The sequence below is a fragment of the Setaria viridis genome, chromosome 9, assembly GCF_005286985.2.
Source record: "Setaria viridis chromosome 9, Setaria_viridis_v4.0, whole genome shotgun sequence".
NCBI lineage: Eukaryota > Viridiplantae > Streptophyta > Magnoliopsida > Poales > Poaceae > Setaria > Setaria viridis.
The window spans coordinates 40,539,881-40,598,182 of NC_048271.2; the positions used below are offsets into that span (position 1 = coordinate 40,539,881).

The window sequence follows — 58,302 nt, forward strand, 5'->3', positions numbered from 1 at the left end:
TACCCTCCTATAATCTCTTATTAAAAAACTCAGCAATGCATATTACTACTCCGATTCACAACATTTGTTTCAAAGTTAGGCACAAGAATGAAAAAGGAAGATAAAATGACCATCTTACTCTCAATTAATCTCTCTAAAGTGTGCATGCATGGAGAAAGAAGCTAGTTAATGATGCAAGGGATAAGACTGGAAAAGGCATCTAAAAGTTTCCTAGAAGTTGTAGGATAAGAAATATTTTGAAAATTGTAAAGAAGGTTAAAACAACAAGCATTTTGAATCAGAGAGAGTAAGTTTGCCTTAGAGCATCTACCTTTTCCACCCACACAGTACAACCTACAAACCCAGTACCCATCCCTAGACTTGTTTTCCAGTTTTACCACATTGTACCAGAGGCATAAACCCATTATGAATATAATTCAGAAAAGAAATATATAAAGAGAAGTATGTAGGCTAACACCATGAAGATAAATGATATCCGAGGAGCGCAAGTGCCAGATCAAGTGGCATTAGCAAGAGTTCAATGTCCAGTGTGATGATGATGGGCTTATGCAGACAACATGGCTATAGCCCAGGCTCGGCTAAGAGCAATTAATAAAAATGTGTCAAATAGACAAATACTGGGACCCTACAAGGGGCAAAGGAAATTTCTTATGCATACCATTTTTTAAATAAAATAATGGTGTCAAATGCTGCGGCCCCAATAAGGATCACCAAGTTAAATTTGTTATGCATAATATTTTTCTTAAAAAATAATGATATAATGAAATAAAATAGTTTCAATTGAAATTAATTAAATACTAGTAGTAAGGCAGAAAAGATCTAATGATCAAATAAACAACAGAGCATCCTACATATAGTTACCTGCTCCAACGACTGTATGAATCTCATCAATAAAAAGAATGGTCTGTCCATCAGAATCTGTAACTTCTTTGAGAACAGCCTTTAGCCTATCCTCAAATTCTCCACGATATTTTGCACCAGCAATCAAAGCACCCATATCAAGTGCAATTAGCTGTTTAAAAGAAAACAAAATAAAAAACATAGAAATGAAGTTAACAGATTGGTCAAATGTGCACAATAGTTTACAGTTCAGATAATACTAATGCTTTCAATATCGTTAGATGATACACTGATACCACAAGTAAAAGTTTGTAAACCAGCATCGAGTTGTTTAGTGATAATTCAGTGCTTCTGAAACTGATAAGAACCATCTAAAGCTACATCGCCAAAAAATTGTCCATGAGATAAAGCAGCCAGCAACTTTATTTCGATCTCTATGTAAAAACTAAAAAGCATCTACAGAGTCAACTTGTGGACATCAAACACTAACATAATACTAATAACTCAAAAGGGCAAAGAAATTGAATAATTGGACAACCTATGTACAAATGAACCATTCAAGCTTTAATATCAGTTGTGACATAAAAATTTTAATGTCTGTTAAAGATTTAATTGATAAACATCTTTATTAGATGGCCAACAAGAGGGCATCAGCGCCACTCTATGCAACATATTCTAGAACCATGATGTAAAACCACTACGTGAAACAAGGTTTTCAATAATTTATACGTGAAACACTACATGGATGAATAGTGAATAACTTACTCGACGGTTGGTCAGAGCTTGTGGGACATCTCCTTGTACAATCCTCTGAGCAAGCCTGAACAAGAAACAAAAGAAGTTAGGGGAACTGTTTCCAACTTGATGAGATGCTGTGTACAATGTACTGTTGACCTACCCTTCAGCTATAGCCGTTTTTCCTACACCAGGTTCACCAATCAAAACTGGGTTGTTCTTTGTTCTCCGTGATAAAATCTGTATACATCTTCGAATTTCATCATCCCTTCCAATAACTGGATCAAGCTTCCCTTGACGTGCCATAGCTGTCAGATCCTTTCCATACTTCTCCAAAGCTTCATACTTTCCCTCAGGATCTATTGAAAATACATAAATTCAGGTGAAAATTTCCATATCCAGTAAGTGTAATATGCAAAGGTTCGCTCCTAATTCAGCACACATGCATTACTTCCCATGTTCAATCATGCAATTCACAGGAATATATATCACACAATTTTATCGGGGGCTTGGGGCACAAACAGGGAATCAAATGAGTTCCAAGCATTCTAATGTCAATGTTGCTATAGCAGAGAGAATAAATCACATTCTGCCACTGTTAAAATCTTTTCAGGAGTTAAAGCAAAACAGAAGGCCCATACCTTGATCAATTACATTTTGTTTCCCTCTGATTGATTCAATGGCCAATTTCAAGGTCTTCACGGTAATCTGAAAATCCTTGAACAGTTGTTTACCAAACCGCTTATCTTCGGCGAAGCCGAGGACTAGATGTTCAACTGAGACATATGAATCACCATACTCTTTCTTAAAGTCCCTTGCTCTTTGTATCAGAGCTTCCAAGTCACGCCCCAACATCGAACCAGGATCTTCACCTAGTACCTGAATCATGAACAGAACTTAGAAAAATTTCACTGGAAGATATATTTTTTTAGCTTCAAGCAGTATATAGTTAGATATAAAAGAATGTTGGTTCAGAGAAGTAGAATAAAATGCATTTTCCAAGTCATGAGTTAGTACTCGTACTAGTTCATACATAGTCAGTAAGATGTACTGCCCTCTGAAAGGCAAACTTCATTTGTATATCAGCAGCATCCAACTGTGTTTAGGATAAAATACCTTAGGCTGCCTCTGGATGAACTTCTCCGTAGCATCAAGAAGCTTTGTGTTATCGACTCCCGCCTTAGAAAAGATCCTCCGGGCAAGCCCATTCCTTTGCTCCAGCAAGGATTTCATCAGATGCTCAGTCTCCACAATCTGGTGTTTACTCTCCTTGGCCACCTCAGGTGATGAGACAATTGACTGCCATGCCATCTCCGTAAACTCTTGTTGCGTAATCTGTTAGCAAATTAGATAACGTTGTGTTAGCTGTAGAACTTCCTGGCTCGTCAAAAGGGGGCATACGCAGTATAAATGCTGTGAAAATTACTTCTATTTAATAAAAAATTGGGATGCAAATAAATGCACCGATTGTGTAGTAAGTACAGTACATACGAAGAAGGTGACAGGGGAATTGAAAACTGAACATGTCAGTATCTTTCAAATGAACAGGAAAAAAATGGTGCCCAAATCGGACCGAAAAGGCAGGCGAGCAAGCGTGTCCGTACCCTTCCGTCCCGGCTGGTGGCGTCGCACCGCACGGAGAGGGGCGGCCGGCGTGGCCTCCTCCCAACCACCGGAGCCAGGCCACTTCCTCTTCTCGCCATCCTGAGCGCCGCCTTCCCCCTCACCGACCCCGCCGCCCTCGCCGCGCCCCACGCCGCGGCGACGACCGGCGTCGGCGCGGCGGCGGCGGGGGCGGCGGCGGACGGGAGGAAGCTGAGGGCGTCGGCGGACAGCGGCGGCGCGGCGGCCATCGCGGGGTGTCCTGCGGCGGCGGCAACACGCTCGCGACGGTTTATCGGAGGAGCAATTCGGAGTCTGGAAGACTGGATGGAACTCTGGATTGGATAGCGGAGTGAGCAGAGGATGGTATGCGGCGGGGCGGAAGGGTATAAATCGGTTGGTGCGGGGCGGGATGCGTGCGACGTCGCGGCGCGGAGACGGAGGTTCTGGGAGGTTCAGGTGGGAACCAGGATTCCGTGGAGACGAGGCGAAGGAAGATGATGATAGGGGAAGCCTGGAAGGGAAGAAGGGCTGTGGGGCGCGTGCTCTGTGGTTGCGGCGCCGTCGGATCTCGCGCTGGGCGGCCGGGATCTGCGCCGATGGGCTCGGCCTCGGCGGGTGAGTTGCTCGCGGCGGGCGCGATGCGCCTTCTTGTTGTGGCGTACCCCAGAGAGAAGAGTACACGCTTGCACAAACAAAAGCGTTTGTTTTCCGGCCACAAAAAAAAAGCACACTATACCATCATAGTATCATTCATAAACTGGTAAACAGTAGGCACTGTCAGAAGACTACGGAATGCCCAAGGAAAGTCATCTGGTCACCTGATACATTTCGATGCAACCTGGGGCTTTACAGCCTCATGGTAATCGATGCAGAATGAGTTCAACAGGCAATGAGTGATGACTGGTTTCAAAAATGGCCAATAATCACAAAACATAGTCACCATAACTGAGCATATATAGCCAGAAAAAGGAATAAGGAAGAACACTTGCCAGACCACAATTTGTTTTAGTAGTACTAAAATAAAAGGTGGAAATTGAATAATTGATCAACTGAATGCCGTTCTGCAGAGTCATCTAGCATTCCAGGCATACATTAAACACAAGCCATCGAGAGGCACACGGAAGAGAACGTGAAATCATGCAGAGTTGCATAAGATGGATTTCGTAAATGAGACACCAGTGATGGGCTTCAAATTGTGTGCACGGCATAACTCATGATTAAGGGTAGTTAACAGCGGACTGCCTTCAAATTTTCAAATTTTGTACTTGAGGCAGCTCATGATTAAAGGACACGTAACTGCTGCTGCTTGCCCGCAATACATCAGAAGGAAATAAAAGGAGAAAGCGCCTCGGACATAATACAACACTCTAGCGAGCGGAAAAAGAGGGGGGAGGAACTGAAATAGCCACATTCTTTTGCTACTATTCACAATGTTGTCACATGATGGCACAGCCACACCTGAAATCTTTCGCTTTCTTTGCTGCTCTTTTCTCTGTTATCAGCAGATGGAATACAAATTAGGTTTAAGGATATATGACAAGAAAGAAGCTACAACACCTTGCAAAGGTTAGAGCAATTACCCGACTGTTTTCCTGAAGTCGGTGCACGGACGACGACATGCATAGTTGTCATCCCAGAGAAGTCGCAAATCGGGCTTTTGCATTCTGACAGGGTTTTGTTGTTCTCCAATATCTTCCCAGCATTAATAAGCTTGAGATCATTCACGGTCCTCGGACCTTTTTCCTTATCTGTTGAGTTGAGAAGGAACGGTAAGAACACTACAAACAAACTTAACAGAATGAGATAAAAAGTACTCAAGAAAATTTAATTGTTGTTTGGTGGTTTACAGAAGTGCAGCACTACATTGAATATATTCAAGTTGAAACAGTTAAAGTGAAGAAATCCAGCAAGACAAAAGGATAAAAAGAATAGGATAGTTTAGCAATGCAGCACTAAATTGGGTTCCCCTATCTATTGTTCCAAAGATGATAAGGACATGATGGGCAGATGGCACTGGGAAATTTTTCCCAGAGGTTCACACTGGCTTGACAGTATTATCAGCTTGGTAGCATGATAAATTGTTCTAAGCCATTTTTCAATGAGAACCATGGAATTTTAAAATCCATTATCCCTTCCCTCTATGGGATAAAGAACCAGATCTGAGATTCATTTAAATGGCCACATGAGGTTATGTCAGGCATTTAAAAAGCAGAATATCAAATGTCTACTACCTAGTTAGCAGGCAAGATGCGGAGGCCTGCAAGAATATGTACATCAACAATGACGAACCAAGAACTGAGTTTATTAGTAAATGGATATGTTTACGCCGAACACAAACTGACAATAGCCCACTTCTACAATTTGGAATTGTTATAGCAAACAGACAAAATAATCAACACTAACCATAAAAAGGAACCAAGATTCAAATTTAATATAAGCTACTTCTTCTCAATTTCCCAAGACAAAACAACTAAATTTAAGATAGCATCCCTCTGAGTCATCAAAGCATTCCAATCAAAGTTCATTACAGGATAAGCTGTTTTAGCACCAATTCCAGCAGCATCAATCAGATATCACCTGTTAAAAGTTGGTCTACAACAGGCTTACAGGGTACTGATCATGTGACAGTATCCCACGTTACATCTGAAACTGCTGGTGTATACTCAGCTGTTGAACATTATGCGATAAATACATACACAAATTGCTTAATTCAAGCACATTTTCATTGAGCACGTATAAATTGTCTTGCTGGTAGAAATAATAATGATAACATACTTGTTAATCTAGAAATGAAATAGCAGAACCTGCTTTTGTAGCTGCATTTGCTGCTTAAGTGCAAGTACTTTTTGTGAGACCACATACAATCAGTAGTCTAGAGTGCATAAGTTTTTTCATTTGCTTGGAAAGATTCACAAACGTAACTATCGTTGCCAACGCATCCTAACCTTCAATTGGAAACCGAAGCCACTATAAGCATTTACAGGGAGTGATTCATATATATACAGTGCTTAAGTTGCTGTAGTACATGTTAACTGGAGCATTACCAGCAATATTCAGCGGTAAGTGCATGAGATCTCTAGCACTTCTACCTACTATCATGATTATTCTTCTTAAACCCTGGTGTAACAGTCAGGTCTTTACTCATTAATTAGCTTGATCCCAAACCATCAAAAAATGTGTGCCTGGCTAGATTGAAGCACCTAATTGCTGATCCAAAAAAAAGTTATAAATGTTCAAGCAGACAACCAATAGCATAGCCTTAGCCCTTAAGCACAACTGAATGTTTATTTCTTCAAAAGAAAACTAGAGCAGTTAGGCAGAAGTTGCCATCAATCAAATTGGCCTAACACTGCCCTTCTAATATGGTGTGGTTTGTGTTCAATGTTGAGGTTACAACCACCCTCATTCAGCGGTGATATTTCATGAAAAAGGTGAATACCTGCTACAAAAGGAATAAAGTCCATAACACTCAGATTTTATATGCCCTTTTCCTTTGCTGCAATTTGCTCCCATTTTAAATACCACCCATTCTCCATGTATTTTTCTAATCAGAAACCATACAAGCAGTTTACCACACATGAAATTCAACCCGTATCAGCTTATCGTGATGTTCCTTTGTTTCAAGCAGAGCCTAGCCTTAGCCCTAAAGCACAAGTATTTGTTTATTTCTTTAAAATAAAACAAGAGTAGTTGGGTGGAAGTTGCCACCAATCAAATCGGCCTGACATGATCCTTCTAACATAGTGTAGTTCAAGGCTGAGGTTACCACCATTATTCTGCTGTCATATTTAATAAAAATTGTGGATACGGGCTACAAAGGGAATAAAGTTCAAAATACTTGATTCTTATACACACCTTTATCTCCTCTGAAATTTTCTCATCGTTTTACTCACTACCTGTTCCCCATGTAATTTTGTAATTGGAAACCATATGAACAGATTACTTAGATATAGAGTTCACCCCATCAGCTTATTATGATGTCCTTTTGCTTCAAGTGTATTATCTGTCACAGAAGTCATGTACAAACTGCTAACACTAGGAGGGGTACAAAAGTGTAGTAAAAGATGTGCAAATCAGAAAAATAATAACTAGTCAAACCAAAATGCAGCAGTTGCTAAAGTCAACTGTACTTCCTCAGCTGATCCAAAGAAAGATACAACTGCTATCCTAGGCACATGGCTTCATACTTCCTCTCGAAGGAACTCCACTCCTCCCTCTACTTAAAACGTAAGGTCTCCCCTACTTTCTGCAGCTATAACTTCTTCATTTGTTAAGTTCCAATCACTGTCACTCAAAAGTTAACTTGGATCAATCACTTCTCTGTACCCTATATACACATTAAGATGAAAACAGAAGAGATTCATTTGGATATGAACACGTCAGTACATTAAGTAAACATTGGGCACTAAAAGTTCCAGCAACAATAGCACCAAGCTAATGTGATTGGCAGCAAGCACAGCAGTTTACTTTGATACAAGCATATCGGTTCACATTTTGGTGAAGACACAATGCGTCAATTATTGGCCCTTGAACTGACCGATTGGCCACTGATGGCGACGCCACAGTGCAGTACACCTCAAGATTCCAAACTAGATGGTGGGCGTTCCAGGGGCAGAATCCGACCCGAGAAAGCGACCGGCGCACCAATACCGATCGCACAGCTCCAGCGCCACTCGCCGGTGCTAAGACGAACCGGCCTTTTTCCTCGCCTCAACCACGGCGCTGAAACCGCAAGTGTGGGAAGGAAAGCGCGTGCGGGGGGACTCACCTTTGGGCCACTGGGCGATGATGGTCTCCTTGAGCGTGGCGACGGTGGACGCCGGCGGGAAGCGCCTGGGCCCGATGTCGGTGCCGTCTGGCAGCCGGAACTTGATCTCGAACTGCTCCTGGACGGCGGACATCTCCGGGGACGGAGCGCCGGAGCCCCCAGAGCCCAGATGCTGCAAGAAAACGCAAACGCCTCCCACCGTCAACGCGGCAACAGATAAAGGAAAGAAAAGGCACGGAGGAACCGATTGGTTTGTTACCTGAATCGAGGCGCCGGCCGGGCGAATCTGTCAGGCTGGCACAGCGCGGGAGGCGGTGGAATCTTGGTCGGGGTCCGCTTCCTTTGGGCCGGGGGACGGATCAAGAGACCGGCGGCGGAGGGCAGCGAGGGCGGATCATAGGAGCCGCATCAACGAGGAAGGGAGCCGAGGAGAGGAGCGGCGACAGTGGAGGAGGGAGGCAGGCAGGCAGGGAGCTGGGGGGCGGTGGCGGGTCAAAAGAGAGGAGAAGGGGGGTCGCGTCTCGTCTGGCCTGTGGCCAACCGCACCTGCGCCGCGCAACAGGATGGAAAGCAAGGGGCAAGCCAAAAAGGCAGAGGGCTCCTCGCCTCGGCTGCCGAGCCAAGACCACGGTTTTGTCCTGGGATGGATGGGTGCGGGAGACCGGAAACCTGCGCGGCCAGGGGTCAGGCCGTCGTCAGGGGAGGGACCCCGCGACCGGAGCGGGATGCAAATCGGATCGCATTTGCATGCAGTGATGAAAACGGACGGACAAAATGCCGCTACCGCCCGTCCGTTTTACCACGTTTGTCTCGTATTCGGAGATAAACAGAAACGAGAGGGTAAGATCCGATAATAGGACACGAAATGGAACAGGAGTACTCGGGAATGGAACGTATACGGTTGAGGGTACGCCGTCTATATTTACGGGATCCCGTTTTAATCCGGGACGGTCATGTATTCATCCTGTTTCATCATATTTCTAATTAATCAGAATAGGCTCACTACCTCAATTCCCTATCCCCAACTCCAATCGGCCAATCCAGCCCAACGGGCCCAACAAACAACCCTAATCCGATCCCCAACTTGCGTTGTGTCCGCGTCTCAGCGTCTAGCAACTGCCGCAACCCGCAACTCCCCATTCCCACCCCACCCATCCCGCCACCGACCTCTGGCTAGCCCTTGCCGCGTGCCCGTGCCGGGCGGCTTGCCCCCAGCACCCGCACGCCCGCACTGCCGCGCGCACGTCCCTAGCCCCTTGCCACCACCGGCCCCTAGCCTCCTGTCGCGTGTCCTTTCCAGCCAAAGGAGGAGTGAGAAGGATGCCGCGCAGTGGCTGTTGTTGGTTTGGCATTGCCTGTAGCTTGCTGTCTTGATGTTGCCTGTAGCTTGCTGTTGCTTGTGGCTGTTGTTGGTTTGCCTGAATGCCTGCGGCCTGCCTGTCATCCTGTGCTGTTGCCTGCAGCCTGCCTGTGGACTGTGGCTGGCATTGGTTTGCTCTTTGTTATTGCCTACGGCCTGCCTGAGTGTCTGTGGCTGGCGACCTAGCGCTAGTTTACTGTTGCATGTGGCTGACATTTGGACTTTGGAAGTTAGAACGTGATCCCGTTTCCGCCCATTTTTATTTTATTTCCGCTTCCATTTGTTCATTTTCGTATACTCGTTTATCCCGCTTCCCGTCCCGCTCCTGGCTGTTCCGCTCCCGCTCCCATTCTCGGTGAAAAAAATATGGGACAGGACACGGTTAAGGGGTTTTCCCGCCTGTTCCCGTCCATTTTCATCGCTATTTGCATGCCATCGGACATCACTTTTTACCACATTTTAAATCAAATATGAATATGGATATAAAATGGATGTCTCGAATTCGGATACATGTACCTATTTTGTTTATTAATGATTTTTGAAGAACAAAATGATTATATAAGAAGAGATTAAAGTATGAATACACAACGAGTGCAGGCAAAGATCGGTCATGAAAATATTACTTTTTTATCGGAATGACAATATTACATTAATTAATAATATTTAAAATAGTGCACTTTATGAAAAAAAATTAATCTATGAAAAATATATATATTTTAATAAATATATAAACATTTATCAATGAATAATAAAAACTTTATAAAAATATTTTTATTCATAAATAAATAAACTAGAGTATTTAAAATTAAATTTAATATTCATAATATATTTATTGTTAAATTTAATGACATTGGTCATTAAAATTAGAGAAAAATTTTACATAGTTTTATGGATACAATATTAGTAGTAATAAAATTAATATCATTAATTATTAGTTATAAATATAATTTTTGAATAATTTCAATAATATACTGTCATTATTAATACTGAAATTAACATCATTTATCATTAATTATAGAGATAACTAATAGTTTACATGATCGGATACGGATAGTGTCAGATATTATTGAATACAAAATGTGGAATGATATAGAGAAAACTAAGAAAAATAATTCAGATGTATCGATATTAGTACTGCATTAAATTTAGATACGAATACGAATATTTATACTGTCGTTTTAACAGATATGGATATAGGATAATTTACATATATATTTCCACATTTCCATCCTTACTGGACGTTTGCACAATTGCATCGACCGTGGGCATCCCAGCTCATGTGCTGATCCTAGAATGACTAAATACACAATCTTAAAGAAAAAAATAAATTACAACCCTTAAATATAGATAAATTTTGGCTTAAAAAATATAGATAAATTTCTACAACCCTTACACTTTTTTTAGTTCAATTTAACCCTTAACTATGGCATTTAATTCAATTTACTCCCAACATAATTTGTTTTTTTATTTTTCCATACACAATTTGAATTGCAATTTAAATTTTTGCAGGGTGGTAGTGGACATCACAATATATGTCAAAAAATATATTAAAAAAATTTTCATCGTTATTTTCCCTATAATTTTGTATCCTAACAATTAACTTACTATTAAATGACATCCTATCAAAATAATGCTAAAATATCTGTCATATATTTTTCTAACATGTGTTATGATATGTGCTAGATAGACTTCTTCAAGGCGGTTGATAGGTTAGTTCATTCTTAATCTCACCATGGTGGGTACATGGACCTGGTAAGGTTGCCCCAGATCTTTGGATCAAACCAACTCAAATCCCATGTTCTAGACCAGTTCTCATTGTATTTCTCTGCATGTGTGTGAAGTAGGCCGAGAGGCGATCCAAATCAGGGTTGCCAACCCTCCTCTTACAATGGTTGGTCCATTGTCAGGTCCCCTTGGGTCTTATGATGAGAAAAGAGCCTTTGAGCAAAATGCATTGGTCATTCGACTTGATTTAGGGTCAACCAAACCATGGAGGCTTAGCTGACCCTTCTCTTTTGTCCGATTTGTGTCACAATCTTCCAGGGAGGCATAACTTTTGCATTCGAACTTTGAGTTGGATGAACCAAAAGTTCATTTCATTCAATCTCGAGGAGCATTGGTATTGTCCAACTTTGCATTTGAGATTGTTTGTGATGATGATATATTTGGAGTTCATTTGCACCACAATTGCATATATGTTCCACTTTATGTCATTCTGATCATATTCATGCAACATATTTTAAACCATCAAAACTCATGGAACATATTAGTTTAAAGTTAATAATGCATAGAACCATATCTATACCAATTTATTCATCGAGAGATAGACGGTCCAAATTTAAAATAACGGCAGCCAACATTAGGTACTTGTTTGCATATGGTCTTTGATAATGCAACCGGTGCAAAAATCGTTGGAAGCTTTAGCCTTCAAAGAAGCAGTACCTTTATCCGTAATTTGCTTTTTCACAAGGTCTTGGTGGCATCCGACTGCTTGACAGTGATAGAGTTCTTGAACAGTGTATCATTGGGCACTTATGACAAGATAATTCGAGACATCAATGTGTAGAAGTCTTCGTTTGAAGAGATGCAATTCAGCCATGGCCCATGGGAAATGCTGACACAACACACATATGCATATTTTGGCGAGGATTAGTATTTATGTCATTGTGTGTAGGCATGTGACAGGCACCTCTACTGCAGGTACCCCTGAGGCGGTGTCTTGTTGACGCTCGTTATTGACACACTTTTAGTGTTATTTAACGAGTGTTTTCATGCTTATTCTTATACTAACCCGCCACTTGGCACCTGAAATAACCCTATTATTGCATATGTGTTGTATTTTGGAGCATATTGTATTTTGTCAGGAAATACGACATAATCAAGAGGGTTTATATAAAGAGCTTAACGGATATTTGGACATGGGTCGTCGAAGGAAGCTAGCATGAGGAAGGAGAGGACTAGAAGAGCCAAGAAGGACCCAGGGCCCGGTCGACCTCCCGTTTCTTCAGCGTGAAATCTACGATGATCTTTAGGGTTTTTTCACCAACATTGACCCGGAGCCGCCACCTATTGGAGACTATAAATACCCCCTCATGGACTTCAAGGAAGGAGAGATGGAGAAGAGAGGAAATCACCACGAAAACACCATCCACTGCCGCCACAAGTAGGAAAAATGGAGAGAAGATTGGATCCAAAGGAAGGCATGCGAAGAGGAGCACCAGGGGAGGAGAAAACCCCTAAGCCGATCGGCTTAGAGGTACCCAGGCCAATTGGCCTAGGTCTTCCCTGGCCCTTTTCATCGTCATCTTCGGTCCAGTTGATCTACAGGGTGCCTTTACCCCAAAATTCATCAACATGTGTAAGGTTATGGGGTAATACCTCTGTTTGTCCTTAGGGTTGTATGGAGATCTTGATTTGTAATCGTCGAACCTTTGGTTAAGATCTATTTTGTTATCAATCATATCTTGATGATGCTCTTCCATGTAAAGGTTGACCAGTGCTACTTTGGGTTGCTTATTTGCTTACCTAAAATAATCATCGTGACGTGTTCTTATGATCCCATATTATAGTGATAGTATTGCGAGTGGGAAAGTGTTGGGCATAGTTCACAACCACTCACAATAACACCTAGATCTAATTCGTTCATGCTTGGAGATTGCATCTATAAGTGATCCTAGATCCCTAGGACAAGTGTTTAATCTATCTTGTTCACAACCTTTACTCTCTATCCATCTTAATATTGATTGCTTAGTTCTTTTGTTAGCATAATCATATCATATATAAAGAGCTTTCAGTTGCATTGATTAGTGCTTAGTTAAGCGTGCAAATCCCTTGTTCCGTGGATTGATAAACCTTGGGGGAATCTCTAAGGAAAAAGCTACAACTGATCCGTACGCTTGTGGTTCACAATTTGACGTGCTAACTGCCGTCAACAAGCTTTTCTGATGCCGTTGCCAAGGAACAAGTCAGTTTTTCTATGTTTAACTTTGTATTAATTTTTGTTAACCTCTAACATCTAACTTTTTCTCTAGAAAAGAAAATCTTTGTTTGTGTTTTTGGTGTCTAGATGGCTCTGATCAATCACTACAAGGAGGAAGTAGGCAAGTCGCTGATGGACTATGCAATCCCATTAACCAATCAATTCGACATGCAGAAATCTGACTCAGTGCTTGCAGCCAAGGAGTACGATCTGAATAAAGGAATAATCGACATGACTAAGAGCAATCCTTTCTAAGGAGTGGAGACTGATAATCCATATAGACACATTGAGCGATTCACAATGCTTTGCAACACGCTACAACAAGAAGGAATTCCACTAGCTTGGTTCAGATGGAATCTGTTCCTATTTTCATTTGCAGGCGAAGCAAAATGATGGTATGTAGAAGCTTCTTTCGATGCAACATGGAATTGGGAGGCACTAATTATAAAGTTATGTGGGATATTTTTCTCTATGAGCAAAGTTCAAAACCTTCGGAAGGAAGTGATCAGCATGTAGGCAGGGATGTGCTGTTGCTTGGTGAAGAATTGGTATCCTTAGCATCGGCGGACTAGTTCCTCAACGTTAGCGAGGGATGTAGGCCAATTGAACCCTACTTTGAAAGCTTTGCCCACGAACGTTCGTGAGGATGCATGGTTGCCGTAGATGCCTTTGTTAATTTCCTCAAGTATGTCCTTGCCATCTTGTCTCGAGACAAACTTCATGAGTACTCGTGATGATGCGCCTCTTCTATAAAGCTTGTCTCCGACTAGAACATAGTTCTTGCCATGCCGTGAGACCTGCTCTGCTTCTGTTTTGTCTGGAGATAACTTGTACTCTTTGATGTAGTCGATGAAAGGAGCTCTCCAGTCTGCGTTGATGATCATAACTTCCCGGTCTGGTGCGTCATGACCTCGATCAGTGGTTGTTGATGGTGTCGGCTCCGTTGTGGATGGCTTGTGTAGCTCATGGACAAAACCCCTGCTGGAACTTTAACATGAGTAGATCCATGCTTGGATAGGACGTCTGCGCCAACGTTGTTGTCATGAGCTATGTGGTGGAACTCCGGACCAGAGAATTTATTCTCTAGCTTGCTTATTTCTAGGAAGTACGCATCCATGTTCTCCTTATGGCAATCCCACTCGTCATTGATTTGATTGATCACCACAATGAGTTGCCATAGACCAACAATCCCAGCGAGACTGCCAGGCAGAGCCCGTGCAGAAGCGCTTCGTATTGAGCTTCGTTGTTGGATACTTCCTAAAAGATTTGCAAGACGGGAGTTGTTCACCTTTGGGGGATATCAGGAGTACTCTTGCGTCGGCGCTCTCGAGCTTGAGTGATACGTCAAAATACATAACCCAATGCTTTGGGCGCTTTGCTGGTGTTGGTAGTTGATTTTCTCGCTATTTTGCCATGAAATCAACTAGTGCCTGGAACTTGATCGCAGTCCTCTATTTGAATTCCAGGGACAATGCTCTGAGTTCTATCGCCCACTTGGATATTCTTCATGTTGGATCCTTATTGTGGAGAATTTCTCCTAGGGGGAAGTCTGTGACGACGGAGATGTTGTGCTCCTAGAAGTAGTGTCGTAGTTTCAACGAGGTGAGTAGTATTGCGTATAGCAATTTCTGAACTAGCAGGTATCTTGCTTTGGAATCTAATAACACCTCGCTGACGAAGTAGACTAGCCTCTGTACTTTGTATACATGGCCTGGCTCTAGTCTTTCAACCACAATCGCCGTACTGACGATATTAGTAGTCGCGGTGATGTAGAGCAGCAAGTCTTCGTTGGGATTTGGCACCGTAAGGACTGGTGACTTTGATAAGAAGTCCTTTAACTGTTGCAGGGTTTGACTGTCTCCTCGGTCCACTGGAATTTATCTTGCCGCTTGAGTAATTTGAAGAAGGGCAGTCCCTGTTCTCCAAGCCTTGAGATGAATCTGTTGAATGTCGCCATGCATCCAATTAGCTTCTGGACATCCTTGATGCATGATGGGTATGTATGTCGGTGATGGTGGAGATCTTCTTAGGGTTAGCTTCAATTCCTTGGTGGTTAATGATGAACCCGAGTAGTTTTCCAAAGGGTACGTTAAAAATGCACTCTATTGGTTTAGTTTCAACCGGAATTCTCGCAAGCTTGCGAGGTTTCTTCTACGCTTTTACGTACGTCCACGTCGTCCACGTATGCTTCTACATTGCGGTGTAGCTGCTTCTTGATGCACTTCTAGATTGCCCATTGATAGGTAGCGTCGGCGTTCTTCAACCCGAAGGACATTGTTGTGTAGTAGAAAGCTCGTATGGGGTGATGAATGCAGTTTTGATTTGATCTTCTTCCTTAAGAGCTATCTGGTGATACCCCAAGTAGCAATCGAGGAAACAGAGTAGAGCACACCCAGCTGTGGAGTCGATGACTTGATCAATCCTAGAGAGCCCGAAGGGACCCTTTGAGCAGTGCTTGTTGAGGTCCGTGTAGTTGACATCCACCACTTGTTGTTTTTCTTTCGCACCATGATGGGATTGGCAAGCCACTTTGGATGATAGACTTCTTTTATGAAGCCCGTTGTGAGTAGTCTGGCTAGATCTTTTTTGATTGCTTCCCTTCTGTCTTGGGCGAATTGTCATAGGTGTTGCCTTTTTGGTGTAGCTTTTGGATCCACGTTTACTGAGTGCTCGATCAACTCCTTGGGCATCCCTGGCATATCCGTTGGCTTCCATGCGAAGATGTCTTGGTTAGCCTGAAGAAAGCTGACGAGCGTGATTTCCTATTTGGGATCCAACCCTGCGCCAATCAAAGCTATCTTGGATCTATCACCAGTCTCAAGGTCAATGGCTTTAATGTCTACTTCACTTGCCAGCTTGACCTTGGTTGCCCCCGACTTCTTTTCTGGGATCTCGACTGTTGACGGGGACAGTTCCTTGGATTCGGGCGAAGACTTGCATCATCGAATTTGGTACTTGTGTAGTTGCTGCTAGCTACACGGCTTCTGTGTTGCAGTCGTATGATCTCTTTAAGTCTCCGCGGAGGGAGAGTAGTCCCTTGGGCTCCAGCATCTTGAGTACTAAGTACACGTAGTGCGGGATGACCATGAATTTGGCCAATGCTGGTCTTTCGAGGATAGCAAGATATGATGTTTCAAAGTCTGTCACCTCTAACCGAATGTATTCTGTCTGGTAGTGTTCTTTGATCCCAAAGGTAACTGGCAAAACCACCTGTCCAAGAGGTACAGTCGTGTTGCCTGGGACAATTCCGAAGAATGGAGAGTTTGTTGGGGTGAGCATGTCAGTGATGTCGAGGTCCATCTTCTTCAGTGTCTTGGCAAAGAGTACATTGAGACCGCTACCGCCATCGATGAGTACTTTGGTGAGTCTGGAGCCAGCGATAACTGGGTCCAGGACGAGGGGATATTGTCCTGGGTCTGAAAAACTAGTCCATTGGTCCTTCCTGGAGAAGGTAATTGGCACCTCAGACCATTTGAGTAACGTTGGTGTTGCAGGTTCGATGGACATAATCTCTAGGACCGCTCAGTAGCAGTACCTGAAGTGCCGCCAAAGATGACGTTTATGGTGTTGGATGGGTTCTAGAATTTACCATTGTCACCATCATCTTCATCGTCATTAGCCTTGCCGTTGTCTTTAGTACCAGATGGCTCCGGCAGTTCTTTCATGACTCTGCGTAGACTGAAACAATCTATCGCAGCGTGCTTGTGGTATGGATGCCATGGGCACTGCTTCTTCAGGAGCTTGTTGAACAAGGGTCTCTCTTGATTCCTACCGCCGCCTTTCATGGATGATTGTGACATTGCCACAACAGTATTGTCTAGCTTTTGCTTGCGGTTATGACCTCCCGAGTAGTTATTTCAGTTGTCATTGTTAGGGCAATCGTTACGGTTCTTGTCATTGCATTGGCCACTGTTCTAATTACTGTTGTTCCGACCCTTGTTGCGATTAGACTTGAACCTCTCGATCTCCCTATCTTCTTCATCTGCCCATGCCTGTACCATGATATTGAGAGACTTGACATCACCGGGGCATCTTCTGCTGAAGTACTGGAACATTCGGCGCTCGTAGAGGCCGTTCTGGAAGCAATCTATAACGTCGCGCTCCATGACGTTCACAACTGTGGCTTTCTTGTCGAAGAAGTGACATAAGTAACTCTGCAGGGTCTCACCTTCTTGCTGTTTAACTTGAGACAAGTCAATCCTATTGCCAAGACACTGCATTGCCTCTTCGTAGTTGGTGAACGCCACCTTGAGGACCTTCCATGTGTTGATGGAGTTCTTATCCAATGATTTTGAGCCATGTGAGTGGCGCCGCCTCCATGCATATGGGGAAGTATATGACCTTGGTGTCGTCGTTTCCTCCAGCTGCTTGCACTAACAACGAGTAGCACCGGAGCTATTGGACTGGGTCCTGCTTGCCATCGTACTTGGTGATGCCTAGGGGTTTGAATTTTTCAGGTAGAATTGTCCTCCTCACATGTCTGGAAAAGGCTGGAAACCCGTCAGAATCATCCCCTGAGTGTTCGACTTCTTGCTCATGCTCGTGACGCTGTTCGTCAATGATGGTACGGGCACCGCGGCCGGCGTTGATCATGTTGCAAAGATGTTCTACTAGGCGTTCAAGCTCTATGTTAGCCCCACGGTGGCCACGGCCTCCTGAGGGTCCCGCCAGACTACCCTCTGCTCTAGCTTGGCTTGGTCTGGCACCTCCAATTTGACTTGGTCTGGATGGAGTACGCCTATGGCTACTGCCATGTTGACTACACTAGGATGGGGTGCGTTGAACTGAATGTATCAGGTTTTGCTCGAGTTGTTCGTGCGCGCTCTACTAGTTTATCCAATTGTCTAGTGTACTTGTCCTGTGGCATTGCGCGGGTAATAAGATCAATGGACGCGATGGTAGCAAGGGGAGTACGATGTTGATGCAATTGAACTACTTCAAACGTGTGATCCCGATTCATGATTGGCAAGTTTGCTGCAAGACGGCGGCAGTGCTCTGCTCTTGCAGCATTTCTTGCTCACCATTGAGTTATTTGGGCTTCAGTCTCCTCTCCGAAAACATTGGTGATGAGCTCATCCTGCGAGACATCATCTGGGTGACGTTCATGCCGTGGATTCCTATCCGGTTGCTCTTCTTCTTCACCCTCTTGAGCAGTGATGAGAGTGAAGAGTTCTCATTCCGGAGAGTAGCTTCCCAAGCTTGAAGTGATGACCTCCATGGAGCCACCTTCTTCGTAGATAGGCAATAGAGGAGCTCCTTCTTGGTATAGGAGGGTATCAAGGTAGGCGATAAGGCGTGAATCGTCGCCCTTGGAAAGAGAAGGTGGCTTCATGTTAGGCCAGTAGACGAATCTGCCTTGTGGAGTCAATGTGATTACCAGGCCCTGTTGCGAACCTGATAAAGGGTCTCCTCGTCTGGGTTCGAGTAGTAGTCGAGTTCCTCGATCGTATCCGTTTCGGATTGTGATCAAGATGGGACTGCCTGGTAAATAGTGGTCGTGTTGCGGAGTTTGTACGGGAATCGACTTGAGTAGTAGTCTGACTCGCATGATGGCTTATGAGCTAGCTCGTGAAAGTCAGTCCGACTAGGGGGAGAAGTCGAGTTGTACTAGGATTCGTCCACCCAACCTCTGACTAAGTCAAAAATTGAAAATTCGTTGAATTTTTCGACGAGATCCTCCAAAGTTAAACACTGGACCTTGATGGCTTGTTGCTCCTTCTCTGAGGCCGACGCAATGTGGCAATGGAAGTTTCCAGCGCCGTCTGCGACACAAACCCAGGAGCCGAAGATGAACGTTGCGCTCGCTTCGAACGTGACAGTTGCCTTGATGATGACTTGGGCCATCAAGTTCGCTAGTGGATTCTCAGTGAGAGCCCCTACCTAGCACGGCAGCTGTCGGTGTTTAGACCCAGCAACCTACCGAGGGGGGTGCCCGAGGTAGTGTTTGGTTTGTGGGGCTCACCGAGAGTAGGAACTCGAAGATGAACATAAACACACGATTTAGATAGGTTCGGGTCACTAGATTGCGTAATACCCTACGTCCTATGTGTTGGTTGGATTGAATTGATTTGGAGGGGGTCCCTGTCTCACCTTATATTGCCGGGGGCAGGGTTACACATCAATTGATTTACAAGAATACTAGTCGGATTTGACTAGATGAGTCCTACTCTAATTGCTACGAGTTGTTTTCCTATTCCTCGACTAGTTCCTGCCCTGCCACATAGACTACGCCGTCATCCACCATAGCCTCCATGTCAGATACGTCTCGGTGTCCAGCCCTGTATTTAGGACTGTCCAAACCTTCTGGTGGGCCCATATATTTATATACGACACAAGGCAACTAGGAAGGATCACTTCCCTTTGCCTTTCATTGATGAAATGCTTGAAAGGTTAGTAAATTATTCTCACTTTTGCTATCTTGATGGATATTCCAGGTTCTTTCGAATTCCTATACATCCGGATGATCAACATAAGACCACGTTCACCTGTCCCTATGGAACTTTCGCTTATAGAAGAATGCATTTTGGTCTATGCAATGTGCCCGCATCATTTCAACGCTGCATGATGGCTATATTCTCGGATTTTATTGAAAACATTATGGAGGTATTTATGGATGACTTCTCAGTACACGACACTAACTTCGATAATTGCTTGGAGAATCTTGATAAAATTCGAAAATGATGTGGGGAAGTTGATCTAGTCCTGAACTGGGAGAAGTGCCACTTTATGGTGAAACAAGGAATAGTGTTGGGGCATGTCATCACAGAGAGGGGGATAGAAGTTGATAAAGCAAAGATTGAAACTGTGGAAAAGCTACCTCCTCCAATAGACATCAAGTCACTAATAAGCTTTCTCGGACACGCCGGATTCTACAAAAGATTTATTAAGGATTTCTCGAAGATAACAAAACCATTAACACTTCTGTAGAAGGATGTGATCTTTGAATTTAATGAAGATTATCTCCATGATTTTAGAACTTTAAAGCAATCACTTATCAGCGGGCCCATTATTCAACCTCCAGATTGGAATTTACCTTTTGAGATAATGTGCGATGCGAGTGATTATGCTGTTGGAGCAGTCCTTGGGCCAAGAAAAGAAGGAAAGGTACACGCAATTTACTATGCTAGCAAGACTTTAAATGAGGCTCAAATAAATAATGCAACTACATAAAAAGAATTGTTTGTTGTAGTATTTGCTTTTAAAAAATTCAGATCATATATTGTGAATTCTAAAGTAATTGTGTACACCGACCATGTTGCAATTAAATATCTTTTATCCAAGAAAGATGCTAAACCACGTCTGATTCGTTGGATATTGTTACTACAAGTGTTTGATGTGAAAATCAGAGATAAAAAGGGGTCAGAAAATGTGGTAGCTGACCACTTGTAAAGGATGTACCAACAAGATGATGGAAAGGAGCCTATTGAAGATCGAATGAGGGATGGACATTCATATAGAATACTTAACAAGGATGATTGGACGCATGACATTATTAGAGCAATAAAAAGAGCATCTTTGCATCATTTGGATAGGAATGAAAGAAGAAAAGTTGTTGCTGAAAGTAAGAAATACTATTGGTATGCACATTTTCTATATAGATATGGAGCAGACGGAGTATTGAGAAGATGCATTCCTAGAGAAGAAAGAGATGCGGCGCTTAGAAAATGCCATTCATCGGAATACGGAGGACATTATGGACACTTCAGAACTCAAGCAAAAGTATGGGCAAGCAGATTTTATTGGCTGGAGATGCATGAATACACAAAGATGTTCGTTGCTACTTACCTAGAATGCCAAAGAACAGGAAATCTAGAAACTTTATACCCTTAAACTATAATTTGCAAGTAGATCTATTTGATGTTTGGGGCATAGACTTCAAGGGACCATTCTTAAATTCACATGGGTATGAGCATATCCTGGTTATGGTTGATTATGTGTCTAAATGGGTGGAAGCTATTCCATTTCGAAAGGCATTGATAGAGGAATCAATTCACATGATCAAGACGATGATATTTCCTAGGTATGGAGTGCCTAGAATATTGATAAGCGACGGAGGATTGCATTTCATAGGAAAAGATTTTGGCAAAGGTTTGAAGAAATTGGGGATTGAACATAGAGTGTCTATAGCTTATGATGCTCAAACAAATGGCCAAGAAGAAACCTCAAATAAGTAGCTCAAAGATATATTGAAAAATACCATAGTCAAGGAGGGAAAGATTGGTTGAAGAAACTAGACGGAGCACTATGGGCGTATAGGACAACACATAAAATACCTATAGGTATGATCCCGTATCAATTTGTCTATGGAAAAAATATGTCATCTTCCTGTTGAACTTGAACATAAAGATTATTGGGTCATAAAAGAGATGAATCTTGATGTTGATGCTGTGAGAGTAAAAAGAAGCATTCAAATAAGTGAATTGGAAGAGATGAGGCTTATAACTTATCACAGTGCAAGCATTTACAAGGAAAGAATCAAGTGATGGTTCGATAAAAGGTTTCACAAGAAGGAATTCAAAGAAGGGGATAAGGTGCTATTGTTCAACTCCAAGTTCAACCTCTTCGTAAAAGGAAAATTAATGAGCAAGTGGGATGGACCATACGTGGTTCATTTTGTGTCACCTACCAGAGCAATAACAATCATGGACGTCAAAGGAGATAAATATATTATGAATGGACAACGGCTAAAGGTATTCTTGGAACCAGATGTCATGCCTATCAATTATGTTAATGTCTATACCATGGAGGAAGAATGGCCACGTTAAGCCTGACGACACTAAAACAGGTATCTTGTACATACTCTATCTTAAATTCTGTTATTTTCTTTCAAATTTTCTGTGGGACTTGAAAAGATAGATATATTTTTAGACGTACGTGCTGCTACGAAAAATTGGGAGGCAGAGGGGCTGAAAACCCCCAGGCCAATCGGCCCAGTAGCCCCCAGGCTGATCGGCCTGGGAGGTTTTCACCTCTGATTCGGTTCCCCCTTTCCCATCTTTGGTACTGATAGAATATGGAAGTGAATTTTTGCGGGAAGAGGTGAGGAAGTTTTTGCAAATGTGTGGATCCCTGGCCAAGATTTCAAGAGTATATAATGAGGCCAATTGGAGCTTGAGTTTCGCATCTACACAAGCAATTCAGATCCACCAAATTAGAAAAAAAAAGTGCAATATCGACGTCCAGGAGCTCGGGAGATGAGAGGGGGCAACAGCCAGCGAAGGAGGAGGCCAGGCCGATCGGCCTGACCTCCCCAAGCTGATCGGCACCACCCCCTCCTTTGGCCGCCACCTTCACCCTTCACATGGAAGCCAAGAGGTGCGAGTGGGGTCCCAAAACTCTGCCAAGGACCGCTTGTAATGCTCGCATCAGTGTTGGAGGCAAGACACCATCTGGAAAGCTCATGGATCGCAAGTTCATCGTCCTCTCGAATGATGATGAAGCAACCAAGAAGAAGAAGAAGGAGGCCGTCATTGCTCCCACAAGGCGTTCAACAAGGCTCCTCGGAATCAAGCGCAAGAGGTATGTGGAGAAGACATCCGAGTACTCGCCGGGTGACTATGGAGGTGATAGTGATTTAGAGGACGACAGGAGCCCCGGATTGTGGGGTGCCGCAGGCCGTGATGAAGAAGAAGATGACACCATGTACTGGGATTTGGCTGAAGACAAGAAGGAAAGAAAGGAGCAAGATGGCCGCCGTCAAGACAAGGGCAAATAAAAAGATCTAGAAGATGACGGACCATAACCGGAGGAGCATGATCGTACGTGTTGCACCGCTTGTATAAAGAACATCCACTACCTCTTCGACGCCGTCGATGACATCATGCAAGCCTTGCAAGCTCTAGATCAAAAGGTAGAATATAATGATCGCCGTTAGGAGGACGACTTCAAGTTCTTGCAGAGGCAAGTGAGCAAGCTCTTCGGGATGTGCAGCAACATAAGGAAGAACATAGCTCATGGCAAAGGAAACAGCAACCGTCCCATATGCAAGCGGTGCGGGCAGTGTCACTAGTGCGTTTACGAGCGTCTTTTCGTTTGTACTTCATGTAGTTACGACGAGGACGTCGTAGATTTTAAGCGTGGGGGGAGATCACCGCTCATAAAAAGTTTTTGGATCTAGTTTGGTTGAGTTGAGTCATGTGAGAGTCTAAATTAGTGTTTTTATTTCAATCAAAAGTAGATTAAATAGTAGTCTTCTTAAGCTTCTGGGAAGACTTAGGCCCAGATCGCTACTTTAGTGTCTTTGTGAGAAGAAGCATGAAAAAAATTCAAGGATCGTGCGAGTGTTTTTAGTGTCTACCTTGGTTTGCTTGTCTTTTACTTTGTCTTTGCAACATTGGATCATGAGCATTGTCTTGAATTCTAAATCTTTATTGTGGAGTTTAGTAATCGGTTTGCTTATGCAATACCCATGCTTTATGATGATCAAGTGCTTCGGTTTTGATTATGCTTTATGAGTAAGGCTTGAATTGGAGGTTATTTAAAATTTTATTGCTTATCTAAAACCTGTGCAAAAACAAGATTGATCAAAATCTTTTAACCAAGTTGAGAGTTATTATTTATCCTACCCAATGCTTAAAAAGATTTATTCGTACCACCATAAGCAGAATTGATGCTTTGAATTGAGTTAGGATCACTCTCACTTGGTTTGCTTTAATTCTCAACATTGATCATATCCTTTTTACCATGTTTGATTGCTAGCCTCGTCAATTTTAGTAATAAGAGTTCTTCACTGGAACAATCATATTTTCTACTGAATTCCTAAACCCGAACCATAAATTTCCTAATTTTATTACCTATCCCTTGAACACAACCCAATATACGTAGATCTGTTCCATTTCTGATCGAGTTTGATGAAAAATAAGGAAAGAAACAAGATAAGGAAGCTTCACCAGAAAGGAGAGCTAGAGGGGAAGAAAGGAGAGGCCAGGCTGATCGGCCTGGGGCTTCTTTGCCTTGTTTCGCGTGCAGAAAAATCGTTGAAAGCCTCTGGAAGGATCTAAAACTAATTTTATGGTGTGGTGTTCAGAGCAGGTTCAGAGAAAGAGATATAAAATAAAAGAAAGAAAGAAGGGAAAGAAAGAGAAGAAGTATTGAGAAAAGGAAAAAGAAATAATAAGTGAAAAGGAAGAAAGAAATTAAGGAGGAGTTTTATTGTCATGAAGATCAAGAAAAGTGCAAAGGAAGATGATCTTGTTTACGGAACGGATTTTCATTCCAACCATGTGTAATCTAATGACGAGAACATCGCTTGCGCCTCAGAGTCACTATTTTATTTGCCTTTGCACATGTCCACCATTCTATATCTTCTCATTTTTAAAACCTCATATTATGTGGATATTCTTATGATCATTGGCTCGGAAGGTAGGCAACCGTTAGAGAGTTTTCTTAATTCGATAATACAAGTGTTGATTCTAGCTAGCCATATCCAAGCTCCACCATATAATTGAGTGACCTTTGAGAGATGAGAGCTTGAAAGAAAATAGGATATCTACCTTTTATTTAGTGACATTTGAGCACCTAGAAAAGAATTCATGTTTCAATTTTGTTGCAGTGAGATTGTTTTATGACGAAAGAAAAACCCTCCGAAAAAAGTCGAAAAGTAAGTGTAGTTGATTCTTGAAATTACTTGGTTCTGAATGATAGCTGTGGGGGAATCTTTGCTTAGGTAAATATTTGAACACCCATACTTTGGTTATCTTTGCTACTCCTTTGATCTTTTGTTTGAAGGCTAGGTACTTGACTCGCTTACTCAGGTTTAATTCAAGACCTTTGTTCAACCCTGCTAGAGAATTTTATAGTCGCCTGACTTGCTCGAGGACGAGTAAGAGCTAAGCATGGGAGGATTGTTGACGCTCATTATTGACACTCTTTTAGTGCTATTTAATTAGTGTTTTCATGCTTATTCTTATACTAACCTGTCACTTGGCACCTAAAATAACCTCATTATTGCATATGTGCTGTATTTTGGAGCATATTATATTTTGGTAAGAAATACGACATAATCAAGGAGCTTAATGGATATTTGGACATGGGTCGTCGAGGGAAGCCAGCACGAGGAAGGAGAGGACCAGAAGGGCCAGGAAGAGCCCAGGCCGTTCGTCGTCATTTTTGATCCAGTTGATCTACAGGGCGTCCTTTACCCCAAAATTCATCAACATGTGTAAGATTATAGGGTAATACCTCTGTTTGTCCTCGGGGTTGTATGGAGATCTTGATTTGTAATCGTCGAACCTTTGGTTAAGATCTGTTTTGTTATCAATCATATCTTGATGATGTTCTTTCATATAAAGGCTGACCAACACTACTTTGGGTTGCTTATTTGTTTACCTAGAATAATCATCTTGACGTGTTTCTTATGTTCCAATAGTATAGTGACAGTATTGCGGGTGAGAAAGTGTTGGGCATGGTTTACAACCACTCACGATAACACTTAGATCTAATTCGTTCATGCTTGGTGATTGCATCTACAAGTGATCCTAGATCCCTAGGACAAGTGTTTAATCTATCTTGTTTACAACCTTTACTCTCTATCCATCTTAATCTAGATTGCTTAGTTCTTTTGTTAGCATAATTATATCCTATATAAAGAGTTTTCGGTTACATCGATTAGTGCTTAGTTAAGTATGCAAATCTCTTGTTCTATGGATTGATAAACCTTGGGGGATCTCTAAGAGAAAAACTACAACTGATCTGTGCGCTTGCGGTTCACAATTTGGCGTGCTAATTGCCATCAACAAACTTTTCTGGCCCTGTTGCCGAGGAACAAGTCAGTTTTTCTATGTTTAACTTTGTATTAATTTTTTGTTAACCTCTAACATCTAACTTTTTCTCTATAAAAGGAAATCTTTATTTTTGTTTTTGTGTCTAGATGGCTCTGATCCATGCGCTTGCGGTTCACAATTTGGCGTGCTAACTGTCATCAACATACCTGACACCTCGCTTATGGTTGGCCACATGGCCCAAATGACCTGCCACACACCAAGACGGCCCGCGCCCTGACCTCTGGGGCAGACGGGGGCACATGGCGTCTCGCCGACCTCCCATCGGTCGGGCCTAGTGGGAAGTATCATCTAGCATCACGAGGCACCTTGGCGGACCGTGACAACAGGAGCACGTGGGAGCCACGCCGATGGGACGGCCACGCCCCACCTGCCCGCGTACGATTCTGCGCCAGGGACGAGGCGAGGCGAGTTGGCATCGGACTGATGAGTCGTCCAGTGCTGCCTCACCCTAAGAACCGCCACCCACATGGCCCCAGCAAGGGGGCCATCATGGCCCATACGCCATGCTAGGGGTGGAGCACTATGGCGCTTGCCCACTACCACGTCCCATCATGAACTGAGCGGTAAGGCCACACCCGCCTCGACACCAGCTTGCACCTGAAAAGCAGGACCCTCCATTAGGGGGGGCCAAGGCTAGCATGGCATCAGGATGTATCGCTCAATCCAACAGGGGGCCATCGAGGCCTAGGCGGCCGCCCATGAGCCCCCGTACCGCATGGGGATGCATGTCGTCCTATCTCCTGTAATGGGAGTTGGTGGATGGAATGACCGCCACGAAAAGCATAGTCCCTTCTACGATGCACAGGACCCCAACGCTGCACAGTGCCCACTCCATCGCGCGGCGCGGGATGACGGTGCCCGACATGCTAACAGGAACTAGGGCAGGATGCGAAGCAGGACCGCAAGGGGCCGACATCCACCAACAACGAAGGAGCGCCAACCACCTTCTACTGGAGCCCTGACCACCAGGGCCAGGGGGTCCCCTCTTTCTCATTGTTGCCCAGCCCCCAACCTATATAAGGGGAGCCGGGTGCTCTCTCCCGAGACTCACGCATACACAACACACCACACTCGCACGCTAGCTTATGAGCACCCTGTTGTAAGCCTCTTGCGCACTTGAGCTAAGGAACCGACTCCTGCTAAAACTGGACGTAGGGATTCCTCCCGAACCAATATAAATCCTTGTTCTTGAGTGCAATCTATCGGGAGCGAGGAGAGCGCGGTGTAAAATCACTTGTCGGTGGTACGAAACACCGACAGCATGCATGACTGATTAGTCCACCTGAACACTTGTATTTTAGAAACAATTGTGACGTCGCCATCCTTCCTTGCGACCTTGCACATCTCATGCTTGCAACGTCGCCGACCCCACCGACGACGACAGCCAGCCTCGATGGTGACCCCACGCGAGAGAGCTTGCTTGGTTTCCATTCCTCGCTTGGGCGAGGAGGACTAGGAGGTTCCTCGATCGTGTGGGTGGAGAGGAAGCCGCAGCCGGATCCAAATCATCCAACTCGACGCCACATGTTCCAGCTCCCAATCAGGTATGGTCGCCGGAGGAATCAGCTTATGAGTAATCGCCAGCATGTCCAGTGTAGTGCCATGGACGACCTCTCTGCCGGAGTACGGAGGAGTGAAGGGAAGCGGAACCTAGGGTCCTAGCATTAGGTTGTAATCACGCCAGGCAAGATGACCCAAGGGCGCAGACCCCACCACTGCACTACGCCCTCAACATACGCGTGATTGCTGTCGTCGAGTGGCGCGGCCAGAACCACGCGCGTGCGACACAGGCGGTCGCACAATCTGCAAATCCGTTATAGCCGAGCTCGTCTTTGCCAGAGACCAGCATCAGGCACCCCACAGACGACCCTTCCTCGAGCACTTGCTGCATGGGCTCCCGAAGGGAAGCGGCAAGGGTGCGGGTGAGTGCAACGCGGATGCCGGCGCGCCCAAGCTCGTCGATGGGGAAGGCAACGGCGTCCATGCCCGCAGTGAGCTCGCAGGTGGCCTTCTCGTACTTGGAGAGCTTGAGGAGAGCACGGCGGCGAGGCGCACGCGGCGGTCGCCACGGGAGGAGTCGATGTGTGCGATGGGCTTGGCATGCTCGCGGGCGAGCATGGCGTCGAAGTGGCACAATAGGGGTGTCGCGGGCGCAGAAGCGCACGCCCGCAGACGTGTCAGAGGTGGGTCGTGGTGGCGGACGCGGCCGGTGGGGCGTGGATGTTTGATGTTTCGGTTTGGCGATGTGATGTGTATGTTGTGAGCCTGCGAGGCATGAAGTATGAACGAGGTAGGCATGTAGTATCGCGTGTCTGCGTGTGCCGTTCTGATTTACACTATTGGGAAAATAAAATTGGTTTGCATGAGCTTATATATATTTAAATATCACATGTATTTATCGAGATAAGTTATCTTTTTTTTCAGAGTGACTAATCAATTTTCAGTAGAATGTTTTGCATGTCCAGCAGAGTGTCTAATCGATTCAATAGTGTTCTTGCATGTCGAGATGAACGGATGATCCTTCTGCTGCCTATACGGACAAAGGACCTTTCAATCAACCTAGAGGTGTTTCTAAAATTGGTTACTACTCAATATGGTTTCCCTTGGCAGTTTCATACAATAACTTACATAATGATACAACAGACCATTGTTCCCAATAGGTGATAAACACACTATATATTACTCCATTTATATATGTAAAAGCACACTATATATTTGTACATTTCTACATGTATAGGATTACCGTGGTCAAGATGATAAAAACAGGTGTTACACTTTAGAGGTATTTTAATTAAAATATATGGGGTCACATATGATTTTCTCTACACTAAGTTTATCACTTAACATGCTAATGATAAATGTATGATGTGATGAAATTTGATATTTATTTTTCCCATAGCAACGCACGGGCCCTGGCGTACATTTAAATTTTAGAATTTCAAAAAGAAATAATATACATAAATTGTATACAATGTGTTACTTTTATTCTATACAATATGGTTGTTTAAAGGGATTTGATGATAGACTAACCATTTCAAAGGAAAAGGCATTTCATGTTTGAGATTAAACTAATTAATCATCTTTCCATTTCATCCGAAAATGTTGTTTTTGTGATTTGTAATGAAACAATTAAATATTTATCTTTTGATTATCAGCATGCTAAATCTATTTGGACATTGGTTCAAGTGGCTTCTGAGTTAGCATCACCTAGATATATAATTTATATGCTTGATAATTGACTAGCAGGCATATGAAACAAGAAAAGAAGATTCGTTTTTGTGAGAGTCCCTACCTTTTTAGGCAACATGACGTACTCTCATAACAAGTTGTTTTTAAGAAAAAAAAAGATTTACATCTGTCATGTAAGCCTCTGTACAATTACAACGTGACGACACAAATGAGCCCAGTCATTCGGCAAGAAAAGCCATGAATGTTGTCCCTTTGGAGATTTTTATCGAGTGTGGGTAGAAAAAGCAATAACATATTTTTCTTACAATTTTTCTTTCATTGTATAAATTCGTTTTCCTTTCTACTTTGTGGTCAGCTTTATGTGCTGAGTATGATGTGATGAGTCGACTGTGTGCGGTTATAGAGGTTGGAGATATTTTATTTTTCTAAAAAAATCTACCCACTTTATATGTAATTAAATTGTGACATATGTCATTCATATAACTGATTGGTTTTGCTTCCTCCTACTTCATCTCAACCATCGATCTCGCATTAATCCATCCAAATATTCTGATGAGCCCAAAGTTTTGACAAACCTGACCGACGGTTAGCATCTCCCTTTTTGAGGCTCGGCAAAGAAATCCAAGCTCGCGGCCCTGCCAGACACGGCACGCCCTTCGATTCCCATCCGTAGCTTGCATTGCCAGCTAGTTTACGTGGGCTTGTGATTCGTTTTCTCTCTCCTGTCAGTTTGCTAATTTTGCTTGCTTGGTTGCATGCTGGGCAGAGATTTCTCCTGCCCAACCAACCGCGCATACGAAGCATGACCTCCTCCTCCATCCTCTGCTGCTTCCTTCCCCTCCTCCCATCTACTGCTACTTTAGCTGCTCCTCACCTAGCAGCTTCCTCCCGCAAGCTCGATCATTCGCGGGCAATGCATGGATCTCTCTCCAGCTTGATCTTCTTCTTCTTCTTCTTCGCTTGACTTCTTCTCCTTACACCCACTTCTTCCACTGTGGCCTACTTGTACCTTTCTTGGCTAATCGATCTTGATCCGACGCGATCGACGTGCTTAATTAGTTCCTCACATCTTGTTGATCCATCGATCCATCCTCAACCATACCATGGGCGATGTGGTTGTGCTTAGTAGCAGCGCCACTCGGCACAGCTGCAAGGTGTGCCGGAAGGGCTTCCCCTGCGGCCGATCGCTCGGCGGCCACATGCGCTCGCATTCCCTGGCCGAGGTGGAGACGGCCGTGGAGGACGACGCTTATGACAATGGCGAGGAGCAGCAGCAACGGCGGGGCTCGGATTGCGTGATGGCTCCGGGCGCCGGAGGCTACGGGCTGAGGGAGAACCCCAAGAAGACGCGGCGGCTCTCGGGACTCGATGGCGGCGACGAGAGCGGCGGTCGCCAGGACGAGTGCGGCCATGGCGACCGCGGCGAGCTGCTCTGGCCACGTGCTCCGGAGGTGGACAACGAGCGCTGCCATGCGCCCGGAGTTGGGTTCGTGGAGGTGGAAGAAGCGGAGCGGGAGCAGGAGGACGCCATGCTGATCCCGGCTGAGCCGGCTGCCGGCCTGATGCCGGCGCCGAGGCGGAGGCGGCGTTCGATGCGCGTGCCGGCCCCCGCGCCGCCACCTGCGTTCGACAAGGAGCCGGAGGACGTCGCGCTCTGCCTCATCATGCTGTCGCGCGACATCCTAGACCGCCGGGACTCCACGGCTACGGGGGGCGGATACTCGCCGGAGAAGGACAGGAGGAGGAGGCGGGACTACCACCACGACGCCGACTCCGACGACGCCTCTTCTCTCTTCCAGTACACCGACATCGAGATCAGCACCAAGATCAACAAGAGGAAGCCTAATCGCAGCCTCGCCGGCGACGAGAAGCGGGGCCGGTACGAGTGCCCCGGGTGCGGCAGGGCGTTCCAGTCCTACCAGGCGCTCGGCGGCCACCGCGCCAGTCACAAGCGCATCAACAGCAACTGCTGCATCGCCAAGGCCGCGCCCGATCAGCCCGAGCTAAGTGTGGAGACCAACGCATCCTTCAGCACGGCGTCGCTGGACACCGAGTACACAGCAGGCATCACGAACAACACTGCGGTGGTTGCCTTGAAAGCAAAGCCACCGAAGGCGATCAAGTTTGAGTGCCCAATCTGCTTCAAGGTATTTGGGTCAGGGCAGGCGCTCGGCGGGCACAAACGGTCGCACTCAATCGCCGGCGAGCTATACCAGCACCCACCTGCTGACGGAGACGCTGGTATTGATGAACCGGAGCAGCCTATGATCGCTGATGGGTTTCTTGATCTCAACCTGCCAGCTCCAGGAGCTGAGGATTGAAGCATGGCTGGTTGCATTGGGTACGTACAGACTATTCAATTCATTCTTCGGATATTGGAGTTAGAAGTGAGCCTGGGGGAATAAACAATGCAACTTGATAGTTTCATTGGATTCAGCAAGCTATTTCAAGCTATTGTTTTACTAGGTTCTTTTGTTCTTCTGCATATGAAGAGAATAATAACCAATAATAAGCATTTCATCATCTGCAATTGGAGAAATGGAACTGATAGAATGAAAGGCTTTCATCATTATCTCGCTCACTTTGAGTTCAGTCAATATTTTTTTTTTCATTTTTCAGATGACTCTGCTTTGCTTTGTTGTCTCTGTATCTGATTTCAAGTGTTCATGAGTTGTGCTAGCCTTTTTACTGGCTAGAACTAGAATTCAGAGCGAGCAGTAGCTGACACAAGGACTGCATTCTCTTGATACTAGTGGTTGGCTAAATTAGGCAAAGATTGAAGCAACAAACAGATCAATCGACCCCTCCCTTTCCATCTCATCATTTCTCCCTCTCTCTTTATGCGACACACACCTGACACAAAGAATGAATTGCGACCCACCCTAACAGAAACAATGGGGGAATAAGAACGTGGCAGAACCCAAATTAATGCGGCTTAAATGTGCTAAATATCGTCTTAAATGCGATCAGACACTTTAAAGCTGGCAATTTGCTGGATTTCACCTGATACAACCACGTATTTGAGATCGAAACAAGCATACAAATACTCGTACGAAGACGAGCCCAGATATTATAACAATCCAGATAAAAACATCACAGAGGTTCATATTTATTTATTACAAACCGAGTTCAATTCATAAAATGGTTCAGAGTTCAAGTGCAGCGGAAAGAAAAGATACTCTAACGACAATACATGACATCATGGTGAAACCGTCCATGACATCACTCACCACGGTCCTCGCCCGCCGAGAATGTGTCCCACTCAACCGTTCATCCCGGAGGAAGCTGGTACGACCAAGTCAAACTAGCAACCATTTCATCAATTTCATTACTTGAAAACAAAGCCACAAGAAAGACTGAGTACACTAATACTCCGCAAGGCTTACCCGACAGGTGGTATCTAATCCACTGACTTCTAGATATGCAACCCTTTTTGACTGAGGGGTTGTTTTTGCTAAAAACTTCTAAAGTGGGTTCTTACTTCAAGTTTTAGCATCCAATCTAGTAGATTAACCATTCTAGAAAAGCATCTATTCTAAGCAAGTATGGTAGAACAGTCAATTTAATCAAGCCTCAATATTTAGTATTATCATTGTTCATCTTCTTACTCAATGCAGCATAGTGGTCAAGCAGTCTCAATAACTGTGAGAAACGGACGATTCGAATTGAATTTCTTAACCTTGCAAGGTGGACCTAAACACACGACATGCGCATACCGTAATGGGTCCATGCATTATCAATAGTTCCCATCAATCCCCGGTGCATGTCCAGGGCCCACTTCCCTTGGATACAAGGTTCCACCGGTCCCCGGAACGATGTCGTACCGTGGCCGCACTTGTACCCGTATGATGCACCAAGGGAAACGTTTTCAGAGAGAGCCTGAAAAAAGTCCACACCCCGGTTCAATCAGGTACTAGGCTTACCGATTAACATATTCTCAGCGTTTAGTACGTTCAAAAACTTGACCACGAACACCGACATGTTTCGACCTTAGCAATTTCCTCTATATAGACGGGGCATCAATAAATTCAGGAACATCGCACAAAGCTCCACCCGTCGACCTTATGATTCCAATATAAGTAAACAGGCAACTCCTATATCTCGCGAGTGACAGGAAATCACTCGACTTTTACCGTGTCCCTATTTAGCATAGCAACTAAGTGACCTATCATGCTAGTATTCAAAATATGGGTACTAGGATCATGCAACTAAGGTTTCAATACAACTCCTACAGACTTAATGCATACACATAAGCAACAAGAATATTGCATAAATTTGGAAACCAAGGTTATGCTCCGGGGCTTGCCTTCCTTTCCTAAATCAGTCTTGGGCTCTTCCGAACTTTGGTTCGGGCTTTAGTTTGCCTTGATCATGTTCAGCTCACCCTCCTATTGTCCTTCTTCGCATTCCAAGACGAGCTCGTACGTTCTGTCAGCAAGGTTAGCATCTACACGAGATGCATATGCATAAGATTTCTTTTATATTTTTTTTTATGACGTGGTTTTATTTTGTTAACCATTACAGAAACATGGGGTGTATTTTCTTTTAGCCACATTCACCTAGACAAGTTTATAAACATTTCTTTTCTTTTGGCCACGTTCACCTAGATAAGTTTATAAACATTTACTATTGTGAATTTATCAGGATTTTATGAGTACGAAAACTATTTATTCCATAATAAGAAGATTAAACAACATGCATTTTGATAAGCAACAAATTTTCATAAGAACAAGTATTTTTACTAGTCAGATATGAGCATCAGGAAACTAACAAAATTTATTTAGCATTTATCATTTTTCTATGATTTTATACGTATTTCCAAAGTTTCAGCCATATCTATGCATTTTATTCAAACTTGAATTTTCTCTTTTATAGAACGACCCTCGGAACTTTTCAAGGTTTACAACTATACCCTTGCATTTTGCACTAAGGACCCTGAAACTAAAATCTAGATTGCAATTGGGCCCTTGGCCGGCCGGCAGCTCGGGGAGCTCGATTCCGGCGATGTTGGGCCGCTAGGTCGTGGGCTAGGGTCACAAGGGCGATGAGAGACTCACCAGCGACCGGTTTGGTGTAGGACTTGGGATCGGAGGAGGGTCGGTGATGGCTCGCGGCGGAGCAGTGGCTGCGCGGCCGCTTCGACTTCGGCTCCGGTGGTGGTGGAGGTTTGTGGGGCTGGGAAGGTGGAGTGGTGGTAGGGGAAGGTGCTCGTGCGCTTGGTTAGCGATGGGGATGCCTGGGACGGGGTGCTCGTCGTGCGGCGGCAATGGAGAAGCAGCGGGGGTGCGTGCGGCCGGTGAGGTATGGGCACGGGGCCTTTTTATAGGCGGCAAGGGGAAGGGGGGAGGGGCGAGACGTCGAGGTGGAGCTCGCAGCTCACTGGCGCGACGGGGCGGTGGCCGGGTGCGCGGGGAGTGGCCTGGTGACCGTGGCATGCGCCGGTGATCGCGACGTGGCGTGGACGGCGGTTGGCCGCTGCGGATTTGCCGTGCAGGGGAGGGAGATCGCGCGCGCGGGAAGTGAGCGAGCTACGGCGCGCGTATGTGCGGTCGCCTCGCCGCCGGCCATTGGCTTGGTGCAGCACGGTGGCAGGAATCGCACGCCGCCTGGCAACAGCGAGCGCGTCGCGTGCGCGTGTGGCGTGCGAAGGGGCCTATCTTCACTACGAATTTTCTCAAAAATTTTGAATTACACGTTTGAATCTCCAAATATAAAAGTTGGAGTTCAAAGTATAGGATACAACTTTTGTAAAAGCTAACATATGAAAAACTCGATGGATTTGGAGATAAACTTGGGAGAAGTTTGGTGGAACGCCGGCCAAAACTGGTTTTGAAAATGATTTGATTTTCAGCCGAGCTTCAACTCAGTTTTTGAACACTTTCCGCTCAAAATCAAGAAAACTGCTAATTATGAAAGTTGCTCCGAAGAGATCTATCACTTTTATATTGACCAAAAATTGAGTTCTTATATAAAATTTGTTTTTATTTGCTTCCCAAATGCATCATTACAAGGGTGTTTAACACTTAACCATTTCGATTTTTCTTTGATTTATTTCTTAATTTCTCTTGATTTAGCTCTTAACTACTTGAGATGTCACAAAGAAAAGGAGAGAGCATCAAGAAAGAACATTTTCTAAACAGACTGATGGAGAAGTTCAGTCAGGAGCAGCAGCAAAAACCATGGAGGTGAAATAATTGGTTTGTAACTGCAGTGAACCGACCAGCAGCAAGATCTTTCCAAGAGATTGATCCCAGATGATGGGTGCAATGAACAGATTAGTCCTATTATTCTATCCCATCTAAAGTACTAAGTTTGTGATGATTTTTGTTGCTTCACAATCTTGATATTACATGTTCTTAGAACCTTATTTTATTTTTTATGAAAAAGATGCAAAAAAAATGACTGGTCCAGTGAAGCCGGCTTCTGGCTCCAGAATATGGTAAACTTGTGCAAATCAGCTTTAGAAAACACTAGGAGTGTCTAATAATATTCCTGCATTGTATTGAAAAGGCACACTATTCCATTGCCAATATTGCAGTTTATGTTCAAAGCTTCCAAAGTTAACATGATAGCATCACATGACTTCCTTGGATTGAGCAGACACTCCTTAAACCAACTCTGGAAGAAATGAGCAGCTTTCATAGAATGGTAGGTGTCTCTAGAAAAAGAAAACGAAAAAAAAAGGAGTGAGAAAGAAACTATTTATGAGATTTGAGAGGTGTGCAGAGAACTTCCTATTTCTGGTTGCAACAGACCTGTGCAGCTGTGCTCACCAAAAGAACGCATGCTCTCAACCTCCAGCTGAAGCAATTGAGGCTGTTGAGCCAGAGCAGCAGCATGGCCAGTCTATTTTTGCAGAGATCCAGATCTGCAGCAAATGTGCGTTCAGAAATCAGCTCTTCTTCACTCCTTGACACTTGTACTGTCTATGTGTAGCTCAAGCATGTTAATGGTCAAGAGAGAGAGAGACTCCTGAAGGTCTGACCAAGCAAATTGGTAACCACAGGCCAGAACTGTTGACCGACAAACTTGGTTTTTCTATATTATTTTTGGCTAATTGTTCAGTGTATCATTAGCTTGGAGAAAAGGGATTAAAAAGCACCCCCACTATGATAGATGTTTCTTGATTGTACTTATTGGGACGGTTGATTAGTTAGTGAGCAAGCTTTCCTGAAGAAATTAAAATAATGGTTAGCGAGCAAGATCGCATTCACAACAGCTATGCTTGGGTTACACTCTTCAGAAAAAGGTTTCAAGCTGCTTCTTTTTTCATCTGTCTTGTGCTGTTGTGCACATCATCGTAGCCTCATCTGTCCTGTGAGTGAGATTGGATAGTATCATCATAAAAACCTTTCTACAAAGAAGAAACGATAGGCTGCTTTCCATCAAAGATTCCAGGCATATGACAAAAGGCTTTCACGAACAAGGGATGCTGAAAGTTTTGCTTGGCATGTATCATTATATCTTAGAGATAGAACCTAGTTTATCCTTGTGTTTTTGCCAACATGTTCTGCTAATTTGACATCCAAAGGTAAGATGATGAACTGCTCCTATTACTCATTTAATGTTGTGGTTATTCCTTCTTAGAATATTTCTGGTGTTCAACAATCTATCCAGTGGAAGCAGCCATATGAGCCCGTTGCTGGCTGTAAAATAAGAACCCCCGACAGCCAGGAGCAAAGCAAACAAGAAAAGCCACTTGACAAACCGCCAGATAATCCGGATAACGGCAACAGGCAACTTTATAATCTACGGATTCCAATTTCTGGAGACGAGAACATTGGGCATCCCCTCATGAGTTCACAGCACGAATAGCCCACTTTGAACTGGAAGAAAAATAGACGAATTATGGAGGATTCAATTTCTACAGGAATTTTCCTATGAAAACCTTTGGAATTTGTATGGAATGGGCACCACGGGAATTTGAGAGAAAAACAAGGATGAGATCCAACCTCAAGTTCTCTTCTTTTGTTTGTTCTAAATTTTAGCCCACTTTCAGTTGCATGGGCGTTCCAATAATGTTTTTACTATTCCTACATTGTAAGAATCACGCGTTCCAAAATGCCCTAAGAGGGTCTTTCATATGAACACAATAAAATAGATTGTACATCAACGAACAAGGGGGATATTAAAAAACCCCGCGCAAGCTCAATTTAGCTCCACAAGCACTTTACAAAATGCCGCAAAAAGGCTCTGAGAAGCTAAAGAATGTACAGCTCCATGATGCTTCCATAATCCATCATCTAGAGATGTGGCCATATGTTTGAGCTCCATGAGCCCCCAGCACATTACAGCATCTCACAGCAGAATTGAGTTCAAGCACCAGTCTGAACTAGATGTCATATTCAAACTTCTGCCTACGTCTTGGCTATGCATTACTAGATTGCTGTCCATAGTTTTTTTTTCATAACTTGCTTGACAAGCAATGTAAACTCCAATTTAATATCTCTATTGGAGAAAACAGTACTTCAGATTCTTGGGCATATCTTCTCTGTACAACTCCTACACAGATGTGCCTTGATTCCCGAGGTTTCTTGGAGCATCATTCAAGAGAACTCAGCACACTGAACTCCTTTAGGAGTATGAGCTCCATTGTGTTGGCCCTCAAATGATGCTCGCAGCTCATCTTGGTCGTAGACATTTTGTGCGATATTCTCTGCATTTGAGTACAAATGCATCTGATTTGGTAGATGTCTACACTCGCTTGTGCACTCATGGAAAGAAGGTCCTGTGATATGTTCTCCTCCATAATCTTTATGGTCACCCTCTATGGGCAGAGAATTGTCGATGAAATGTTCATGTTTAGGGGACTCCACTGCTGAATCCTCTTCCTCATGGCAAGCTACTGAAGACTCACCATGCAATTCATCATCATCACTGTCCACATGCAACAGGTCTGACCTGTTCTGCTGAGCTCTCTTCCGGAGCATGAAGACATTAAAATAGTAGCTAACAAGATCCTTGCTAGTTTTATCAGGAAATGCAAGTGGGAGGTGGTCCCAAAAGTTTTTGCCCAGGGAGCCAGAATTTGAGAAAACAACTCTTTGAAATCGCTTCTCCTCCTCATCAGTCCACCTTTGAGCAATATCCTCTCCCATTTCACAAAGACCTAACTCACAAAACTTGTCATGTCCCAAGCTCATTTTGAGACTTTCCCTTGCTTCAATAATATGCTGTCTTGCACACCTAACAGAACCTTCATCACTGCATTCACAATCTGCTTTGTTGTCTCCAACCCAATCAACAGGTGATGAGCAGGATGATATTGGAATGACACAGTCCCTGATCCACTTGGCACTCTCAAAGTCATAACCTCTGGAAACAGGTTCTGAAGTAGAAACAGAACTGCAATCCAGATCAGCACAAAAACCAGAACCACCAGTTACACTCACAGAGACTCGGGGTCTCCATTCTGGAATGTCAGCCTGGTGCTCAGGTCCAATTGGCACACACTTTCTAGGGAGGTACTCATGAACAGGTGAATCAATGTCCCCAACCTGGTTATATCCAGCAACTGTTCCCCAATCTTCAAAATAACTAGGGAAAGAAGTCACCCAATCAGGCAATTGTAAGTTCTCTACTCCAACTGATTGTTCGTGGTTAGGGCAAGGGATGCCTGAACTAACGCTGCAGGTTGTGGCACCATTACTTCCAGGAATGTGATCTGGTTGTTTGGTCTCAACTAATTCATCAGCTAAAGCTGAAACAAAAATAATAGTTACAGCTAGATATCTTCTGGATTAATTAATATTTTTAAAGCACTGAACCCAGAAGGCAAGTGGAGTAAAAAACCTGAAGCAGATATCTCGGTCTCACTTGTGAAAGGGCATTCCTCAAGGGAATATAACCAGGTATTGTGGTCTGTTTGCTTTGGACGTTTGCAGGCAACTTGGCATGGTTTGACATCAGAAAGAGGGCGCTTGTCATGATCTAGTGTGGCAGATTGACAATTCTCGACAGGGAGCCAAGGAAAGCCGAACTTCTCAGGAGGAACTGAAGAACTGTCCTTACAGCCATTTCCAAAACTGGATTCCTCAGAATTTCCACTGGCGTCTAGTCCCCTTAGGTTACCATAAGAAAGACGATCAAATTGGTCAGCATTCTTCTCATGTGTGAACAACATATTATCCTGCCAAACGACAAAACAAAAAACTTAAAAATGTGCATCCTAAACTATCAACATTGGAACTGCCAATGGCATACAATTTATTTTATAGCTATATGAAAAGTACAGGTTCCTGCAACTGCAATTTCATGCACCATATAGACAAATTAATGCTACTCCCTCTTTCCCAAATAAAGAAAAAAGAAATAAATAAACAACACAGCAGTTGGGTTGACATACAACTGATGTTCACACACGGCACATTAAACACGTCCGATTACGTAATACATGAACGTTTGTTCCAACTAGCACTTAAAGTCGTGATGCATACAAAATAAACAGTGACCAATCATCATCTGAGTGCATTGTGATGCTCATTAGTTGTCAAGCTTGCTCACACATGGAAGTAAATACATATGACATTTGAGTAATTCTTAGGAAACACAGCATTCAGTAAAGCCCATATATATACGGACAGCTAGAACTACATCGCCAAAGGAAAGAACACTAACAGCGGCCCCTAACTCGCAACATTCCAGCTCCAAATCAAGTCAATCTCGTAATCAGGTCGCTGCACACGAACAACGGAAACCCTAACACTAGAACCCGATTAAGGCAGCGGGGGGAGGGGGAATCGGTACCGATAGCAAGCCGGCGTCACGGGCAGCTCGGATCCGCGGCCAATTCTGGGAGCGGGACCTCGAGTGGGGCGGAATCTCAGCCGGAGCGGGTGGGGAATCGCGAATTTGGGGGCGAATCGCGAGTTGGCCTCGTGCTCTTTTGCCTTTTATGGCGCCAGTGCAGCTCGTGCTGCCGGAGAGGCGAAGTTACCTGAAAGCCCCCCGGCTGCTTCGTCTAGTTGCGGCGTGGGCCGCAACTGCAGCGGCAGGTCAGTTCTGGAAGCATCGAGGGGCAAATCGGGAAGAGGAAGTGCGAATGGGACCTCCGGTTGGCACGAGGCGGAGGTGACATGGCCGCCACGCGCCACGCGCCGCGGAAATCGGTCAAGCTCTCTGCTCATGCTCAGCAGCCGCACGCCACGCCCGCGCCTACGCCTCCAGCCGTCGCAAAACAGGGGAGCAGTGATGGAGCGCAGAGGGAGGGAGGACGGTGCCGAGCAGCTCAAGTGGATGGATGTGTTTCATCTCGAGCATCTTCGGCGTCTACCAATAGAAGAGTAAAGAAAAGATAGCGCTCTAACAGTTAAATAATCCACGTAATTAGATTACTGCAAAAACCAACTCTAAGTAATAACCATGAAACAGATACTTAGATATCGTAATTTGGAAAGATTTTATTGAATCTGCTGAGATGCTCCAAGCAGTCAAGTGAATGCTTTTCCGAGAGCAAAGCCCGGCGATCGTATTCAAACATGAGAAGAAAATAATTTGACGTGCGTGCAACATTATTACATACAAGTATTTCAGAAATCCCATTTTATTTACAAGCGAGACACCAGCCGAACTGAAAACAGCGGCTAGAGCGGCAAAAATTAAAGTCCATACTGGCCAACGGATCACAAAATGGCCAGACGGGGGATTCCACTGCACAAAAGTGGAGCAAGGAACAGATACATGCTATACAGCACACGTAACACACATGCACGCAGCATTACATGGTATATTTTCCACAAGGAAAACCTAACCAAAACTCACTTGTATTGTATCCCCCGGGTAGATCCGGATAGTACTTGGTGCTGCGAGAGAGAGAGAGAGAGAGAGAGAGAGAGAGAGAGAGAGAGAGAGAGAGATAGGAGCTCCTCTTGGGATAACAGGTTCTCTCGTTCTCTGTACGATCAATCATATCTGGCAACAGAAACCACTCTGTAGCGAAGGCAGAGCACTGCGCAGGAGGCAATGCATTTGCAACATCCGGATGAGCTGCGATTCATGCCAGCCTTAGAGCCATTTCTTGGAGGAGGGCTCTCTTCTGGGAAGCATTGATTACGTGGCTGGATTCAGCATGCTCAAGCACGTCCGTGATGATCGCAGCAGCGTGACCAAGAGGCTCTTCGATCGCCGCCCTCAACATGAAAGCCTGAAAAGCATGGCGAAAAAAACAAACAAGAAAAATTAGTATATAGAACTCTATCTGCTAATCATCACATAGTATGTGACTAGCATTGCATTAGGCCAAACACACAGCAAACCTGTCCGTGATGGGATATCTTGAGCGTGCAGGGCTGCTGGACCCAGGGTTCACCATCCACTTGAACAGGGAAGGGAGCAAACATCTGCATCTTGATCGACTGGCCTTGCGCGATCCTCCGTGCCCGAGAAAGTCCAACCTGAGTGCAGCTTAATTCACTTCTTTTAGGCCTCAAGCATTCTCTTACCTAATCGTCGAAAGATTACTGAACTGTGATCACTTACCTGGAGTGTTCCCAGATGCCAAGTTCCGGTAATGCTAACCACTTCGAGCATCTTGTCATGGATTGACTGCGGATCAAAGTTTTCAGGCTCCTCATCCTCATTTTGCCACAGGTCAACACCTCCCATGTAGCTTGGGATGTTTGTGACAAGCACGCCTTCTGAGTCCTGAAGAATTCATAGCCTAACATGTGAATGCCTAATAAAAATAGCTGGATCCGTGTGCAACAATCACAAAAGTTATCTTACACAACCTCTGGTATATCAATCTCGGTGCCATCAACTTCTAATCGAACTTGCCATGGTAAGTCCACAAATGCCTTATCGATGATGCTCTTGGCGCCTTCCCTCGCATATAGCACCTTATTTAAGAACTGAGACCAAAGAAAGAAACATAAAGAGCCATTATGAAACTCACATAAATCATCCATGCAATGAAAGAAAGCATCACAGTAATAAAGACACCAAAAGGCTGCAAAAGTTTAATGATGTCAACCCAGGTCCAGGTCAGTTGTTTGACTTGTTTCACTCACGACAGCTATGGTACCCAACAAAATGAGAACATACATGGAGATCACAATATATATTTTTAAAATATCCCTAGTCTACAGGAGAAAAGTTCAATCTTCAACAAAAAATAGTGATTTGGAGAGTATCAGTAGGTCCTAAGTGTTCAGCTCACTGAGATTGAAAAGCTGCTTAGCTCTACGCGGTTCACAGGTAACCTGTGTAATTATTTTTCTCGTTTACATATTTCTCAATGCAGGCTGCAGCTATAAAACTTGACAATTAGTATTGATATTATGTGATAAAGAGACCCAGCTATCTACAAATTCTATTTGTTTAATAGACCTTTGTCAATGGAAATACAATGCAATTAGATACAAAAAGGAAATAAAATAAGGACTTTTGTTGGATTGGCACGACATAAATGTAACACATAGCTTAATTTGCATAATAAAGCACGTAATAGATAGAATCCTTCCTGTCACAGAGCACCAATATTTTGAAAAATGTGAAACAGAGCACTTTATGGATATAAACTACATAAAGGAGCTATGAAAGTTAAGTGAACACTTGTCGTTGTTTATGATAGGTACTGATAGTACCTGACTGTAAAACTTTTCAGGATTCTCTTCACGGAGATTATGAATGTCAAGTGCAACCTTAGCATCACAACCAATACCTGTCACCATGGCAAAATAAGGTTTCTTGGATAAGGGGCACTGATAAATGAAGATTCTATGTACCTACCAAGATAGTTGTTCATGTACTTCACTAGAAGTACATTATTTGATTTCTTATCTTCAAATGTCACCTTCCATCTATCCAGGATAGTGACTGCTGCATGCTCTATGTCATGTAAGACTGTGCGGAGACCACCTTGCTTCTCAACAGCACCTAGGCCACCTCCCCATGATAAAACTCTTGAAAGATCATTGCCAGTGCCAGCTGGAAGAATTGCAACAGGTGGAGGTGATTCATAATTTTGCTTATCTATCGCGTCAAGAACCCAACCAACAGTACCATCGCCACCACACACAAGTATTCTGAAATGTGGTACCTTTCTGAACAAAATTAATCCTGTTTCTGGCCCTTGTGAAGAACTCAATTCAAAAACCTAAAATAATAAGAAGGCACATTATCATAACTGAAATCACAGAGATTTAAACAGCATTTGCTAAGATGGGTGCTGAACCTGAACTACAGGTGAAAACAGAAAACATCAGCCTTCAGTTTTTGAAACACACGATTCACAGGTGTGGAAAATAAGTCTTCTTTATATATGATTCTACAGCACAAGATGCTGTTTCTTCAAAGGGTTCAGTGTTTCCAAATTTTACACTGTTGTATCCCACTGCCATATATTGTGCTAATTTAATTACCTAAAGCAGACAAATCTAAGCTCCAAGCACTCAGCTGAGCAGTTACTACTGACCGTCACAAAGTTTTTTTTTCTTTTTGAGTGAACATGGTACTAGAAAAATGAGAAGAGAGTGAGACTGCTGATTCCATCACAGTAGTTTTTGTAATATGAAATGATCCAACATCATATGGATGAGATGGATGAGTTTATGCGTGCACCCAAAGCACGATGCGTTTGGTGCATTCTACAATGGAGCCTTAGGTAGCACAACAAGTTGAATGTAATTTTCATTATAAAACGGTTAATAACTAGACTTTCAGTAAATTGTAGTGTGAGATGTATCATGACCTGCACTGGATTCAAAAGGAAATGTAGCTTGTGCTTGAGCGAATCTCCACGCTGAGCCCCACTTCTCTTGTTGATAAAAACTAAAAGAGGCCTGGCATCAGCAGGCAAGTCAGACAATGCGTACTTAAGTTTAACTCCACCAGTCTCATCATTGAGTCTTATGGGCTCTGATATGAGTTCCCTACCATCACTCTCACTGCTGTAATGCTCACTGCTGTAATGCTCATTCTCAGCACTCCTTTGAACACTTCCCCCAGTTGCTTTTGATTCCTTAGCCCTCTGGTTAGAGTTCAGTGTGGTGTCACTTGATGAGTCATCGTTACTGTCGCCTTGTACGGAGTCAGATGGCAATCTCTTGTGATGCTTCACCTTTTTACCTCGACTCCCAAGATGTACCCGCACAGTGGATGCAAACTCATTTGCTCCCTGAGTTATAGAACTTAAGATGCCACCAGGTTTGCTAATGGTACGGACAAAAAGTGGTGAAAGAATAAGGCGTTTGTATGGACCGAGGTCACAAATGTCACCTGTTTCAGCAGCCATGGCTGACTGGCAATCAATATGGACCGATCGTTGGCACCACATGCAGCAATATATGGGAGGACCTCCAAGAAAAGATTCACTGCATAGCTCCTCACAGTAACAACAATACTGGCCTTCTTCGGATTGATCAGCTACATCTGTCCAGAGTACAGTCCATTGATGGATCACATGTTTGGACCCAAACATTGAGACACATTTGCAGTCTTTCTGAGAATTTGGAGAGCATATTATGTGTGCAGCTACACCACAAACATCACAACGGTGAACCATATTTTCCGAAGTCATCATTTGCCCAAGGGGCTGAGCTGGTGAAATAGATTCCAAGCATACACAGCACTTCAGCCCTTTTGCACGAATCAAAGATTCTGTATTCCAAACATGTTCAGAAGTAGGAACCTTGTGGTTTCTTTCAAAATTCTTTCTCTTTGATCTGGCAATTATTTTCATCCAGCTTAAACTGATTTTGCGCCGCCACAGTGAAAAGAAGTACCAAAATGTCCAAAGACCAACTAAACCAACCGTGAAGTAAGCTGTAACTGGTATCCAGAACTCTGATGGAATAGGGGATCTGCTGTTCCAGTGGAGCTTATGCATTTGGAATCGGTCTTGCAACCAGGCCATTCTCACAACAGATGGTCCAAACAATGCATAACCTTGAATCTTGGACATGCACAATAAGAAATTACATCCTTCCAACCATGAATGACTCTAGATCAGAACAGTAGGATCAACCACATGTCTGGAAAAGCTGAATAGCCCCCTGGTAAAATGTGCTGCAATTGGAAGACATGTTAATCAACAAAGGGCACATATATGACAGATGTAAATGTAACCAATGTGACCAAAAGGGTGAATGGGTCATACTGGACAGAAGCCTCTGTATCAGTCAGTGAGTCACTGGTCAAACTTCAGAAGTTCTAACAAACATGTGTTATCGAATTAAGTATCAAATAGACCTATAGGTTTCCAACCACAGTAAGAAATATGCCAACTACTCATGTATGACGATTCATAAATACATAAACTGAAATTCAGTAGAGCTTTCTAGGAAATTTTAAATACACAATAGTTGCAATATTTCACTACAAACATAAGTTGCAACCAAAATACATCAGAACATATCCGCTGGGTGCATAAGGAAAGATACCGAACAAATGCATAACTCAACTGAACAAATAGAAATTTGTAAACCAAGTGCCGTTGCTGAACATGTTTCGTGGCTGATGAGACATCTTTCTGATGATTGCATTTTTTATCAGTATCAAGACTGGCAGGTCTAAAGAACAAATTACCGCACATATAGTTGCAGGACTGTTTTCCTATTTAAGTTCTCAAATATCCAGATGCAACATTTTCTTTGTGTTCTAACTGGTTGATTTGCGAAAACTGGAACTCTTTTACCATGTCACTGAGTGCCGCTTGTTTATTAAACTTGAGAAGTCTATTGAGAAAATCCTTCCTCTTTTGGAAAAGAAAAATCAAGATTTTAGCAGTATGTTCCTGCAGATGGATCAACTGCAGGGCTTCCGTAAAAAAATGGTTCAGTTGCACCTGAGGTTGGTTAAAAATTGAAATGGACCAATTTCATACAAAACAACTACACTGAGGCCCGGCTTAGCTCCTGCCATTTGCTTGACCGTGAAATTGCATTTAAGACATATGCAGTAGGTTTCAGGTTTGAACCAACTTCCATCGAGGATCGACTAAAATCACATTCACCGCGATAGCCAGCCTATTGAATTGACAACTATCGCCTATGAGCCACAGTCATAATAAATTAGAAATAGCCGTATTTCATATGCTTGGAAAACAGATAATACGCATCCAAGTGTGCTCATGCAGTTATATAGTCATTTTAATCCACAGCCATGAACATAGAAGATTGTTGAAAACTATATCAAACAAACAACCTTGCGTTCGTGGCCATTAACAGCACAATATTGATCTGTTTGCACATATCAGTTAGGCTGAGTAGGATGCAGATGGCAACAGCTCATCAAAAGCATACGAAGATGAGATACTCGTCTCGAGTCTATTGTTGGAACTGCATAGTGATGAAATACTAAAATATATAGGACGGTTCTCCCAGAAAAGGAAAAATCAAGGCATTTTAGTGGACGTGTCTATTAAAATTTGGCTTGGGGAGTAGTTATGTCGGCTAAATTCGAAGCTAAATTCTGTACGCGAAGACTAAAAAAGCAGAAAGAGGGAGCGGGGGGAGCAACAAGGTCGGCCAAATCGAGCACAGAAATCAATGGAATAGAAATGAGCAAACAGAGAGGTCAGAACCATCCCCAACTCACACAACGAAACCAGGAGGAAATGGCGCCTCTCTCTCTCTCTCTCTCTCTCTCTCTCTCCGCCCCACCGCCGGCGGTCGTCCCCGCCGCGCAGTCTGCTCCCTCCCTCCGTAACGTTGCGTCTTTCCTTGGCAAAAGGCCAAAAACAAACAGAGGAAGGCATCGATCAAAGCAGGAGAAGAGAGCAGGTGTGTCTCCGGATGCTTCCACGTGGGGCCTGGAATATATTCCGCCCACATCCCAGCCGTTGGTCCGATGATCGGGCGGCTCGGACGGTGAGGATTCACCCACGATGGCTGACGGCGTGAATCTTTCGGTCAAGGTCACACCGAAAGGAAGATACCGGTCGTCTCCACTTTACAGCAAGGCCCCTCAGGCACGTGATAATTACACATGGCTTCAAGATCATTGGAAATGCAAGCCAAAAGAAAGAAAAAACGAACTAGTACCCCAGCTTGGGATTTGGAAACATATAAGCCAGAGGTGGGAAAAGCAAATACTAAGGACATGTTTATTTGAGCTTTCAAAAAGTTGAAACTTCAAGAAACTATAAACTTAAAAGCTAAATTTAAATTTATATGGAAAGTTGGAAAACTCAATTAACTTTCTGAGCTCTTCTAAAAGATACAGCTTTTCAAAAAACTTAAAGTTGTTACTCAAATAAACAGATGCTAACTCCTTTTGAATTGAGATGAATGAAAAAATTAGCAACGCAGGTTACGGTTACGTACCTGCAGGCTGGCTGATGGAGAATTATTGGAGATGGATCAGCTGCGACGACGGCTTTGATGAAGGCGGTCGGAGGTTCAGGCCGGCCTAGCTTTCTGATAATCCCTCGATGGCTCGATCCTGCCGTTTTACTTAAACGAGATGGGATCCGCGTCGAGGCCGCGGGCGGCCGCCGCTCTGGTAGGCACCCCGGGACGGGAGGCAGCGGCCAGCAGCGCTGGCGGCTCGGCCCGTGCATGCCGCCGCTGCTGATCCACTCGGGTGGCCGACGGCCGCGTGTCAGGGTCGACCGCCACGTGGGCCGGTGCGCGCCGGACAGCGCGGCGCTTAATCATGCATGCGTGACTGGGGCCAAGGTCCACGGTGTCGGCAGGTGGCAGGGTGGGCGGGCGTTCCGGTCGAGGCACGACACGGGCACGTCGGCATGATCGATCTTTCCGGCAGTCCGGCTCGAGTTTCAGTTTCATAAATATTAAATTCTATACCACGTTAACAATTTTGTTGACCTTAGGGTATTCTTAATGGTGTTGTTTCGTATGACTTTCATGGCATTAAATTTAATTAAATTTGATGCCACATCATCAATATTGCTGACTTAGCAAGGTTATTATACGAGGAGTTTCATTAGAGAAGAGAGGAGCTTCATCCCCTAACACTTAACATAGTTACTATAGTAATTGTACAATAGAATTGTGCACTGAGACTTAATCTTAATAGCAGGATTATTATAAGAAGAGAGGTAGATGTACCTTACGGTGAAGTGGTTCCCAGGAAATCCATTAAACTCAGTTACCAGGGGCGGACACGCGACAAGGACCATCCGGGCCATGGCCCTAGACGCGGTCTAACGAACTCCACTGCCCCCATAATCTTTGGCTTCAAAAACAAGACTTGCCAGCCCAGTGACTAGGGCAGAGCGGTAGAGCACAGGTCAGATCGGGAAATCCTATCCATCTTTTGGAAGATGGTCCAACAGTAGCTAAATAGCTAGTCCACAGAGGCCCACTCAAACTATCTAACATTTTAGATGAAATATCTTAATATATTTTACGTAAATATCTCAATATATTTTACGTAAAAATATTGGTGAATTTTAAAAAAATGTTGATGATTGCAAAAAAAATATTGGTGCACGTAAAAAATTGTTGATCAATAATATTGGTAAATGTAAGTAAGTTAAAGAAAAATATTTGTATATATAAAAATGTTGGTAAATGTTAAGAAATGTTGATAACAATTAAGTCTTTTTTTAAAAAATGTTGATGAATACCAACAAATATTGATAGATGTTAAAAAAATGTTGTACATGGACTATATGGGCTTTAAAGATAAATTGGTTATCTACCTTCCAGAAAATATATAGGAACTTTGTCGATCACTCTAACTTTGACTCCGACACTGAAGAAACCTTGTATTTGTTGTTTGACTCGGGCGTGTTTGGAGGAGCTCCGGCCGGCTTCGACTCCTCCTGACGCGCACACTGCTGCATCAGAGAAGCCGGAGCTGGTTTGTGTGGCTCCTCCGGCTCCTCCAACATTTGTGAAGGGGGAGGAGGAGAGAGAAAATTAGCTTCTAGGAACAGCGTTACTACAGTACATAAATAGTATGTCAGGTGGAGCCGGAGCCCGATGGGAGCTCCACCAAACTGACCCTCAGGTCATAACGAACGGAAGGGTACCACACATGTGTTCACCGTGTAAGAAATGCGAGCAACCATGAACACTTCTCGATTCTGTCTATCTCTTCAGCAAAGAGTGTAAGTGCGATAGATGAGCCTGTCGACCAGGAAAATCCTCTGATGTGCTCCCTCCGTCCCAAATTGTAGGTCATTTTGATTTCTTCATGTTTATAAATATTTATATGTATCTAAATAAAAGTCAAAATAATCTACATTTTGAAACGGAGTAGGTACTCTGAAGACAGCCGAGTACACGCTGTTCCGTGTCTCGGAGGAAGGGATCAAGTTGAGCGATCCATTGAAGGAGTTGCGTGGAGTGCACGAGTGTGGATCCACGGAGTGACCGCAGCCCACAGAGTAACCTTTGTGGATTTTCCTACTTTTAAATTTCACATATATGATGAAGGAATAAAGTGTTACTATTGCATTTTGTCATGGGCCAGCAATGCCATGGGCTATCAAGCCCATTTGCGAGTCACAGCCCAAGAGTAGCCGGCCGCCCAGGGTAGTGAGCAGTGACACATTTTTACTCGGTCATCTTCAACTCTATGCGCCCAGGAAGAGTTTTTGAAGGGAATGCCTTCAGGCCGATGATGCAAGTGTTTGCCACGATTCAAGAAGATGCCAATATGCGCTAAAGGGCGTACGGGAACCCAGTCCTGGGTTAGTGTATCTTAAGTTTTCTTAATGAGTAAACTTAGGGCCTGTTTGGCTCCACCCTGTTAAAGTTTAACACCCGTCGCATCGGATGTTTGAATGCTAATTAGAAGTATTAAATATAGATTAATTACAAAACTAATTGCACAGTTGGAGTGTAATTCGCGAGACGAATCTATTAAGCCTAATTAGTCCATGATTTGACAATGTGGTGCTACAGTAACCATTTGCTAATGGTGGATTAATTAGGCTTAATAGATTCGTCTCGCGAATTAGCACAAGATTCTGCAATTAATTTTATAATTAGCTCATGTTTAGTTTTTCTAATTAGCATCCGAACATCCGATGTGACACTGTTAAAGTTTAGCACCTCGTATCCAAACACCCTGTTAGAGAGATAATTTATTTATGTAATATCGAACTTATTGTAAATTTGAACTTCTAACTTCTTAAATGAATTTAAGAATCAGCAGTGCTCCTCCTTTACTTAAAAAAAAATCTTCAACTCTATCTCTGGTTGCCGTGCGAGTCAATCGGACCGTGTCCCTCTTGGATCAGAGCTGCAATCCGCAAATGATGGGACTATGCGAAAATCCTACCTCCAAGCCTTCCTCTTAAGTCCAGAACATCTCGACTTGCGTGTAAAAGTCGCCTGACGCTTGACGGGGCCCCATCTCACATCGATGCAGCTGTGCTAGTACCGTTCGGTTTTATTTTTGAGATGCTGTTCTTGAGTGCTTATCATTCAATTTTGTGAGCAAGATGTACTGTACATGATGTGTTCCTGATCCTTTCCAATTTTCTTCCTTTTGGCTACTGAATTTGCATACACCTGGATCCTATCTGACAAATGTTTTCCTTACTAGCTGCCTTGTTTTTATAGTGAAGGTGAGAATTTATCAGAGAAAATTTTGTGCATTACAAACTGGAGTCTGGAGTAGAATTGGGCACGGGGCTTAGGCTTTCAGTTCTGAATCCTTTTGATCACTTCACCATCTTCAGTGCTTTGTCCGTTTGTCGTTCCATGCTGAAGAAACATCGCTTATTACCGTCTCCTGCTTCTCACAGTCCAACCCTGAATCCTGCTCTTTGGTGGCTTTGTGCTCTTGATCTCTGTCCTTGCCCCATAGCAACATGTAAAGGCCCAGAATCACAAGGACCCCTCCAATTATGCTGCGGATACATCAACGGGAAGATCAATGATGGATATGATCATGGATTCATGGTCAGCCACATTATTACTCATGAAGAGGAGAGGAACATAAGCTTCAGGAGCAAGAGAGTGACATCCCACGTACCTCCCGACGTATAGATTTTCACCAAAGATGAAGTAGGCTAATGTGGTCACCATGACCGTCAAGAGGGGGTTGAACATGGTAACAAAGACGGGGCCTTTCTTCTTGTTGCACCACAGCTGAATGAAAACTGTCAAGCCATTGCAGGCGATTCCCTGAAGAATTCAGACACCATGTATCAGCACAGGAATGGGAACCCTGCCGTTTTGTGAGGGAGCTTGGATCCCATACTTACTAGTCACATACCGTGTACACGATGCACCAGAACTTGAGGCCGAAGCCTATGAGCCAATCTTCCAGGTTGCGCTGCATAAACGCCGCGAAAACCGCCGCCTGCATCCCTCCAACCATTGAGATCCATGCCGTCAGCGAGAGCTTGGCTGGGTACCTCTTTACAGACGACGCCTGCCACCATTTTTGGACCAAATTTTAATAAGCTTTATATAATTAAAATTCTTTTTAAAAATCATTTCCTATCTCCAATCAAATTTTATCTTTCCTGCACTACTAATGCTCTTATGTAGTAGTAACTGAAAGCGGCTATTTAGGCACCTGCAAGATGAAGCAGATTGACCAGCATATGCAGCTAGCCACCGCAAGCAGTGATCCTTTCACCCAGCTTTCATGTGCCACTGCAACGCCGCTGCCGTGCATGTGAATAGGGGCCTTCCAGAGGCTCCTTATCGCCGCTCCTTTGTACAGGCTTATGGTGGTCACCCCAGCAAACGACACCATGGCCCCTGCGATTTTCGCGAGTCCTCGCAGGCTCCTGACGTTTACAATCTCCATCCTGAACACGAGCCAAACCACTGTGAAACTGCAGACGAATGCCAAGAACGCATCTGCTGTATGCTGAAAGTTTCTCCGGGACACGTCACCTGAGGATGATGGCGATGACAAACGTGATTGAGGCGACGGCGTTCACCATAGAGGTGACGAAAGTTGGAGATGTGTACTTCATGCTCGAGAAGTACATGATCAGGGTTAAGCTCCCCCTGCAAGACCCAAGGTGAGATTGGAAACCGATCGAACGTGTATTTTTTTTCTAAAAAAAAATCTTGTAAGATGTCATGCATACTTTCTTTTCAGAGAGAAGAACAGGAACAGACATCTTACCCCAGAAGTGACAGTACAAATATCTCCAGAAACAGCATGAGTGTCATTTTAGGCCTCAACGTCCTGCAAAAGATTAAAAGAACACCAAAAGTCCCAATAACGAGCAAGGTTCAGACTTCAAACCATCAGAGCGACAAATTAAAGTGATCTTATTTACTTCTCGTAGAAGTAGGCGAACGGCCAGAGGACACAAGCCGCAAGGAGGTGGCGGTAGGTGACGTAGACGTAGGGGTTGAGCCCCCGGTTGAAGGCAGCCTCGGTGACGAAGTAGAGGAGTGTGAAGAACACCTGCGCCAGCACCATCAGAGCGTGCGGCGCGTACCTCATCATCCACACCGACCCACACGCCATTTCTTACTGTGATGTGCCTCTCGACGAAAGCTGATCAATCAATCAGTGGTGCCAAGACCAGATCGCCCTGTGGTTATAGATACAGGGCAGGGTTGCGGCAATCCGTACGGTGGCTTCTGCTGTGATAGCCTCTGGTATGTGTATACGTATGGTGGCTGCGTGAACACTCTCACGGCGGCAGCCAACGGCAGCGCATGGGAAATTTTTTCAGAAGTTAGGTATGCTCTTCTCTTTCAGCTCCTCGACAAGGCTAAAGGAGTAGTCCTTTTTCAGAAGCTTGAACCATGAAGAGACTGTTTCCTTTTACCACTGTTCTTCAGCACCTAGAGTTACGATTAATGGAGCATCCACTTATCAACCCCACTTTCTGTTATGCTCTCCTAATGCGTAAGCGTAATGCTCTTTACCTGTGCCCGCTGATTGCTCTCCTATTGGATTCGTCCAGGGTGCCACCGATGGTTGGCATCTTCCTTTCAGGGAAGTGTGTTTGCTCCCGTTCTTTCCATTACAAGAACAGGTGCCGCACTAGCCATTCAGAAGACACATTAGTCAGATGCATGTGCCTCAGAAGATATATCACTTTGTTTGTATGAGTAAAATGTACTCTCTGAATGATGTGTGCCATTACCTTTGAAACTCTCTGGGTTCTTTTTTTTCTCCTTTTTTTCTTTTTCCTTTTTTTCCCATTCCACCACCGTTTCCCTGAAAAGTAAACAAGATATCAGCGGTTCAGAGTGTAGTTAGGGGCAGTTTTTAGGATTTTTATGGATTTTCCATGAAAATATATAAAAAGCTAGACCAAAATAGTAAACAATATCTGTATGAAAATCCACAAGTATCATTTCCAAAATCCTGAATTAGTTGCTAAAAATAAAGTGTGCTATGTTTGGCATTATTGGAATTCTCTATGTAGTTGATCAGTGTGACAGTGCCCCAGACAAAAAAAATGGCTTGTGCTCGCCTCTATTGCCGCTGCTTTTGCTCTCCATATCCTTCAGAAGATTACCATTACGAATACAGGATTCCACTGCATGCTTCATCGGAGGGCACTGGTGGCTGCAAATGGGAAATTACTGGTGGACATTTTAAATGCATTTTTGTTTAGTGCGCATGAGATCATGAGAATCGAAGAGATGAGTTCAATACATCGCGACATATCGCAGCTGGATCATGAGAAATATTTCATCTCAAATAGTTTAACTTTATACATCTCAGATTTGACCGAGGAATTGCCTTTAGCTGCATCACTCTGGCCAATCCTCCATTTGATCCACTGTTGGGATCTGCAGTATTTCTTCAGCATCTTCAATTCTTCATGCCAGAACGTGTCTGGTACCAGCTGCTCATCCCAGTCACATACCCCTGGGTTCATTAGTTCAGAACCTAAATTATCCCTCTTTCAAGAAATGTTGGCAAGCACTTAAACTGGAGAACATCCGAGTTCAACTGATTGAGCAAGAATCAGCCGAGATGGTTAAATTTGTGTTGGCCTAGAAAAGGAATTGGGTTTGCAGATCATTACGTTCCTGTGGTGCTGGTCGGATGCCAGGAATGAGGCAAATGCTGGTGAACGGCTACAATCAACTGAGGAGGTGGTGGTGTTCGGAGCAGGCAAGTATGTGCATGCTTTCAGAAGTGGAGCTGCTGGACACTGTGGCCAGTATGACGATGAACAAAGTGAAGGCTGGTAAAGCCACCGCCAGAGATACTCGAAGTGAACTTTGATGGTGCATTCTCATCATACAGAACACGGACCACGCAGTATTGTCAGGAGCCCAGAATTTAAATGCAGTCCGCGATGCTGCGTGCCCGGAATTTTACTGCAGTGCACGATGCTACGTGTGCTGAAGCACAAGCTTGGTTAGCCGCTTTAGCGGCTAAGGTGCATAATGGTATGACGAAGATCATTTGGGTTTACTGCTTAGTGACCTGGCTGATTCCCAGGCAGAATAAAGGGCGAGCAACCATGAGTTCCCAAAAAACAAATGCAAACAGCAAACTCTGCCTTATGAACTCATAAAAAGAAACCCCACGAGCAAATTTTGGTAACATGGCTAAAGAGTAATCATCTAATCACCACAATTATCAGTGGTTAATCTATAGCAAAAGGAAAGCACACCATGACCATAAATAAGGTCACGCACATCGCAAACACAATTCCTTTCTTCCATTCCAGAATGAGTTCAGATACTGCATTAGGTACTCAAAACATAGTGCGATGCCATAACTAGATGCATTAAACTTCAAATTCTCTGAACCCAGAAAGGCAGGGCAAGTCCTAGTTCAAAACTGCAAATAAAGTGTAGCCATCTCAACCATCGAACACGACATCATTGAAACAGAAGACAAGAGAGATGCTTAAGCCTCGACAGCAACCCTTCCAGCCACCTGGTCCAGATCACGCCTTCCCTGGGAGGTGATGAGCCGCCCACTGCAAGAAAACACAAGATAAGTAAGCTTCTCTAAACCACAATGCCACAAAACATTATCAAGCAAGACAAAAAGGCTCTTTGTAGTTGGATTACCCCTTGGGATCAACATCAATGATGCCCATCTTCTGCAACTGCTGCAGGATGTTACGTGAAATGGCACCACTACTCTTGCAGAAGTGCGGTGGGCGGGAGCCGTTCCTCTGGCGACCACCGTAGATCTTCTGGAAGCCACCCACACCAATGCCTTGCCTCAGGTAGATCTTCCTTGCAATCGAGGCTGAAGGAGGAACAAAATTGGAAATCTGATTATGTGCAAAATCTGGATATTCAGATTCATAAATGATATTGCAGAAGAACAAGAGTCCTCACCAGCCCTAGTGTAGTACCAGTCAGGGTCATAAGGAGGGAGCTCCTTGAACCTCGCAGTCTTCACAATGTCAACCCACTCAGGGAGCTCCATCTAACAAGATAAAGTAGTTATATTAGTTATAAGAAATTCAACATTGTAAATATGGATATTGACAAGCAGACAATTAATGCAACAGAGAAGAAACCATTTCTCCCAGCCTCACATCTCTAATCTAATTGCTTGTTCAGATATAAAACATAAGCTTTGTTTATTGAAGCAACAAAAACTGCAACTACAATTTTGAATTAAAAGCCAACTAAATAAAAGGAAAGCTTGATAGTAGTAGCACTTGCAAAAAAAATGAGCCGAACAACATTCACGTCATAAATGTTTGATGCAACAACCAGAATAAGCTATTTCACTCAAAGACTATCTTGACAGATATAAATAGAAACAAATAAATCACCTCATATGGGGCCTGTTATGCTCAGGGAACTTCTAGAATTTGCCCAAATCCCAAGTAATATGGATAATAAAACAGCCTTTACAATCCAACAAATACGATCAAAACTAACTTTGACAATCTACGTAGACTTCAACATATCAACACCAACAACTGAGTATTGATCTGCCACATATACCAAAAGACCCAGGAAAGCAGCATTTCCACACGGCAAGTTTGTCTAGGACCAACACAAACACAATTCATGATTGAAGTTACTAGTGCTACCCATTCAGTAGTCCAACTAAGGTTGCAGTTTATTTGCCACCACAAATCTCCAATCAATCCCAAATCCGTTCTCCCTATCTCTAATCAAGCAAGTCGGCGAACAAAGCATCTTTTTTCCACAAATCTGAGGATGGGCGCCATGTACCGGCCTCCAGAGAGGTGTTGCCAGGGAAGAGCTGAGGCCGCGCACGGCCTGCTGCTGCTGCTGCGGGATCCAGCGTTGGGCGCAGCCTGGGACAAGATGTGGCGTCGAGGGCCAGCGGCGGGCGCGACCGGCGGCAAAGCTACTGCGCGGGTGCCGGCGGCGGATCAGCCAGGACACGCTGGGCCGCGCGACGAAAGGCCAACCTACGGAGGTGCGCAAGGCCGCGAGGGGGCTTGGACCGTGGGGCGCGACCATTCTACGAACTGCAGCGTCGAATCGGAAGGGGAAGGCGGGCGAGTCGGGCGGCGTTACCTTGCCGGAGCGCTTGAGGTGGGCGGAGTAGGCCTTGACGAACTCGTGCGGGTTGACATCCTTCACCGTCCTTGCCGTAGAAGCCGCCATCCTGCCGCCGCCACCGCCGCCGGGGGACGAGAGGGAGACAGGGGAGGAGAAGGGGTGGGCGCTGCGGCTGCTCGGGGTTAGGGTTTCGTCGAGGGGCGGCTTGGGTGGCGGAGCGCAAATATATACAAGATGGGTTCGGGATTGGAGCGTCAGATGGGAAACGGACGGTTGAGATGGGTGAGCAGGTGGGTTTAGGGTTGGGGTATGGTATGGCTGTATGGGCCGCGCTGAGCACGGTGGTGTGCGTGTTCGAGTTGGGCCGAGAATGGCTGACGAGAGTGGGTTCTAGTTCTAATTGGTCCAATAGGATATGGTATAAGGAAAAAGTCCAACTCCCTCATCTATTATTCGAAGTCTATGCTAACTACTACAACCTTTTGTTTTCCATCTCAAAAAAAGAGAATATATATTTATGTGTTGACAGATATTACAAATTTTATAATGTTGCAATGTTATTTTGTAATGTTGCAGGTATTATACTCCCATGTTGCATGCAGCTAAAAACATGTAGTACTACACAACATGTAGTCCTCACCGTGCTATAGTGTAAGGAGCTTCAAACTTTAACTCTGCTTAATCCCAACTTCAAGCTTCAAGCGACGGATTCCACCAAAATGACGAAGACCAGCATAGCAGGCCTCGGGGGACTAAAAGGTAATTTTAATTTCTGTATGTAGGGATTTTGGTGTAACACGATGGATGCAGTAAGAGCAACTCCAAAAGGCTGCTAATCTTACCCCCAATATCCTTTTTAGGGAGGAAAAGAGAGAAAACGAACTCCAACAGTCCACCCAAACCTTCCTCAATTTTTTAGCGACACTAAAAAAGAGCCTGCCACCGCGTATATTTTAGCGTTGGCGTTCCTCCCCCAATCCTGATTCCCGCACGCCCGCGCGTCCCTTCTGATGGGCCCAATATGATGACGTGGCCTGTTTTGAAATATTAGGGGCAATTTATTAGCGATCTGCTGTGGATTGATATGTTTTTGGGGGAAATTTCTTTTAGGAGAACCCCCAATACATAGTTTTGGGGAAGAATTTTTTGGGGCACTCTTTTGAGTTGGTCTAACTTGTACTTCCGTCAATAAAACCCAACCTGTTGCTCTAAACACGAAAACTAGCTTGCCTCATTTCTTCATAAGAAGGGAAAAAGGTCCATTCATCCTTCCTTGTGGAGTCTCATACTCCCTTGTGCTCGACGTATTAGGATTTGGAAAAAAAAAATCAAACTTAATAAGTTTTGACTAAAAATGTTTGTTTAGTATCTAACAATTACTCATAGATTTGTATTTTACATGTTTTCTAATATGGTGGTGGTGACGTGTGTGTAACACTGGATATTATAAGATAAATAAAGTCTTTACCAAGTCCTAATACGCCTTAGGTGAAAGAAAAGAAGGGGGTGCTTCCTAGTTAGTCAGATCATTTCTTAGGTTTAAACGTTTTAATTTTGGACCAACAACTAGTCTAAGGATTTACGACTTCATATTTTTCAAGTGATCTAATACAATATCAATTATATGGCTATGAGCAATATATATAAAAATAAAATATTAATGATCAAAGTACAATCTCTGCAGGTTGGTCAAATTGCATCCTACGAATAGGAGGAGTACTACTTGAGAGAGG

The 58,302-nt window shown here is 44.0% G+C and overlaps 7 protein-coding genes across 11 annotated transcripts in view; 1 reads left to right on the plus strand and 6 right to left on the minus strand.

The window, feature by feature from the left end:
- Positions 1-3,690, minus strand: part of LOC117841008 (chaperone protein ClpB2, chloroplastic) — a 6,254-nt gene extending 2,564 nt beyond the window's left edge. Inside the window, exons 1-6 of the mRNA XM_034721572.2 lie at positions 3,180-3,690; positions 2,692-2,910; positions 2,217-2,454; positions 1,739-1,934; positions 1,606-1,660; positions 862-1,012 (exon numbers count right to left, since the gene is read on the minus strand). Coding sequence (XP_034577463.1) covers positions 862-1,012; positions 1,606-1,660; positions 1,739-1,934; positions 2,217-2,454; positions 2,692-2,910; positions 3,180-3,428 — 1,108 coding nt within the window. The 5' untranslated portion in view covers positions 3,429-3,690. The remainder of the gene's footprint in view (positions 1-861; positions 1,013-1,605; positions 1,661-1,738; positions 1,935-2,216; positions 2,455-2,691; positions 2,911-3,179) is intronic.
- Positions 3,691-4,362: 672 nt separating this feature from the next.
- Positions 4,363-8,556, minus strand: LOC117841010 (membrane-anchored ubiquitin-fold protein 1). Its single transcript, XM_034721574.2, has 4 exons — positions 8,208-8,556; positions 7,949-8,120; positions 4,761-4,928; positions 4,363-4,672 (listed from the first exon to the last, which is right to left on the minus strand). The coding sequence occupies exons 2-4, from the start codon at positions 8,079-8,081 to the stop codon at positions 4,617-4,619; spliced, it is 357 nt and encodes a 118-aa protein (XP_034577465.1). The 5' UTR covers positions 8,082-8,120; positions 8,208-8,556; the 3' UTR covers positions 4,363-4,616.
- Positions 8,557-29,756: 21,200 nt separating this feature from the next.
- On the plus strand, positions 29,757-32,038 carry LOC117841009 (zinc finger protein ZAT4). The gene has a single exon (XM_034721573.2). The coding sequence runs from the start codon at positions 30,362-30,364 to the stop codon at positions 31,577-31,579; it is 1,218 nt and encodes a 405-aa protein (XP_034577464.1). The 5' UTR covers positions 29,757-30,361; the 3' UTR covers positions 31,580-32,038.
- Positions 32,039-37,312: 5,274 nt separating this feature from the next.
- Positions 37,313-40,164, minus strand: LOC117839150 (uncharacterized). The gene is made up of 3 exons (XM_034719417.2): positions 40,005-40,164; positions 39,051-39,387; positions 37,313-38,958 (listed from the first exon to the last, which is right to left on the minus strand). The coding sequence occupies exons 2-3, from the start codon at positions 39,379-39,381 to the stop codon at positions 37,805-37,807; spliced, it is 1,485 nt and encodes a 494-aa protein (XP_034575308.1). The 5' UTR covers positions 39,382-39,387; positions 40,005-40,164; the 3' UTR covers positions 37,313-37,804.
- Positions 40,165-40,750: 586 nt separating this feature from the next.
- On the minus strand, positions 40,751-47,710 carry LOC117840916 (diacylglycerol kinase 1). Of its 5 annotated transcripts, none has more exons than XM_034721465.2 (9): positions 47,522-47,710; positions 45,355-45,446; positions 43,948-45,263; positions 42,987-43,353; positions 42,842-42,918; positions 41,987-42,106; positions 41,736-41,900; positions 41,513-41,650; positions 40,751-41,400 (listed from the first exon to the last, which is right to left on the minus strand). In XM_034721465.2, the coding sequence occupies exons 3-9, from the start codon at positions 45,157-45,159 to the stop codon at positions 41,251-41,253; spliced, it is 2,229 nt and encodes a 742-aa protein (XP_034577356.1). In that variant the 5' UTR covers positions 45,160-45,263; positions 45,355-45,446; positions 47,522-47,710; the 3' UTR covers positions 40,751-41,250. The 5 variants fall into 5 exon arrangements, with proteins under 5 accessions (XP_034577356.1, XP_034577355.1, XP_034577353.1 ...); XM_034721464.2 differs by lacking the exon at positions 47,522-47,710 and adding an exon at positions 46,794-47,506; XM_034721462.2 differs by lacking the exon at positions 45,355-45,446.
- Positions 47,711-50,598: 2,888 nt separating this feature from the next.
- LOC117839998 (WAT1-related protein At1g43650) lies at positions 50,599-53,021 on the minus strand. Its single transcript, XM_034720451.2, has 7 exons — positions 52,423-53,021; positions 52,266-52,328; positions 52,028-52,144; positions 51,702-51,939; positions 51,396-51,554; positions 51,153-51,304; positions 50,599-51,027 (listed from the first exon to the last, which is right to left on the minus strand). Exons 1-7 carry the CDS (start codon positions 52,614-52,616, stop codon positions 50,853-50,855), a joined length of 1,098 nt encoding a protein of 365 aa, XP_034576342.1. The 5' UTR covers positions 52,617-53,021; the 3' UTR covers positions 50,599-50,852.
- Positions 53,022-54,761: 1,740 nt separating this feature from the next.
- Positions 54,762-56,780, minus strand: LOC117839999 (small ribosomal subunit protein eS19). The gene is made up of 4 exons (XM_034720453.2): positions 56,585-56,780; positions 55,418-55,508; positions 55,142-55,325; positions 54,762-55,047 (listed from the first exon to the last, which is right to left on the minus strand). Exons 1-4 carry the CDS (start codon positions 56,672-56,674, stop codon positions 54,975-54,977), a joined length of 438 nt encoding a protein of 145 aa, XP_034576344.1. The 5' UTR covers positions 56,675-56,780; the 3' UTR covers positions 54,762-54,974.
- Positions 56,781-58,302: the final 1,522 nt, after the last annotated feature.

Coding starts and splice junctions, on each gene's coding strand:
- LOC117840916 (XM_034721462.2), bottom strand. CDS start 45,159: ATGTCCAAGATTCAAGGTTATGCATTGTTTGGACCATCTGTTGTGAGA. Junction 41,901..41,986: donor CCGAGATTGATATACCAGAG/GTTGTGTAAGAT, acceptor TGAATTCTTCAG/GACTCAGAAGGCGTGCTTGT. Junction 41,651..41,735: donor GGCATCTGGGAACACTCCAG/GTAAGTGATCAC, acceptor AGCTGCACTCAG/GTTGGACTTTCTCGGGCACG.
- LOC117839998 (XM_034720451.2), bottom strand. CDS start 52,616: ATGGCGTGTGGGTCGGTGTGGATGATGAGGTACGCGCCGCACGCTCTG. Junction 52,145..52,265: donor TTTGTACTGTCACTTCTGGG/GTAAGATGTCTG, acceptor TGGGTCTTGCAG/GGGGAGCTTAACCCTGATCA. Junction 51,555..51,701: donor CAATCTGCTTCATCTTGCAG/GTGCCTAAATAG, acceptor AAATGGTGGCAG/GCGTCGTCTGTAAAGAGGTA.
- LOC117841009 (XM_034721573.2), top strand. CDS start 30,362: ATGGGCGATGTGGTTGTGCTTAGTAGCAGCGCCACTCGGCACAGCTGC.
- LOC117839999 (XM_034720453.2), bottom strand. CDS start 56,674: ATGGCGGCTTCTACGGCAAGGACGGTGAAGGATGTCAACCCGCACGAG. Junction 55,509..56,584: donor ACCTCAAGCGCTCCGGCAAG/GTAACGCCGCCC, acceptor TTATCTTGTTAG/ATGGAGCTCCCTGAGTGGGT. Junction 55,326..55,417: donor CTGGTACTACACTAGGGCTG/GTGAGGACTCTT, acceptor TTCCTCCTTCAG/CCTCGATTGCAAGGAAGATC.
- LOC117841010 (XM_034721574.2), bottom strand. CDS start 8,081: ATGTCCGCCGTCCAGGAGCAGTTCGAGATCAAGTTCCGGCTGCCAGAC. Junction 4,929..7,948: donor CATCGCCCAGTGGCCCAAAG/GTGAGTCCCCCC, acceptor TCAACTCAACAG/ATAAGGAAAAAGGTCCGAGG. Junction 4,673..4,760: donor GACTTCAGGAAAACAGTCGG/GTAATTGCTCTA, acceptor TGCTGATAACAG/AGAAAAGAGCAGCAAAGAAA.
- LOC117839150 (XM_034719417.2), bottom strand. CDS start 39,381: ATGTTGTTCACACATGAGAAGAATGCTGACCAATTTGATCGTCTTTCT. Junction 38,959..39,050: donor GACCGAGATATCTGCTTCAG/GTTTTTTACTCC, acceptor TTTTTGTTTCAG/CTTTAGCTGATGAATTAGTT.